At 37.3% G+C, this 72,089-nt stretch overlaps 1 protein-coding gene and 1 pseudogene across 1 annotated transcript; both read left to right on the top strand.

Moving 5' to 3' along the window:
* Nucleotides 1-41,656: 41,656 nt before the first annotated feature.
* On the top strand, nucleotides 41,657-42,481 carry LOC149187293 (dirigent protein 23-like). Its single transcript, XM_089412779.1, has one exon. It carries the CDS (start codon nucleotides 41,724-41,726, stop codon nucleotides 42,279-42,281), a length of 558 nt encoding a protein of 185 aa, XP_089268905.1. The 5' UTR covers nucleotides 41,657-41,723; the 3' UTR covers nucleotides 42,282-42,481.
* Nucleotides 42,482-56,354: 13,873 nt separating this feature from the next.
* On the top strand, nucleotides 56,355-56,893 carry LOC149187292 (dirigent protein 21 pseudogene; annotated as a pseudogene).
* The last annotated feature ends 15,196 nt before the right edge of the window (nucleotides 56,894-72,089 follow it).

Here is a 72,089-nt window from a genome sequence, read left to right as displayed (position 1 = left end):
CATAGGATTGATGTGTTCATAGGGACTTTAAAGGATAATATCCAACATGATGTTCGCCTTTGGGAACCTGATTCATTAGAGAAGGCATTCAGGTTAGCAAGGAAAATGGAAAGCAAAATTATGGCAACCAGGAAGCATACCACTCACAACTATAAAGATGGAAGTGTTGTTGCCCCTAGTATTCCACAACCTATAAGGTTGACACCGCAAAAATTGGAAGAAAAAAGAGCAAAAGGGCTTTGTGACAGTTGTGATAGAAAATACACTAAAGGTCATAAGTGTGCTGAGAAGAAATTATTCTACATAGATTGTGAAGAGGAAGAAGAAAAGGAGCAAGAAAGGTCAAAAGAAGAGGATATACTCCAGGAAAAAAGCCTAGATAAAGAAGAAATGAATCTGACCATATCTTGTAATGCATTGGCGGAATTACCACTCCTCAAACCATCAAGATAGAAGGACAAGTCAAGAAGAAAAAGGTAACAGTGTTGATTGATTCAGGAAGTACCCACAATTTTATTCATTGTAAGGTAACAAAAGAATTGAATTGCTTCTTATATCCAGCACCAGAGTGTCAAGTGATGGTTGCAAATGGAGGAACAATAAATTACTCTGGAAAGTGCCATAATATCAAGCTATCCATGGGAGAATATGTATTGACTAGCCCAATGCTTTCCATTCCAATGGGAGGTGCTGATGTTGTACTAGGAGTCCAATGGCTACAATCCTTGGGTACAATAGCTTTTAATTTTCATGAACTTTTCTATGGAAGGAAACAAATTTGAATTAAGGGGTATTGTAGGGAAACCGGGAAAGATAATCAGCTCTAACGGTATGACAAAGCTTCTAAAAAAGGAACAAAGAGGTGTAATTGCACAATTATGTTTGCTATATGTTTCCACGTTGGAATCATCTATTTCTCTAGATCTCCAAAACGTCTTGGACAATCATTCCAAGGTATTTGAGACTCCTAAAGGTCTCCCACCTATTCGTGATCATGATCATGCTATTCATCTGATTCCAAGAAGTGTTCCTCCAAACATCAGGCCATACAGATATCCCTATGCCCAAAAGAGTGAAATTGAATGTATGGTTGCAGAAATGCTAGAGGCTGGTATAATTCAACCGAGTCAAAGTTCTTTCTCTGCTCCAGTAGTATTGGTGCACAAGAAGGATGGATCATGGTGAATGTGTCTGGATTATAGGGAGCTCAACAAGCTCACTATTAATCCTCATGGAGATCATATTCAAAGAGCTTAAAGACAATTTTATCATATTCAAAGAGCTTAAAGACTATTCTTGTTGAGCTGAGCAAACAAGAATATTAATCCTCATGGAGATCATATTCAAAGAGATTTGATCATTGTTCAATACACTGAATATGCTTCTCTATATAACTCTCAAACTTAGGAATAATTTCACTGTTAGTTGACATTTCCACATAAAGATATATATAAAATGATAGGTATTCACAATGAAATTATTCTTCACATAAGCCGACATTTCCATACTCATCCATACAACACTAATCATCCAAGAAATATAAATGAAATATACATCAACAGATACATATCTACACATCAATATGACCGCCTAGATTCATTCACCCATTACATAAGGATTTAATGTGGAAACACAAAGGTAAGACCCATCTCTCTCTCTCTCTCTCTCTCTCTCATTTCCATAGAAAATAATTACAATGGATTGATAGACACATATTAGTGTACAAATATCATTGGGTTCCTAGGCTACCTCAACCATTACCTTTGTCACCTTCCCCTCGAAATCTATTCCTCCTCTTTTTGGAGCCTCTTCTATTCTCTCTATAATCTACTCTTCTTGCCTCCTTGATGCTACATTTATTTATCTCAAAACAAACTGTTCATATTTATATTGCAATTGGTGATCCGAATTTAAATAGGAATGCAACAAATTATATAAATAACCGTGAAAACAGAGATGTAGCAGAAATAATACTTCATTTCATTAATGTAAAATACTGACATATGCTTACAAACATGAATGGAAATAAACCAGCGAGGGTGATGGTAGCTTATCTCTGAGAAGAGATGTGGTGGCTACATGCCTCTGAACTATCTTACAATGAGGCTCACGGGCCTTTTTATTATTGAACAATAAGAGCAAACCCTAAACAACCAAAACCATAACTTGAGGAGATGTAACACCAAGAGTTTATGGGCCCCGTTGGGGTGAGTTGGACAACCAACTTCTTGGGGTCACGACTTGGTCATATTATCTCCGTTTGATGCGCATGATAGCTCGTTGGAAAGATCTCTTCGAGGACTACGAAGGAAAAACAATTATAGACAAAAAATTGCTCACAGTAGATTTCCCAAAAAATGTCGTTTAGGGCCTCAAAACGACTCCAGAAGTTTAGGACCTGAAAAACTGCTAAAAATAGTAAATTGTGCTATAGTTAAGGAAACTGAAAAACTGAAAGAAGCAATGGTCCCCATTGTGTTGAGTTCCTCCATGAGATGAAGGAACTTCTATTGAACTTGGTACCTGGTGAGCCACTTGCCCTGGTGAAGGAGTTGGCCTGCTTTGACAACTCGATACAGTTGGATATTTTGCTGGCGAGTGTGTTTGATCTGTGTGTCCATGATCCGATTAGTTGTAGCTTGTTCCATGCAATATGGATTTAACTCTGTGGCTGTGAATTGTTTTGCAATGTTGGATGTGTCTAGTAATGGTGGAAAGTATGGCCGAAGGCGGTCCACATTGAACACTGGGTGCAGGCCAAGTAATGGGGGAATGCTGAGCTCACATGCATTGTCTCCCATGGCCTTGGTAATGGTGTAAGGACCATATCAGAGTGGTCTGAGTTTTTGATAGGCTCCGGTAAGGCGTTCCTTTTGCAAATGCAACTAGACTTTGTCGCCCACCTGAAACTTGTGTGGCACCCGATGTTGATCATGTCATTGCTTGTACTTGGCATTTGATTTCTCCAGAATGTCATGGACCTGCTGGCGAATATGTTGGATGTGCTCAATGAAGAAATTTGCCTTATCTGTTTCGGACTGGACATGAGCCGCATCTGCATGAATAGCTACAAATGGCATGGACACATCAATGGGACATAGTGGCTGGAATCCCAAGCCCACCTGAAAAGGGTTGTGGCTAGTCGAGCTATGGAGAGCCCAGTTGTAGCTGTGTTGAACATAGGGGAGGCTCTCATCCCATGTGCGTGGATGCTTTGAGTTGTACATGCACAAAATGTGTACGATCATCCTGTTGACAACCTCTGTCTGACCATCAGTTTGAGGATGGAAGGCTGTGGACTTAGTGAGTTTGGTGTCCAGCATCGACCAGAGACTGGAGCAAAATGTACTGAGGAACCTGCTATCCCGATTTGAGATGATAGATTGTGGGATCCCAAAGTGTACCCACACTCATTCAAAGAAGAGTTTAGCAGTGGCTTCTGCTATGATATTCTTCTTGTATGCCACCATAATGGCCATTTTTGAGAACCTGTCGACGACCACAAAAACACAGTCATTTCCATGCTTAGTGGAAGGAAGGCCTGACATGTAATCCATGGAGATGGATTCCCAAGGTCGACTAGGGGTAGGCAATGGGGTATAGAGGCCTTGCTTCTTGATGGTCGGTTTGGCAATGGCATAAGCAGTGCATGATCAGATGTACTTCCTGACATCCTATTGAAGATTCATCCAATAGAAATACTTCTACAGCACTGCCACCATTTTTTTGACCCCGAAATGCCCAGCAACCTAACTATAGTGTGCTTCCCAAATTATCTTTGCACGCTCACTTGAAGGAACACAAAGGTGACCTAGGTGGCATAACAGGGCATCCTGGAGGTGAAAATCTAGAACATGCTGACCCTCCAAGAGTGTCTGGTATGTGTGGCTGAATTCCGGGTCGCTTTTGTAGAGAAGTGGCCAATAAGAAGTCTCATGCCCACAAGAGTTGAGCATGGTGGTTAAGGCCATGATCGGTGGTTGACTGAGGCAATCTACAAAATTATTGGTGTTTCCCTTCTTATACTTGATATTCAAATGGAACTGTTGCAGGTATGTGGACCACTTCTGATGGTGATCATTCTGCAATTTCCCTTGGGTTTGTATGAACTGGAGTGGTTGGTGGTCTATGTAGATGACCGTTTCCTTCCCCAAAATGTAATGCTTCCATTGTCAATAAGCCTGCACAATGGAATACTTCTGTTTGTCAAAAGTGGGATACTTCCAGATTGTATCTGAAAGCGTCTCACTGTGATATGCCACTGGATGCCCGTGTTGAGTAAGGACTGCCCTAATAGCATAGTCAGAGGCATCTGTCTTGACCTCAAATGGTTATTGCAAGTTTGGTAATGAAAGAACTGGTGTCGAGCAGAGGTGATATTTTAAATCTGTGAATGTCTTCTGTTGAGATTCAGACCAAAAGAATTTTTCTTTCGCTCCTCCCTTGGTGACTTGACTCAAGGGCAAAGTGATATGAGAAAATCCCAACACGAACCTGTGGTAGAAGTTGGAAAGGCCTAGAAAGCTGTGAAGCTCTGACAGAGTGGTTGGGGATGGCCAATCCCAAATGAATTGGATCTTGGCTAGATCCACATGCACTCCCTGTTCATCAATAATGTATCCCATATACTGAACCTGGGTCATGTCGAAAGTGCATTTCTCCAAATTGGCACATAACTTGTGTTGCCGCAATGTTTGGAGAACCTATCGAATGTGGTGGAGGTGCTCTTCCCAACTCTCGCTGAAGATTAGGATGTCATCCAAGTATACCACTACAAATGAATTGTTGAATGGCCGCAAGATGTCATCCATTAGCCTCATGAAGGTTGTCGGATCATTCGTCAATCTGAAAGGAATAACCAACCATTCGAAAAGGCCCTCCTTGGCTTTGAAGGCAGTCTTCCACACGTCGGAGGGTTCAATTGGTACCTGGTGATATCCTGACTTCAAATCGATCTCGCTGCAATATTCCCCCTTTAGTTGGTCCAGGAGGTCATCGATTCGTGGGATTGGGTACCTGTTACGAACAATGATCTCGTTCAGTGCCCGATAGTCAATACAGAGTCTCCAAGTCCCATCCTTCTTCTGTACAAACACGAACGAGCTCCCACAGGGTGATGATCTCAGACGAATGTGACCTTTCTGCAGTAGCTCATGAATCTGCCTCTTGATTTCATTGTTCTCCAGAACAGAGCACCGATATATTGGTCCATTGGGCAGCGGCACACCTGGGGTTAAATCAATGGAGTGCTTGACCTGACAGTGCAGAGGAACCCTTGTGGGGGAGGTGAAGATGTCCTCGTACTCCTCCATGACCTTGTCCATTTATAGTTGTCGTGCGAAGGGGCCCTGTCTGGAGGTCGTGGCCACCATATTTTTCTTTCCTTGAGGGCGTATCTTCAGGAAAACAAATTTCCTGGTTTTGGAAATGAGCTTACTGCATTGTTTTGCAGTAACCAAAGAGATGGCGGTAGGCGTTACTACCTCTGGTATCCTGTACAACTTATTTCCAAAAGTAACAATACAACACAGGGCCTTGATTCATACACAACATGTCACTTCCACAATTATGGTTGTCCTAATAATACATCACAAACTTCAAGGGGAGCAATGTCACACAATACCTCATCCGTGAAGGGCTTGATGTTGTATGGAAGGTGACACTGTTGGCTCACGCGGAGATCTCGTCCTTGGTGAAGCCACCCGATGGTGTACGGTTGTGGATGTGCTGTGGTCGATAAGCCCAGCCGCTTCACGACCTTTGTCAAAATGAGGTTCTTTTGGCTCCCGCTGTCGACAATGAACTGTAGCAGGGAGCCCTTTACCCAAATTTGGGAGTGGAAGAGATGCTCCTCCTCCTTTGGATCTTTGGGTTCCTCCTTCTGGATCTTCGTGGTGGCAACGGTGGCATTGGGCTCCGCATCGATAATCTACTTCCCTTTGTCATTCCCCTTATTGGGTTCCGACTCAGAGTCGAAACATACATCTGATTATGAAACCTTTAGCTCGGCCACCAGTGACTGCTTGGCCTAACACTCACTTGTGTTGTGAGTGGAGCTCTTATGTAATTCACACCACTTTCCCATGTCCTTTTTTGGCTTCACAGCACTGTTCCTTGCTTGCAGATTTGGTGGGTTGTCTTGGGTCGCCCTGCCTTGGATTTGTCCTTTGTTTTGTGGTTTGGGGGCACCTTTCCTTTGTTTTGGATTCGCAGATCCAAAGTCTCGCTTCTTTTGTTTAAACTTTTTCTCGAACTTGATGGCATACTGGTATGCCGTGCCGAGCGAGGAGATGTTCAGGAATTCTATTTCTTCCTGGATGTACTTGTGTAGGCAGCCACGGTATTTGAGTATCAAATGTTGCTTTGTATCCTTGATACCCAACTTTTTGTGAAGGGTATGGAAAATATTGGTAAACTTCGACACGTCTTGGTCCCTTCCCTGCCGCAGCGTGGTCCACTTTATGTATTGATCCTCATAGCTTTCGACAGGGTAGTACTACTCTTTGATGGCATCGTGGAATGAATTCCAAGTAGGTGTGGCTAAAAATAATGAGCCTGTACTTTCATCCTTCTACTCACAGTAGGTTTCCCACCAATCCTTGACATGGGGGGTTGCTTTGAGAAGAGCGAAAATAATCTTTTCCCGACTGGAAAAATCATGAACCGAAAATTAACCCTCTAGCACATTTAACCATTTATCGACAGCATCTGCGTCTATCGGACCCTCGAATATGGGGATTTCAAAATTAACTTGTCGCTTAAACGGTGTGGCATTTCCAGAGTTGCTGTTGGAAGCCGATGCATCACCCCTGGGTAGCCGTTGAAGGATTTGGGCAAAGTTGTCCATCATCGCATTCCTTTGTCGCATGAGGGCTTCTTTGAGAAAGATTTTGATATGATCTCTTGCCCCCTCGTCTTTCTTTCCATCTGCCATGGGAGGCTGTCAGGATTTGCGAGGCTGGTTTTGCAAAGGTTCTACCAGTTCAAGCCCTAACTCCTTATATCCTGACCTCGTTGGGGACATGCAAAGAAAAATAGAGAAGAAAAGTAGATCGCTCTGATACCACTGATCCAGATTAAATAGGAATGCAACAAATTATAGAGATAACTGTAAACACAAAGATGCAGCGGAAATAATACTTCATTTCATTAATGTAAAATATTGAAATATGCTTACAAACAGGAATGGAAATAGACCAGCTAGGGCGATGGTATCTTATCTCTGAGAAGAGATGTGGCGGCTACATGCCTCTGAACTGTCTTACAATGAGGCTCAAGGGCCTTTTTATTATTGAACAATAAGAGCAAACCCTAAACAACCAAAACCCTGACTCGAGGAGATGTAACACCAAGATTTTATGGGCCCCGTTGGGGTGAGTTGGAAAACCAACTTCCTAGGGTTGCGACTTGGTCATCTTATCTCCATTTGATGTGCATGATAGCCCGTTGGAAAGATCTCTTTGAGGACTACGACAGAAAAGACGATTTTAGATAGAAAATCGCTGGAGGTAGATAGGTAGATTTCCCAAAAAACATCATTTAGGGCCTCAAAATGGCTCCGGAAGTTTAGGACTCGAAAAACTGCTAAAAATAGTAAACTGTGCTATAATTAAGGAAATTGAAAAACTGAGCCACCAATATCCACCTAGATCAATTGGTCTTCTCATGCCCTTTCATTTTGATTTCTAGGTTGAACCACAATCATGAATTTTCAATTCAAGATCCACATCAAAAGGGCTTTAAGTCAACATCAATGACCTACTATATTTCAAAAATAAATATGTGGAAGTTTGATGGTAATGATCTTATAACATGGAAATTTTAGATGGAGCAATACTTTGATCTACACCAAGTGACATCCTTACAAAAGGTAAATATTGCATCCCTATTTTTAAAACAAGAACAACATGTATGATAACAATGGCTTTGTGAAAGGAAAAAATATTTTGTTATATCTTGGTCCATTTTTGCAAAGCAATTGACAACACATTATGGGGATATTAAGAGAAATACATTTTATATTCAATTGGTAAATTTTAAACAAAAAGTTGTAATTATAGAGCACATTCAACAATTCCAAAAGTTTAGTAGAAAAGTAAATAATATTTCAAGGGATAATTTGTTAGACCTATTTATGGGAACTTTAAAGGAAAGCATCCAACATCAGGTGTGTCCCTTTAAACCTAAATCTCTAGAGCATGTTTTCAGTCTAGCAAGGAAATTTTAAAGTAAAAATATTGCCACTAATAACTATAGCGAAGATCATGCAGGCATCTCCTAAACGGACAAGATTGAATCCTTGACAAATGGATGAAAGAAGAGAAAAGGGACTATGTTTCAACTGTGAAAACAAGTACAGTAAGGTGCATAAATGCAGTGAGAAAAAATATTCTACATAGACTCTGAAGAGTAAGAAGATTAATAATTAGAACAATCATAAGTTCTAGAGCTAAAAGAGACGACTCCAAGAATATTCTGTCATGCATTGGATGGAATCAATACTCCAAAAATCCTCAAGATAGAAGCATATATCAAAGAGAAAAAGGTAACAATGTTGATTGATTTGGGAAGTATCCATAACTTCATCTAGTACAAATTAGAAAACCTATTGTTTCATATACCTAAAACCAAAGTTTCAAGTAATGATTGTAGATGGAGGTACCATAAATTGTTCAGGGAAGTGCCATAGTATTAAGTTTAATATGGGGGAGTATTTGTCAGATATTTTTATGATTGAAATACAAATGGGTGGTGATAATGTTGTATTAGGGGTATATTGGTTACAATAATTAGGAATAGTGACCTTTAATTTTCAAGCTCTATTCATAAGATTTACCTCAGGAGGAAAGGAAATTGAGATTAGATGTATCCAAGGGAAATCCTCTAAAGTGATAATCTTCAATGGAATTAAAAAAATACTCAAAAAGGGACATCATCATGTAGTGGCACAATTATGTTCACTGCATGTTCAAATGTGAATATCATCTATGTCAGGGGACCTTTGTAAAGCTGTCAACAATCATTACAAGGTATTTGGATTAGTGCCCAAGGGTATTCCACCTAATCAATATCATGACCATCCTATTCATTTGTAGCTAGGAAGTGTACTCGAGATAAATGAAGAAGGGAAAATCATACTAGAAGTAGAAAGAATCCTTGAAGGAAGGATTACGCAACTGAGTAACCCTACAATTTTGGAGTACATGGTTAAACAAAAGAACCTACCAATGGAAGAGATGACATATAAAGATGATTCATTCTTGCTAAATCACTAGTAGTTAGTCAAGTGTTTAGGACAACACTTATTTGAAGCGAAGGGGCATGTTAATCCCTACATAAGCCCCGTATTAACACCAAAACCCTTAGAACCCCTTATTAAGCGTTAGATATTGAGTTACATTTCTATTGTTATATTTTTATGTAGGCTAGAACCTCACAAGGTCTCATTTTATTATAATTGTACTTGTCTTACACACACACACACACACACATACACACACACTAAGGAGACCTAATCTTAGAATCATCCAATATTGTCTTGTACATTCTAGTCATTTTAAACTGAGGTTCCCTCCTTGAAGAGGATTGTAATTATTGGTTTATTATCATTTTTAGAGTGCAAGGTTCATAACATATAAACATTTGGGTGCTCTATAAATGAATAATCATTTGATTTTCACACAAACGAGTTAAGTAATAATGGAGATTGGGTTAAGTAAATGAATAAATTGCTAAACTTTAATGCTCAAAATTAGAGGAAATGGCAAAAGGGAAAAATCATCAACGCTTTAAAGAACACCTTCTTCAATTATTTATATGTATATATAACAAATTTTTGAGGAAATACCTTGTTACTTCTCTGCATGTATAAAGTTTTGGGTAAGGAATTCATCTTTTTTAAATTTTGGGGCAAAAACACCAATGACTTCTGGAGAAAGGTTTCTAAGGGTTATAAGGCTCTACAAAGAAGTTAATAACTTCTTCAATGTTCACGCAAAGGAGCATAGTCACATGTTAAATGATCCATACAATATTTCTAACAAGTTTACATGGCAGATGGAATACATGCTCGATATGATGGATTGGTTGGCCCCTTCACAACTTTCTTGCATCTGCATCACTTCTTCCAAAATTATTTTTAATTTTTTAAAACTTAGATATGTGAAAACAAATATTCTTATCGTACTTCCTCCAAAATTATTTTTACTATTTCTAAACTTGAATATATGAACACAAATATTCTTCTCATACAAAACTTGATCTTGACAAAGAAAATATTCCTTTGGCACCTCTTCTAAATTGAGGAAAACAAAGCTTGTATCTGGAAAATATCTTGTCTCTTTTATTTTCCTAGTCAATTCCTCTAGTTTTGAGTAGATCTCCTCTATTTGTGGGGGTGCTATGTCTCAAAAAAATGGTATGGACAATGTTCTTAACCTCAATCAAGCTTAGTCCTTGTTCGTTGTGGGTGTGTTCTGTCTCTCACAACAAATGTATCGACCCTATTATTAACCTCAATCCAACTTAGTCCTCGTTCTTTTTTCAATTTTCGATCCTTCATCATTTTTCTCACCATTGCAACATCTTCCCACTGTTATAGCACCATTTACCACCCTTGGTAGATTTGATGCTTTGCGTCATGGCCTAGGGAAACCCTTCCCTTCTAAACTTGGTCCAAATTCTAAAAAACAATGTTTTAAATCCCATACGTTGTTTTTCCCTATATAAAAAGTGTGTACACGCGGGTCAGTCTATACCCAACCCGTGTATATGTGTTAAAACATTAAAAAATATATAATCTCCTTAAATTCAGGCAGAGTTTATGGGTTTTACCTGTTACTCACCTACTGTATCTCGTGGCCCAACTGTTTCCCAACTGAAAAACTAATTTGGAGAAGTATAAATAGACCTCCATGGGAAGGCCTAAAGGAGGAGAAAAGATTAGATATTGATATTATAGTTGATTACATCCCTGATCAAGTCTGAAGAAATCCATGTGCCTTCTGCACTCCCAAGTCATAGGAAACCTATGTTTCCTTCTTGAGATGTCCTTCATCCATTTATGACATCCTTTTGTATACCTTTGGAGGAGGATTTCTTAGGCCTGGGCAGGACGGATCCGGAAGACAGTTTCTCTTGGAGCCAGCAGACGACTCAGGTTGTAGTTCTTTCGTACTTTCTTTAGTTTATATCAATAAAGAGGTGTTGTCTTGTTCCTGATATTTATGGTATTAATGCATTAATCTATGTTATGATTTGCTTATGAAATCTTATGCTACTGCTTATTTTCTTACATGCTTATATGACCTAACACTTATATCATGAACATGATTTCTATTACTATTGTTGTATATGATTTTCTTGAATGATTTGCAGGTTCTAAAGCATTGGAAGAAGCAGAGGCTTTAGACCCTACGGGAACAACCTCAAACGTAGGAGGTCTGGGTAATGCCTCTTTGCTATGAAACCAGCTCAAGAAAAATATAGAAAAGATAGATCAACGCCTTAGAATTTAGCCTCTTCGAGGGGGCAACCTCCTTTACATTACATAAATGAACAATTCTTGGATGCTACAAATGACAAGACCTCCTTTCTATATATACGAGTCATAATATAATAAGAGCCGACATAACAATAATAATGTAAGGGCACAATAATAACAATAGTGGGCTACTATGGGGCACAATAGTAACAATATGGGAACTACATGGGTACAACAATATAATAAGGGGGCTGTACTAATAACAATAAGGGGTTACACTAGTAGTATAGGGGCCTAACATGCCCCTCTCCTTCAAAAAATGTTGTCCTCAACGCTTGAGTAGTTCTTGATGCTTCTGTAAAATATTCTTGTCCTCCCATGTGGAATATTCAGCAGGTAAGTTCTTCCACTTGATGAGATACTCTGAAATTGATCGATTTCGTAGCTGTCGGGTTCTTGTTTCTGTGATTGCTCCAGGTTCCAATATGATTTTTCCTTCCTCTTCAAGTTTTCACAATATTGTTTGAATTGGGATCTTCTGTAACTTTTGAATGAGTGGCCACACTTCTTCATCCTTCTTCCATTCATCCCTTGCTTTGTTTATCCAATCTGGTTGGATAATAGAAATAGCACAAAACAATGGTTCCACATCCTCATCCTTTCTTAAGAGTGCATCTGCAACAAAATTTTGCTTCCCTTTTCTATATATGATGTCAAACTCATAACCCAATATATTTGTGACCCATTTTTTTTGTTCTTCTATAGATAATATTTGTTCTAAAAAGTATTTAAGACTATCATGATCCATTTTTACCTTGAAGTGTCTTCCCATTTGATAAGATCGCCATTTCTTAAGTGCATGTAGTATTTCCAACATTTCCTTCTCATAAATAGCTTGCTTGAGATGTAGTAGTAAAAATACCCAATCACCTACATCAAAACATTTTTCACTACAATGTTGATCTACCTGTTGTTTCATTCGATTTTGCACCAAAGTGGCGTTATCCTTTAAAAGTTGGAGAACTTGTTGTTGATGCTCGATGTGATATTTCACTGCTTGAACCTTTTTCTTCTTGATATTTCCTTCTATCTTGAGAGTTTGAGGAGTGGTAATTTCTTCCAATGCTTTACAAGATGTTGTCAGATTCATTTCTTGATGCTCAATGTGATCTTTCACTTCTTGAACAGTTTTCTTCTTGATATGTCCTTCTATCTTGATAGTTTGAGGAGTAGTAATTTCGGCCAATGCATTACAAGATATGGTTGGATTCATTTCTTATTTCTCGATGTGATCTTTCACTTCTTGAACCTTTTTCTTCTTGATATGTCCTTCTATCTTGAGAGTTTGAGGAGTGGTAATTCTTGCCAATGCTTTACAAGATATGGTCGGATTCATTTCTTCTTTCTATGGGGTTGGTTCCTGGTGTATATACTCTTCTTTTGATGTTTCTTGATCCTTTTCTTCCTCCTCTTCATAATCTATGTAAAATAATTTCTTCTCAGCACACTTATGACCTTTAGTGCATTTTCTATCACAATTGTAACAAAGCCTTTTTTCTCTTTTCGCTTCCAATTGTTGTGGTGTAACCCTTGTAGGTTGTGGAAGGCTAGGAGAAACAACACTTCCATTATTATAGTTGTGAGGGGTAGACTTCCTTGTTGTCATAATTTTACTTTCCACTATGTAACAAATCTCTTTTACTCTTTCCAATTGTTGTGGTGTTGCTCAAAAGAAGGTATTGCTCTTTGTATCCTCATAATGTGCCATCATTTCCTCCGTGAAAATTGACCATGTAACAAGTTGTTTACGAGAACAAAGTCCTTTATACCATAAAAAATGATTTGGTTCTAAATATGAAGATGCAATACATACCTTTTGTAACAGTGGTACACCATGTAGATCAAAATATTGCTCCATCTGAAGTATCCAATTTACCGGATACTTGCCATCAAACTTCCTCATCTCACTTTTTCTTGATTTTAGGAGCTCGATCTTGAAACGACTATAACTCTGTAATTACGGTACTTCCAGTTCTAAAATTACGACCTACAATATCCCTCTATGTCCTCTTTCCAATGCCACCAGTCCGATCCAAATTGGATTCTCCAAGGAAGAGTTATGCCAAATCTCCCAAGATGACCTGATTATATACCTTATCAAAAGGGCGAACTTGTATGAGGTGCCACGTGTCAATTTTTTGACCTTAGGATTTGAAAAATATACACAAGAAACTACAATCCATCGTCTTTATGTAACTTCTTACAGAATTTCAATCTGATGCTCAAAACAAAAGTTATTACGATTTTCCCAAGGTCACCTGTTTGGAATGTAATTCAGGAGTCTGCAAAAAGACCAACTTCCTCAGATCATATCTCCACAAATATAACGCGAAAAGATCTTAAATTCGGACCCGAGGTTCAGCACGATTTTGTCTCAAATGGTTTTTTTTTTCACTTCTGAAATGTCGCATAAAAAAGTTATAGCGAAAATGCCACGATGACCTATTTGGAGCAATGAAACCCTAGAATCCAAAGCTGTGATACCAAATGTTATGAAACCAGCTCAAGAAAAAGATAGAAAAGATAGATCAACGCCTTAGAATTCAGCTTCTTCGAGGGGGCAACCTCCTTTACATTACATAAATGAACAATTCTTGGATGATACAAATGACAAGAATTCCTTTCTATCTATAGGAGTCTAAGGAGTCATAATATAATCAGAGCCGACATAACAATAATAATGTAAGGGCACAATAATAACAATAGTGGGCTTCTATGGGGCACAATAGTAACAATATGGGAACTACATGGGTACAACAATATAATAAGGGGGTTGTACTAATAACAATAAGGGGTTACACTAGTAGTATAGGAGCCTAACCCTCTTCTTCCTACTTCAGTGGTTTAAGTATTAGGACTGCCTGTTTGCATGTCTCTTTATGTTGTAAGCCCTTCACTTTGTTGGGGTTCTCAACCCAAGACCCTAGGGTGACTTTACCCATAACAGAATTGGTGACTCCGCTGGGGAAACCATTCTTATTTTTCCTAGATTGGGTTGTTTCTTCTTAATCAAGGTCTGTTTGATTGGTTTCTTGCTTTTATAGTGTCTGTGACCTTTTTTGCTTCTTGGGCATCAAGTCTGATCTTTTGGATCAGGCCTGGATTTTTGTTTTTCTTGATTTAGCTTTATATACACTTTTATCAGAGGACACAATAGCGTATACATGCTAGTTTAAGCAAATAGACTTGCGTATAAGCGATTTTCCTCTGTTTTAGTCGCGTATACAATATTTTGAATTAATTTTTCAAAATATTTGTCCTAGTTAAGTTTGTTGCCTTGTGGTTTTTGCTATTTTCTGGTCATTCACTATCTGTAAAGCTCTGCTTTCTTGCAAGTTTTCAATCTCTAATATTCCTCTTGTTGAAAAACCTAGTTAACCTAGGGTTTTCTTTTTGAGTAAGGTTTTAGTTTGGGCTTTGGGTTCAAGGCTTCTTGTGGAAGTTCTTGGTTGTTCTGACTTGGTGGAACAAGAAACTGATTGCATTTTTGTTTATAACCCAATTTTCAGATTGCTTTACTTTTCTTTCCCTTTTTGGTTGACCTATTTTGTTTTTCATGGTTTTTAAGGGCCTCTTTAGCAATCTTGAAAGTATTTCTTGATGTTATTTTGGTTTGTTGAAGTTCTTTGTATTGTTGTTTAGATCAATCTATGCAAGTCTATGATCCTTTATCGTTTCAAGTATCATTACATTGGTGATGTGCATAACTTGTGAATTTTGGGACTCTTTATGCTTGTTTTTGGTATTTGAAGTTTAGTAGTCGTTTGAGGTCTCAAAAATTTCTTTGGGTTCTTTAAAAAAAAAAATACAAAAACATAATTATTGCTTTTCTTTTTCTTTCAGTTCTATTTTTGGTTTCTTCGTTGTTTTTTAGCAATTGTGAACTTTTTTCGGTTGGTTTTGCTTGGTTTCAAGGAAAGCTTTTCATTGGATGTATTCCCTCTTTGTAGTCAAGTTGGCCTATTGATATTATAAAGAAACACATTTTCTTATTATATGATCATCCATAGGATCTTGCAACATCATTAGAGTTTGCATTAGGTTAGTTTGCACTATAAGCATTTTTAGTCTTTTTGTTAGATTTTGAGTGTGTGGAGTGTATTTCTGAAAAACAAAAATAAATATTTTTCTTATATAAGTTTTTCGTAGAACCAAGTAGAAATCTCTTTTCATTGAAGAAAATAGTTGCATTTTCATATAGCTAATTTTCTATTGATTTCTTTTGTGTCAAAACACCATAAGTTTCACTCTCATTGTACCCATGACCTAAAGAACAACCCTTTAAAATCAAGTGCTTAAATAAAAAGAACTAGAACTTTTTTTAATTTGTCATTAATTACACCAACAAGTCTAGCTCTTTAGGGCCTTGGAATAGGTGAGTGGAGAGTTAACTCTCCAAGGCCACTCAAACTATTAAACATAGATGTTGAATAATGAGTGAAATCCAATGTCGTTAGAAAGACTAGGAAAGCTTCGTGACTGGGACTCAAGCACGAGGGAGAGTGAAGGCAAGGAAGAGAGATACCCCCTCTCCTACTTGTTGGATCCTGCCCCGAGATTATTCTGCCCGACTTTTGATACGAACTAGTGCCCATAGTTGCTATTCCTAGGGATCACATAGGTGGCTGCAGAGGGAAATCCTGCGGCACCTGAGGCAGACGTTGCATCACATTCATTAGTACTTCTGGAGGGCACCCTTCGGAAACTTGGGAGCGCATCGAAAAAGGATTTTGTATGGAGGTCAGCATAACTATTTCTGTTACCTTCGTTGGTAGGCATGGGCTGTCATTATCCCAGACTATTTTCGGAAGGTCCTTGATTTCACTTTCTTGTATTTTGGTATTCGAACCTCATTACCCAGAGTGGAAATACTTGGAAGTTTCTTGATTGATTGTATCTTTTAGGGACTTTGTTATAGAGTTCTCTTTGCTCCTAGTTTTCCTAGCTTTATAAATTTTTGAGTCTTTAATTAGTTCTCTTAAAATAATTAAAAGTGGTTGATCAACCAGTTTGTCGATTTAGGAGGCTTCGTGGGCTTTCACCTATGAGTGTTGAGCCTTCTTCTAGAAATTGTAGGAGAAATTCTACTAGTGATTTCCAATCAGTGGCAACAGACACAATGGATATTGATCCTCCGGTTCAAGCTATTGATTCATAGAATAGACCTAGTGTAGTTCGAGATTTGGAGAGGAACAATCCAGTTCTTTCTAGAGTCCTATTCAAATCGGAAGATGTTATAGAGGTTAAAGAACTCCCTGAGTCTTCTTTGAATCGTTCTCCTCTTCCTCCTGATTATCTGGACATTTTATTATATGTTGGGACTCCAACCCATAGGCCTTTGAGCCCTGGTCTATTTCGATCTTTTCCTTTGATGGCCATTGTTAGGAGCATGGTTTCAACTATGAGTGCTACTAGTGTACAAACTCCTTTATCAGTACAAGGGCGAGGTCCAATTTATATACCTTCAATGACTCCTAGTACTACAATTTTTTGTTGTACCTCCATTCCATCTTTGAGTGGGGGCACCCAAGCTTTTTCCTCCGGCACTTGTTCTTTCCCCTTTGGAATGTCTACCAGTGCAATTCCTTCAGTTTCGTTAAGTTTTCCATCAGTTTCTTCCACGTCTATGACTTCCATGGCAAGTGGGTTAGCTTCTTTTCAGGGTTTCCCTTTTGGGAGTGTTCATATACCACATTCTAACCCATCTTTAGGATCAATACCATTTCCCTCTACGGGTCAAATTTATAATAATTTCCAAGGATGGACTAACCCAGCTGTTAGCGGACTTGGCACCGAGAATCAGTTCTCTTTCGGCCAACAGGGGAATATGTTGTATTCCTCCGTGAGTTTATTCCAGAGTTTTCCTCCCTATGCTAATGCATGGAAACCTTACCAAGGGCTCTCTGTTCCATTCAACACCTCTCTAGGGGGCAATTTCACTAGATATGGCAATTTCACAGCAGGAGTTGGACAAACTCTGATTTTTTCTGGGCCATAAGGTTTTCCTTATGGTTCAGGTTTTTCTACAAATTACTTCAGGCAACCTAGTGGCTTCACAAATCCAAGGTATGCTTTTCAGAACATTGGAAATTCTGCCCAGGTTGGGTGGAATCCTCAAGGTCATCCACGCTTACCTTTCCTAGCAACTTTAAACTTGCGAGATCTACCAAAATTGACTAATGATCTCATCTGATACAAACTAGCCTGACCTCCAATTCGAACCAAACTTCCATTGGACAAACCCAAATTCGAAGGGAAGACTGGTGAATATCGGAGAGACCATATAACCACTTTCCACTTATGGTGTTCATCGAACTCCCTGATAGATGATTCAATCAGGTTGAGATTATTTCAATGCACCCTAATTGGGAATGTGGCTAAATGGTACATTGAAATCCCAGCGGGCACCTTCGCTTCGTTTGGTGACTTGGATACCATACATTTAAACGATTTTCAGTTTCCCATTTTTTATGATGCTGGAACTAAGATCTTAGCTAATTTCCAACAAGACTAGGCAACCCACATTTCTGATCATATCTAGGAATGCAGGAGAAGGAAGAGGCTCATTAAAGCCGATATTTCGCAAGAATTCCTTCTTGAATGGTTTCTCAACTATTTGCAGCCTAAAATTTCTAAGGATGTACCGCTCTCAGATGTATTCACTGAGGAATAGGATATTTTTAGATCCTAGCAGCGAGAACTCATATATTCTCAATCTGGGGTTCTTCAGAAAATTTTGCCTGATGCTCCTAGATCTAAGGTTGATCTAGCCAATTTAAAGCCCGGTCCCCATGCCAACGAGCTAGTCAAATAGATTGATCATAGCACAACTAACCTGCTAAATCAATTGCAACAGTTGTCTTTACAAACTGCTTCTTCTATGCTGGCATCGCCATTAGTGCCCATGCCTTCTCATCCTTCATCTATAAATGTCGTTCAAACTTCTAACCCAAAAGGAAACCAACAATCCAATGGGAATAAGAAAGGACATGGTAGGAAAAAGAATCAGGATGCGAAAGGTAATGTGAATAAGCCCGACAATGATGCTAGGGGTTAAAAAAGAGTCTAAGAAGAAAGTAAAGTTTCCATGCAAGTTATGCAATGGTGACCATTTGATTCATATTTTCCCAAAGATTCAAGATACTCAACGCTTGTTGGTTCAGCAAGGGTCTTCTAGCTCCTAGACTGTGCTAAATAGCCCTTTTCCCCAAGGGCAACAGTTGTTTGCTGGCACAAATTCTAGTATCGGTACTCCCGCTGGGGGCAACTTGGAAGGGGAAAATACATCAAATGTTTATATGATGAGTTCACATATTGAAATTGTTAGATGGTCACGTGATTATGGTGAATCAGAATCATCTAAGGCTAAGATTACTCCTGATGTTTCAAAGCCACTCCATATCGAGAGGCTCGTAGTTGAGTCTATACCTCAGATTCTAAAGGGCTCCGCAAAACATTCGACAATTAAATCCAATGCTAACACAACTCAGAACTACTCTATTGTAGAAGATCTGGCTCAAAGTCCTTGTGTGATGTCGGCGTTAGAGGTACTCCAGTCATGCCCAGCACAAAGGAGTGCATTAATCACTGCGATCAGAGCAGTTGATCCAAAAAACTATCTTGTTCTTACATTCGACATGTCGAACATCAAGAAGAGACTCCCACATCATATGGATTTTCAAATTAAGTCTACATATTGAAATATCAATATCTTTCGAATTTTAGTAGATGAGGGAGATTCCACATGTGTAATGTTTATATCATGTTGGAAGTCTATTGGATCACCTCAGGTTGTTCCTTCACCTACTCTATTAACAACATTTGATGGTCATTCTCATAGACCGCATGGGATTATTCTAACATTTCCCGTCTATGTTGGGGGTAAGGTTGTAAATATTGAAGTAGAAATAGTTGATGCAAATTACAATCTCCTTTGGGTAGAAATTGGATTTACGAGATGGATGCTATTGTATCATCATTATTCTACATCCTCTGTTTTCCTCATGAAGGGAGAATTATAATAGTTGATCAGATGGATTATTCTCTGGGTGAGTCCAGTGCATCTTCTGAATCTACTATTCTGTTAGTGAACAATCCAAAGGATCTTATAGAGAATCTAGGAGTTGGAATGTACTCTTCCTTAATGGGTACCTTTGATTTTCCTACTCCTATCACTAGAACTAATGCTATCTCATCTTCCAAGGCACCTTCTCGAAGAGATTTCTTTAGAACTCATTATTTTTCGGATCCTTGGCCCTTACCCTCTTCTACCACCACATTAGATGAGGGGCAGGTGGGTGGAATGGAATTTCCTATGTCTGCAGCTGAAATTGCTTATCAGTCTATTGTTAACACTGCAAACTCCGATCCTACTCCTTTTTCACCAAAGGAGATGGATGGGGATGTGGCTCTGGCCTGGACTCTAGATTCAAATTCTGATTTGGATTGCTTAGATACTATTTTTCGATCTGAAGAATCAATTCTAGAAGCAATGACGGGTATTGAGAGACCGTGGGATGATTTGCATCATTGGTCATTTTTCCTCCTTGATTTGCAAGAGGTAGAATCAAGCTTTTCCAGTGCTTCATCTACTAGTGATGTTCACGCAATTTTAAATCCTTTGGCTTCAACACAATTTCAGCCAAGGGTAACATGTCTATCATTTCACAAATGATTCCAGTGAACATCTCTAGGAATCCCAACGTTATCAAAAATGTCTTCATTGGAGTTGATTGTTCCTTTGAAGAAATTAAAACTCATACCGATCTATTTAAATAGTTTAGAGACGTGTTTGCTTGGTCTTATGAGGAAATTCCTGGGATAGATCCATTTATATTCCATCATGAGATCAAGACATATGAAAATGCAAAACCTATTCACTAGAAGCTTCGATTGGTAAACCTAGAAAAGCAGCAGCTATGAAAGCTAATGTTGAAAAGTTGCTTAAGGCGGGTTTCATATACCCCATTCCTTTAACTGAGTGGGTCTCAAATCCAGTCCCAATAGAAAAGAAGCAAGGAACAATCCATGTATGCATTGACTTTAGGGACTTAAATAAGGCTTGTCCTAAGGATAATTACCCCACGCCCTTTATTGATCAGATTATCGATGAATGTGCGGGTAATGAAATTTTCTCATTTATGGACGGATTTTCTGGTTATAATCAAATCACTATTCATCCAGAAGATCAACATAAGACAACTTTTATTTGCCCCTGGGGTACATTTGCATATAAAAAGATGCCTTTTGGCCTTAAAAATGCTGGAGCTACCTTTCAGCGGGCCATGTCATATGCTTTTCACGATATCAAACATGTTATCGAAGCTTACTTGGATGATGTAACTACTCACTCTCGAAAGAGAATAGATCATCCTGAAACAATTCGATTGATTTTTGAACGATATTATTGTTATAAAATCCGGTTGAATCCAAATAAGTGTGTTTTTGTCGTCACATCTGGTCAGTTGTTGGGATTCATCATGTCTATTGAAGGGATTCGTGTAGATCCCTTCAAGGTTGAGGCAATACTTCAGTTGCCTCCCCCGTCCTCTATTCATCAACTTCAGAGTCTTCAAGGAAAAGCCAATTTCTTAAGGAGATTTATAGCTAATTACGCCGAGATTACTAAAGGATTTATGATATTGCTTAAGAAAGGGGTCCCATTTCTATGGGATGATTTCGCGCAACACTCATTTGATGCTTTGAAAAAAGAATTAACCTTTGCTCCTTTGTTGAGTCCACCTGATTATAGCAGAGACTTCCTTTTATATCTCACTACAGTAGAATCAACTATTGGTATGGTTCTGGTTTAGGAGGATGATGCTTTCTATGAGCACGTAATCTATTATCTGAGCTGAGGCTTAGTGGGCCCTGAACTGCACTATTCTCCCATTGAGAAATTAGCTTTGGCAGCTGTCCATGCTGTCCAACGACTTAGACATTATATTATGCTTTGAAAAACTTTCGTCTTAGCAGCCGTCAATCCATTTCAATTTGTTCTCAGCAGGTGAGTGATTGGGGGAAAATACAATAGATGGATTGTCATTTTACAAGAATTTGATCTTGAATTCATGTCGACTAAGTCTAATAAATCCTTAGTATTTGTAGAATTGATCTCAGAGTTGTTGTACGAGGAAGAAATAGTTTATGAGGAATCTTTTCCTGATGAACATCTTTTTATTATTTCTTCGCAAAATCCTTGGTATGGAGATATTATTATATATCTCCAAACTTCGAAGTTTCCGCTCACTTTTTTGAAGGATGAACGTAGAAAATTATGTCACCTGGCTAAAAGCTATATTATTATAGGTGACACTTTATATCATCACGGGGTTGATTCAATCCTTAGATGTTGTTTAACCTTAGAAGAAGCTGAGTCTGTGCTTAATGATTGCCATAGTGGAGCTTGTGGTGGTCATCTATCTGGGCTTGCAACAACCCAAAAAATTTGCATTCAACTACTTTTGGCCTTCGATCTTCAAGGATTGTATTGTAGTGGTCAAGATATGCCACCCTTATCAATTTTATACTCGGAAGATGCGCGCGCATCCAGCTCCGCTTTTCCCTATGATCACCGTTGGTCTTTTCACGAAGTGGGGTATTGATTTTACTACTTTCAATCCGCCTTTGAAAGGAAATCACAAGTATATCATCATAGTTGTAGATTACTTTACCAAGTGGGATGAGGTTATGCCTACTTTCAAGAATGATGGTGAAACAACATCCATGTTTCTCTTTAATCAATTCATCTCCCGATTTGGTATTCCTAAAGAGATTGTTACTGACCATGGCAGTCATTTCCAAAATTAGATGATGTTTGAATTGGCTCTTAAGTTGGGTTTCCAGCAGGAGCATTCATATTTGTATTATCCTCAGGCCAATGGGTAGGTTGAAGTCGTGAATAAATACCTAAAAATCCTCCTGCAAAGGATGATTAACAAAGATTGATCCAATTGGCACATTATGTTATATCCGACACTTTGGGCATACCGAATGTTAGTGAAGACTGCCATTGGATTTACTCCTTTTCAACTAGTTTATGGGTTGGAATCAATTTTTTATGTAGAAAGTGAAATTCCTTCCCTTAAATTACCTATTGAACTTCTTCCAGATACTTCTAGTATCGAAGAACGCCTCGTTCATTTGGAACATCTCGATGAGAAGCGTCGAGATGCAGCCATAATCAACGAAGCTCATAAAAAGAGAGTAAAAACTCAATATGATAAGGTTGTTCATCCCAAAGTTTTCTTTGAAGGTGATCTTGTCCTGGTCTATAACCAAGAAAAAGATTCCTTGGGGGCACGCAAGTTTAAACTTGTGGTACGGTCCATTCATTGTCAAAAAGGTTTTGAAAAAGGGAGCTTATGAGTTGATTGATTTTGAGGGAAATGAGTTGGTGGAGCCTAGAAATGGGCTCTATCTTAAAAAGTATTTTGATTAGGCTTCAGCCTAGCATTTGCTTGGTTGTAAATATTTCATATTTGTGCATATCTATCTATCAGTTTCATAGCGATGTCGATATTTTTGATCTGCTTTCGCAGGTATTGATGGAGGATTTGATATATATAGGGTTCGATGATGGTGCTAGTAGACAAACTTGGAACCTTGCTTTCATGGCTTGGGTGATTTATTATCCATCTAGTCGGTTGTTGGTTTCAAGAGGCGTATGTATCAGTCCCGCTTCAAATAATTTCGCCAAATATACTGTTGTCATTAATTTACTATCTGAGGCAATATCTCTTGGTATTGATTCATTAGTAGTTTACTTGGATTCACAACTGGTGGTATCTCAATTAAATAACATCTATCGTGTGAGAGATCCTTATTTATATCGCCAATTTCTGAGAGTGTGTTTATTACAGAGATCATTTGTTTATATCACATTTATTCATATTCCACAATCATAAAATTCATTTGCAGATTCTATCGCTAATCAAGCATTAGATTGGCACATAAATCATTCATCACATTAAAAAATAAAAAATAATCGAAGTATCATCTGTATATATATGATCATCATGATAAACCGTCTGTACATAGATAGAGTTTTATGTTCAAAATAATATACAAAATTGGGACAAAAATGTCCTACAAAATTAGGGCTCATGCCCATAATCATGTCTAATAAAAAAAGCTCTGGTCATCCATCTAGGGGTCATACTCAGGGTGAGAAGCACAGAAGAAAATGATGGCATCTTCCACCCGTCGGAATAACCTCACCTAGTCACGTGGCACTGCTACCACGCGTCTTTGCATCTCCTTTGGAAGGTATTATATAGCCACCATAGGTACCTGGTGAGACAACCTCACCAAGTTTCTCTGGACAGGATGGAGGGTCCTCTCAGTCTCTGTTGCAGCTCCTTCTGTGTCTCTTCCGTGATGCCTGTGTCGAGGTAGACCCTCAGGTCTTACTGGTCCAACATCTATGTCATGACACATAATTTTGTAAGTATTTGTGTCATCAAAAATATTTTCAATTCATTTATATTTAAAATCCAAAAAATATTAAAATCCAAAAGATTTAAAGCATTTGTACCTATGGCTCCTCACGTTGCATCCAGTGGCAACACCAGATCTGGATCTCCTCTGAAGTCCATGCCAGCATAGGGGTAGTCCTCGACCAGTATGATTTGTTGTTCCCACCAGAGGAAGAACTCGTCATAAAAAGTGTTTCTAGGGACCTCACTGCCCCCTAGTCTCTTCATTAGATCAACCCATCTGCCAATTCGTGGATCCCTTGGGCTACTAATGGTGGATAATACCTTGCGTCGAAGCCCTGGTACTCTCTCAACTAAGAAGGAACACAAGATGGTTCCATATCCAAATCTCTTTGTCTGACCTTTTTGGATGGAGGTAATTTGTTTTTTCATATTCACTAAGAGGGGTGTGCACCAATCAAAAACTGTTGTGAGACACTCCACTACAAGACTCATTGAAACACGAGAGGCCTGATGTAGAGAAGTTGAACCATTTACTCTGGAAATGGTAAAAAGAAGGATTCTCAGGGCTAGACTCTCTACATGTTTGATTGGAATCTGGGTTCCAATCTTACCGGTGTTGAGTTGACCCTCTCTCCTCTCTAGGAAAGACCTGTGATGAGATAGATATCCCCTATTTCGATCCTCAGAGGCATATGGTCAATAACAAAATCATCTTCTTCTGATCCCAATAGTGGATTAACATCTCAAGCAACCTGGTATTTGCCTTCATATTCGACATTTTGAAAAATTTCAATAATATGCATCCTCGTAAGGCATCTAATGCATTTGGATATTCCATTACTTCGTTATCAATCAAATTATGCTCTATTTCACGGCAAGTAATCATTATCCTGCAAAAAAAAAGTGTTTTGAATCATTAAAACCATGTTCCAAATTTTGAATTCGTGCACATGTGGGTTCGGTATTCACACAATCGCGTATAGGGATTTTCTATATGTTGTTCAGATGTGTCCAACCCACGTGTACGTAGAGCGCAATTTTTAAACTAAATTTCGACGGTAAAATTTTCGACAAAAACATTTAAAAAGCAATAAAACTTATCAAAAAAATCAGTTAGAAGGTTACCTGGAGGATTGGAGGTTGAATAAACAGAGGAATTTGATGGATTAAGCTTGCTTGGTTTTTTCTCCACAACTCCTTCACTCAATTTCTCAGAACAAAAATGAATAATTGTGATTCAAAAAGTCCTTATATAAGTTGACATATGAAAATTACTTTTTCTAAAGTTTATTTTTCTTTTTTATGGGCTTTATGATCTTTTTGGCTTGGAGTGTTGGGATGGGTCATTTTTTCAGGATACTTTGAAGATTTTTTGAGAGATTGCTTCGATTCCATGACTGCAGACCCGTCATGGCAGGTATCATTTTTTCACTGGCATATAGGTTAGGGGATATCATTTTCCGCTACATTTTGCATACTAGCCTCCATACTGCGATATTTTTTCCATAGGGTCGACCCCATCATGTCTTGGTTCTAAAACCATTTTCACTTGCCAACTTATAAAATCATGATATGATGGTAGAGCCAACCTTTACATGGGAATCTTAGTTAGATCCTCACTAGCATATGTTTCCCATGTTGCTATATTGCGTAGGCTCAGGAGTCCTCTTTAGTCCCGCCATGACTTGTGTGTTGAAGACTCATTCTCTTACTTCTTCGCTATTTTTCTAGCTTTATACCCTAGAGGCTCCTTTGTGTTGATTTGTACTGCTGCATTGCATGTTGACCATTTGTACCTTTTGGCCTTAAGCCAGCTTCACTTAGACTCGTGTTTAAGCCACCTTTTGACCATGTCTTTTGTGAAATCAACCTTGCAATCACATAGCCTCTGCAACTTGACACCCTCTTACCCGTGGAAAGAACATTCCTTTGAGTGTCACTAACCAGCTTCGTTACGTTGCATTGAGCGTAGGAATGCTCCCCTCCTAGGAACTACTGCATCTACATTTGGACACTCATTCTTTCCATTGTACCATAGGCATTCTTTTAGTCCTTTTCAGGCTTTCTAAATATGAATAAAGACAAAAAAATTAAATATTCCAAAAAGAGCGGGAACGAGACATTACTTCCATGATTGATGTAGCTAGATTCAGTTGTGTTTCCCTTGAACAAAGAACTCAAAATTAAGGCTTTCTTCCATTGGGATGGGCTTTCGTTTGACCTAGGAGAGCCTTAACCTTTTTATTGAGTCATTACCCCTCTGGTTGGTTATCTCTTCCAATCATATGGAGAGTTTTTTTGTGCCTCTTGCATGACAAACTTATACAAAGTTATCATATGCTGCCATATTGTCACGTTTGAGTCATGCTTTTGTTCAAGAGAAGTAAACCTGAGTCAGCCTTTCTGCGGTGTCTCTTGACTCATTTTCAGTTGGCCATCCTTGGTTGTGAGAGTCATGTGATAAAAATGCAATTAACTCAGAAAAATATATAAATCACATATAAAAATCAGACACAAAATATGGGCGGAAAAACGCTGAAGCCTCATGCTTCTCTCACACTCTCATTTTTCATACATAAAATAATTGAATATAGTGTTACAAATAAATAGATGAGAGACAATGTTCTCAAGATAGTGCGTGCTATCTTAGACACCTTTGGTTGAGATAATTTCTCCTTTGGTTGAGATAATTTCTCACCAGACACACACCAATATAGGAGTTACCTAAACTAACTCCTATCTTAGAGGAACAACCCAAGAGTTAGGCACAAATTCCTAACTTGGAATATTTAATTAATTAATTTATTTTTGGATTTATTATTGTTTTATGAGAGAGTCTAACATTCCCCCCCTCAATGATAAATCCAAAAATAAGAACGAGAACCATCTTCCAAGTTCTCATGTTGATCCTCAAAAACATTGCCTGAAAAAACCGCCAAATCTGGATGTTGAAGAAACTGCAATATGAAGAGAGTGAGTCAGCTACATGACTGATTCATCTCAAAAGGACGCTTGACAACTCCATCATGTGCCAAGCCGCAAAAGGATCCAACTGTCCTTTGCTTGAAAACAGCATCCGGTGTCCACTGACACAATTTGATGAATGCCCACTGGCGTGTTTGCTGATGATGATTGCCCACTGGCTGAAGATGTCGAAAAACAACTCAATGTTGTTTTTGCTATGATGAAAGCTGCTCACTGCTGCTTTGGCTGTCGATCGCCCACTGGCGAATTTGCTAATGCTCACTGCTGATGACAAATGCCCACTGGCTGATGAAGATGCCCACTGGCTGATGAAGATGCCCACTGGCTGCTTCGCTAATGTTGTCGAGACTTTCAGTCTGACAACCACTTGTCAATTTCATTGACATTTTCCCCCCTTTGTCAGCTGAAAGGAGAGACAATATTCTCCAAAGTATAGTTGAACTCCCCCCCTCAGGTGTAGGAGAGTTTCACTGTTGTACTCCCTCATTCAACTGCATGAGAGTACCGTCATCTGTTCAGCTCCGATACCACATGATAAACATGCAATTAACTCAGAAAAATATATAAATCACATATAAAAATCAGACACAAAATATGGGCGGAAAAACGTTGAAGCCTCATGCTTCTCTCACACTCTCATTTTTCATACATAAAATAATTGAATATAGTGTTACAAATAAATAGATGAGAGACAGTGTTCTCAAGATAGTGCGTGCTATCTTAGACACCTTTGGTTGAGATAATTTCTCCTTTGGTTGAGATAATTTCTCACCAGACACACACCAATATAGGAGTTACCTAAACTAACTCCTATCTTAGAGGAACAACCCAAGAGTTAGGCACAAATTCCTAACTTGGAATATTTAATTTATTTATTTATTTTTGGATTTATTATTGTTTTATGAGAGAGTCTAACATTATGTTCACTATCACATCAGTTATTTGGTACTTCGCTTGTGCTGGTTTGAGAAGGTCTCCATTGACTTCTTGCTGGCGGGTATTTCTCTTATTAATTACAACAAATTTCTCTAAGAGTAGACCTAGATATGCACCCTGTCCCTATTTTCATTATTGATGGGTCACCTTGTGCTCAGCATCGATCAGTATCATGGGTCTTTGATTGGGTAGTTTCCCTTGTGTTCAACGCTAGCTTTCATTATCACACATTGGGATTCGTTCAGTACCTTGGTTTCCATTTGACCCTATTGGTAGATTCCTCACCTCTGTGTCAGCTTTCATTATTGGTCGGTTCAGAGGGTTTCTATTATGCGCTAGCTACATCTTGTGTACACAGGAAACGTGCTTTGGTTGGGTTACTACATATTTTTTCATCTGATTCCTTCCACATTATTGGCCTACGGGTCACACTCGTGCTGGATTGATGAAGGATGCCTTAATGCCTTCCTTCCAACAAATTGTTTCCCATCGACTTCAACTCATTGATCTGGGAACAAGGTCTAGAGTCCATTTGGAAGTACCTTAGGGTTTGCAGTCATTAGTGGCAGACTCCTTCGCTATCGACAGTGGGAAAACATCATTGTCTCCTGATTGATAGATTCTTGCAAGTTTTTGACTTTAGCTCATTTATTCACACTTGTTAGATTGTACTAGGCACCTTGGCTCTCATCATAATTATCAGTGAGTAGTCTCGTGTTTGTTAATGGTATACAACAATGACTGGTAATCAAACGATTTCTCACAAGATCGACTTCAGATCATTTATTCCCATTGTGTAGAAATGTACCATAGCGGTCAGTGAAGACCTCGAGTTTTCATCAACATTTGTTGGCTCAATTTCTAGTCCCTCCTGTTTTTGCCAGTGACACCATCTACCTTATATGCTGCAGTTCGTTACAGCGATATCCTATATGTTGGCACCCGAGTTGCGTGTAGTTCCATTTGTTCCACTATTTGACTTGGTACTTTTTGGATCAACTTTATGACTTCAGTGATCATGTTTTTACTTCAGCATTAATGATCAGTTTCTTATATGTGATATTGAGACATGTACTTCTGTGGATATGATCAAATGATCCACTATGTATTTTCTGTTGAGACTGCAACAAGATGATGGAGCTTAGTGAAAAGAGTCGCCTTCACTAAGTGGGCCCGCAGGCAAATTATGGCGCAAGTTCTATTTTTGATCACAGTGTGGATGATCACAGTGTGGGTGATCACAGTGTGAGTGATCACAGTGTGGGTGACCACAGTGTGGGTGACCACAGTGTGAGTGATCACAGTGTGGGTGATCAAAGTCTATTTTTAGACTGGCTATCAAAAATAGAAAAGTCAAATATTATTGTCTCATAATAATATTTGGACTATAAACTTGATCTTATTCTCTTGGAGCACTTCAGTTTGAGCTACAGATGTGGCCCATGCAGCTGTCAGAAGGAAGTACGCTTTTCTTATGAGTTAGTTGAGTTGTTGCATGCATGACTTCAGTTAGAACTCAATCAGTTGAGTTTGGTGGAGTTGATGGAGTTGTGTTCAGTTTGACTTGGTTAAACTAGTTGTAGTTAGTCTAACTGCAAATAGACTAATGATGAGTTGTTAAACTAATTATTAACTCATAATACAACTATAGAATACATCAGTTAACTCAGTTGCATGTCAGTGCATGTTCAGTTCAGCAGGGACAGGTGTTAGAGAATCAGATTGCTATCAGTTGTGACTATAGTTGTGCATCAGATCTTGCACAATCAAGGGATTGAGTATGCCAATGAGTTTGCTCATGTATTTTCCCAGCTTGTAGCTTCTGCTCACGTCTTACACATTGTGAGTGATTCTTTGGAGGTGAAATATGAGTTTGGTAGACCATTCTCATTCATTCTTGAGCAGGTATTGAGCAGTGGAGGCAGGCAAGCAGTGGAATAGATTTGGAGATCAGATCTTAGCTGTATTGTGTGTAACAGGTGGAGCTGGTACTGGATTGCTTGTGATAAGCATTGTACTTTGTAATGTTACATGGTCTCAATCATTAATATACAGATAGTGTGGGGTTTTTAGCGAGATGCTTTCCCCGGGTTACATACTGTGTTAATATGTGAATGCTCTTGATGTTTTATTGTTATTGATGCTGCTATATTGATGATCAACGTAGAGGAGCTTATGTATTGTGTATGTATTCCGCAATAGTACATGATCAGGATAATCTTTGTTGAATATGTGTTAAATTATTCAAAATTTCTACATTTTCAATCCTTTTATACTTGTATACATATTGGATCCACTTTGTATTTGATATGCGGACATGCTTTATTATCTTTGAGCATGGGTATGCCTACCTCAGACAACAACTTTCTTTCTAATCTCTTCCACTGGCTTGGCAAGCTGAAATCTGGTGAACTCCTCTCAGGTCTTGGCAGGCTGAAATATGGTGAGCTCCTCTCAGGTCTTGGCATGATTCCTTTTATACACTTAATACATTTCATTCATCATGTACCCCTTTTGACCTCATATATTATGGGGCATCTGTTATAGAACCATTTACCACCATTGGTAGATTTGATGCTCTGTGTCACGGCCTAGGGAAACCCTTCACTTCCAAACTTGGTCCAAATTCTAAAAAAAATGTTTTAAATCCCATACATTGTTTTTCCCTGTATAAAAAGCATGTACATGTGGGTCAGTCTATACCCAAATCACGTATATGTGTTAAAACATTAAAAAATATATAATCTCCTTAAATTTGGCGGAGTTTATGGGTTTTACCTGTTACTCACCTACTGTATCCCGTGGCCCAACTATTTCCCAATTGAAAAACTAATTTGGAGAAGTATAAATAGACCTCCATGGGAAGGCCTAAAAGAGGAGAAAATATTAGATATTGATATTATAGTTGATTACGTCCCTGATCAAGTCGGAAGAAATACCTGTGCCTTCTACACTCCCAAATCATAGGAAACCTTTATTTCCTTCTTGAGATGTCCTTCATCCCTTTATGACATCCTTGTGTATACCTTTGGAGGAGGATTGCTAAGGCTTGGGCTGGACGGATCCGGAGGATGGTTTCACTTGGATTCGGTGGACGACTTAGGTTGTAGTTCTTCTGTACTTTCTTTAGTTTACATTAATAAAGAGGTGTTGTCTTGCTCCTAATATCTATGGTATTAATTCATTAATCTATGTTATGATTTTCTTATGAAATCTTATGTTAATGCTTATTTTCTTACATGCTTATATAACCTAACACATATATCATTAACATGCTTTCTATTATTGCTGTTGTATATGTTTTTCTTGAATAGTTGCAGGTTCTAAAGCATTGGAAGAAGTAGAGGGTTTGGACCCTATGAGAACGACCTCAAACGTAGGACCTACGGGTAATACCTCTTCTTCCTAATTCAATAATTTAAGTATTAGGACTACCTATTTGCATGTTTCTTTATGCGGTAAGCCCTCCGCTCTGTTGGGGTTGTCAACCCAAGACCCTGGGGTGACTTTACCCGTAACACCCATGTTACACAGTAATTTGTCACTGTCCTTGTTACCCCTTCTCCCGCACCTTGGAGGACTTATTCCGGGACCTGTGAGAAGTGACATAACCTGAAAACACTTGCATTGTATCCCCTTGAGTATGTACTTCATATGCCCTGAAGACACCTTCTGCAAAATACCCATAAAAATAGCCCTTTTTCCATTGGCGCGGTTCCACTGTGTATCACTCGCGCCAATGGGGGAAATACTCCAAAGAGGGCGCGCCAGCTGGCGCTCTGTCTCAGAGTTGCACTCGCGCCAGCTAAGTTGGGTAAAGTTTTTAACAAACAAACTTACGAAGGTTCTTCCTAACCCACTCATGAACTGAATCTATATTGAGTTGGGTCAGTTTGGCTTCAAATCTCCATAGAAGGGAAGTAGTTCTCCACCTCTCATGGAAGCTTCTTAGTGATAAAGCCAATCCCATGAATCTTGTGGATGACCCTAACTCCTTCTCCTCTATCTATAAAAGCTTGTCCTTTTGCCTTTGACAAGTTAGAGTCTCCAAGTTCCGAATTCTAAGTCCCAAAGTCTGAGAATTGCCAAGTTCTTGCTACAAGGAGCCTTATTCATTCCCATGAGGCGAAATCTAAAGTGAGGAGATTCTTGTCCAAGTAACCAAGGAGAGAGAGGCTTGTTCCCCATTCCCAACAAGCTTTGCAAGGCATGTGCTGCTGATCACCTAGCCAAAGGAGGATTTGATGTCAGAACTATGGTTGTATTCTTCTTTTTTGTTTATCAATAATAGACGACTATCATTATGGTTCCACTCTTATTGTCTTTGTAATGATGATTGAGTTATATCCTTTCTGACCGATATATAGTTGCATCTATTGGATTTTATGCTTGTGTTTGTGTCATTCTTTGCATGTGCAGGTATCCGTTCACGAGGATCGTGGGGATTGTGACCAGCCGGAGCAAAGGAACGGGAGCGGCAACTCTTCTACAAATATTAGCGTTGGAATCCAGGTAGGCCCTCGTCATCGGTCTTTGATTTGCAATTAGGAACTTGCGTGTTAGCGTTGTTTGATTGTTGCTAGACCCCATTTGGGCTAGTAGGGATCGCCTCTGTCCGCAGAGGGGATTTACCTCCACAACAACCCACTTGCCAAGAAAAACATAAATATTTGATAAAAGCACATAAGTAGAAGTTTCTTCTAGTTCCAATGCTAGTATTCACTATGTTGCACATTTTCCTAGATCCAAAGTATAATGAACTCTACAGGCATCAAGCAAGGTACATCACACAAACACATTAGATTCAAATGGAATTTCTTTGATAAAATCCTCTTCTTCATCTAGATTTCCAACACAGCCAAGAAGGTCAACCATGTAGGCATAATGCTCCAATCTTGACTCAATGCCATGCACTTCACTTATTGAAATAAAGTAGTGGCAACCTTCACACATTAGGCCTACATGACTACAAGCAGAGAGAACACCAACAAAAGTAACATGGTTTGGTTCAATCCCTATTTGTAGCATTTCTTCAAAGAGTTGAATAGCCTCATTTCCACACCCATGTTGTGCATAACATGTAATCATTGCATTCCATAACACAACATTTCATTTAGACATCCTCTAAAATACTTTGTATGAATCCTTTATGCAACCACATTTGGCATACATAGTAAGAATAACATTCTCAATTGCAGTATCTAATTCATATCCTAAGTTAATTACATGGGCATGTACCCTTAGGCCCTGTGCAAGGGATAGTAAGGCAACACATGCAGTAAGGATACTTACAAAACTGAATTGGTCAAGCTTCATGCCCCCTACTTGCATTTGCCAAAATAGTTTGAGAGCATCCTGACAATAGTCATTTCGAGCATATCCTACAAATATCGCATTCCATAAGACAATATTTCATTTAGGCATTTGATTGAACATTTAAAAGCATCGTTTATGCTCCTGCATTTAGGATACATATCAACAAGGGAACTCTCTACAAAGATATCTGACTCTAAACCAATTTTGATAACATAGGCATGTAACCCTTTTCCTTGTTTCAAAGATCCTAAACTAGGATAGGCCTTGAGAATACTTGAAAAGGTGAAATGGATTTCCTCCATGTATGCAATTCTTGATAGGGAAGCTTTAGTGCTTCCTGACTAAGCTCTGGTGGCCCCCAAGTCGTGTTCCTCATCCCTTACATTCCTCAGGAAATCTGAATGAAAGGTGAAAAAGCTTAGGCCATCTTAACAATCTTTATAATCAGGGTTAGTCTTAATAGGTAAGGGGTTAAGTCTCTTATTGTACCCAGGTAGGAGATTAACGAAATATAGAATTTATTATAAGACTTTGTTTTAACTACATGCAAATTCTTTTTGCAGAAACAAATTTCCAATTCCCTACAACAATGTCAACTTGGAAAAATGATAAATTAGTCTAAATGATGACATAAAATGATGAGCTAAAGGTCATCAAATGAGAAATGATTCATTGAGATTGCATTGAGAGTACAAGTGTACTATTTCTAGAGCAATATTGACTAAGGGCACAAGAAAATCAAAAAAGTTGTTGAAGAGAGGAAACAAATGACAACACTAGAATAACGAAAATAGAATTCCTAAATGAGAAGATTAATACATAGTGAGCTTACAAGAATAAAGAAACCAAAGGACCCCAATTCTAAAAAACCAAATATTCTGTATCTTAGTTTCATGTTCATCAACTGAAATATCAACATTAGGGCCACGAAGAGCCTGTAATGAACGATATAATGGAGGAGTAATGGTTTTAGATGCACCATATATATGAGGAGATTAGGGTGCCAGATAAAGATTATATATTTTTAACAATAGATGGTAGTAGAAGGTGGGCATAAAGAACCAAAATTTTCCAAATTGAATCTTGGTCGTGGGGTTAAAAAATTCCTTTATGAGAAAGAGTTGCATTTGATGGTAACCAATTTCTGGCACATAGGTCATATACCTGCCATACCATGTTAAAAAGAGAATGTGAGAGGTTTAGTAACAACTTGATTTACATAATTGTATATGAAATTATCTGTAAATAAAAAATGTGAGAGAAAAATGAACACACCTGTATGGAGGATATGCAATGCCCTGTTGATAGGTATATGGATAAGATGGGGGAAAAGTTGGGCCTCCAACATAGGTTTTTCTAGGTTGAGAAACCTCAGGATAGGGGTTCCCAAGGTGCAACCATTCTACCAGATAATAGGCATCATCTCAATGTTGAAATAGTTCTCTAAGAGGAAGAGAATATTTTAAAAACAAGTTTTAGTTCTCTAAGAGGAAGCTAATATTTTAAAAACAAGTTTTAGTTTTCTAAGAGGAAGATAATATTTTAAAAACAAGTTTTTTTTTTTTTTTTTAGTTGTATTCAAAACCATAAAAATGTAAGCAATCATATGACATCATCTTGAAAACAGAGGAAAAATAAGGATGGGTATGAGAAATGTCTTCTTTGTAAAAGAATGGGTGAAAACTAAAGAATTATCTTCTAGAAGGCTATCTAAATCTCTCAATCAAGACCTCAGTAAACTCGTTACTAAGAATGTATCTAGGGGCACCATTAGAGCTTGGAGGCCCATTACCATCCTCGGTGTCTCATGCAAGATCATGGCTAAAAAAATGGCTCTACAAATACACTCAATTACATAGAAAGTAGTTCTACAAGATCATACAGGTTTTGTACAGGGTCCAATTATTCTAGAAATGTAATCTAGATTTGAGAAGCCTTACAATGGGTGGTTAGCACCCTAGTTTTCTACAGATTGGAGCTTCATCACAGGCATGTTGGTTTTCTTGGCCTTTGGACCAAGCTGTGTGACCATGGTGAACACATTACTCTCTAATGCATCAACATTTCTATTTGATAATAACTTATTATCCCCTCAAATTTTGATGAATCAATCCATTTTTCAAGGGTGCCCCTTTGCCCCATATTTGTAAGTTTGACAATGAATGTCTTGGATCACCTATTGGAAGTTGTTGGCATTTAGGGGAAAGTGAAGGACATCTTACATCTAGATGGGTCGAATATGGTCAACAATCATTTTTATAATGGATCCTTATTTCTATGTGTTAAGAAGAGCTTGGTTAATGATGCTCATGATTTTTTAGACATCTTCAGTTCTACGTTATATGTTGTGGTCAGTGACCACAAGACAATTTCTTGGTTGTTAGAGTTAGAGTCTCATCCTACTAGATTCCCATAGCTCATACTTATGTTTGACCCACGACAATTGTGAGGTATCTAGGCATTGCATTTTGGGTGTACCATGTCTTCAACAATTTCAGAGTAAGCCTTGATTTTGGCATCATAAGTACCTCTCACTAGATGGGAAGTTGACAAGGGATGGAAAGATGTTTTAGGTCTCGCACATTTATTATGTATCTTGCTGGTTTCATCTAGAGCAGATCATGCAATCATACCTGTGGTTAAATTATGGTAGGAAGAGAAATCTTGCACAAGGATGGGGGGCTCATCCCTTGCCCAACATGTTGAAAAAGAACATGGTGATATTGAGGCTATTTTGTAAGGACACAGGGTGGAGCGTTGGCCAATACTTATAGTAGTATCAATCACAAAGGCTTTAATCTTTGTTGATTAGAAGAATCTATTAGCTCCAACTCTCACTGCAAGATGGGGTGTCGATTGATTTAGAAGGGAGGTGATAACAAAAATTACATAGTTTGTAATATGTTTGGAAGCATATTTAGAACCAATATTTAGTTATCCTACCAAGAAATGCTCACTAGCATGCTACCTCGTTTGGTAATTGTAGTTATCTGGTCCACTATTCCTTCATTGGGGTTTGGAAGTGCTTGAGAGTCTCTGCTCTATTTCCCTTGGAAGATTAAGTGTAAGCTTGTTGTTTTGCAAGAAGCATGTTCTGATAAATATTTAGACATTGACAATATTGTTAGATACCCTAACAGTTAAACTGAGACATCAATAAGGTAGAGAGGCGAGATTTTAAAAAAATTGGATAGTATGGTTAATTTGCAAATTCTGATGATCCCTTGCTGATTATTTATTAAAATGGCCAAATGGGAACTTGGGGAGGGTGGGGGGTAAACTAAGGAAAATTTTTACACGACAACTATTTAACCAAAAGAATAAATTAAATACATTGCACAAACCAACAACGACATTGGCGAGGGGTGAGAGCTTTGCAATCCACTTCTTATGCCTAGAAGAGGACCCCTCTAGCCCCTGAAATTCTTCACCATCATCATCTTGCAATTTCTTGTTGCTGATGAATAGGGGGAAGGAATGCCAATGCACCTTTACATTCAATGACCATTTCTAGAACCTATCCCAGATAATTAACAATATCTCTGTACATATTTTGGGCTGAATTTAATAGAAGACTTCATAAATTTTCATATGTGGCCTTGGCCTTATTGTATCCATATATATAGCAGGTGAATTGGAAAGAAAATTGGATTAAGATATTAACATATTTTAACAGTGCCGATTAAGCTAATTAATTTTAAGAAACCCCTTTTTTTGAGCAGCTTTGTCTTTAGCTTGGTCTTTGCTTGTGATAAATTTTAAATTTTATATTATAGGCTCAAAAAATTGGTTTATGCCTAGATGTTTGCCATTTATTTAAAAAAAATAATATAGTCTCAATAGAATGAGATATGTTTAATTATTGTAGGTAGTAAAGAGATAAAACCCTAGCAGAGTAACCTCGCTAATCTCCACCCTCCTCAAGCATGCAATAAAGAGAGAAAACTCAAGTCGGACTATTGAATTTTAGAAGCCCTAAACGTATACATTTCTTATTTGGATTATACTTACTAGAGAGGAGCCAATTTCCTTGGATGAGTGATCATATTTTAAAATAGAGGAATCCAGAGGACTACAATATGTCCACCTGAAAGTGAAATGAAATGTTTGAAGACCACCTGGAATTGAAATGAAATGTTTTAAGAAAAAATATTTTTCTTTATTTTGCACCTAAGCCATCTTGAAGCAGCTCTTATGAGCTAGTAGCAGTATTGAACCATGAAAAGGTTAAGATGATAGGTGAATTGACATGGATTTACTCAAACTAAAGGAGCATCAATAGAAAAACGCCCCACAACAATATAAATGACAAGCATAGATTCTATCATCAATTTAAAGAAGGGGACTTGGTATGGATTTATTTGAGAAAAATAAGGGTAAAAAATGAAGGAAGAAAACTAAACCCAATACAATATGAGCACTTTAAATTTTTTAAGAGAATCATTGTACTCTGTAATGAACATGAAATCTATAGTTTTTGAAACCTTCATTGTTAGATGAAGAGGAACTGTCGTACTAATGCAAGTTTCATTCAATGTGCCTTCCGTGGAAAATTGTAGGTTATTGAGCAAACAGAGATGGAATAATACTCTATTGTGTAGATAAAAACGAGGGAAACCCATCAAATAGTAAAGAGTATACACAAATGCATCAATCCAAGAGAAAACACCGAGGTTTTTCAGATTTAGCGAAAAGGAAAAATACTCAACAATGTGAGGTGGGTAGATGAATTTCCTCACCAGTTAAAAAATAAAATCTATTTTGGGGGACAAAAAGCCCCTCATTGGAGAGGGTCGTACCCATAAGAATATTTGCAAATTTTTTTTTGATGTTTCACTTAGCATAAAATGTTAATTTACAAATGGGAAAAAAATATTCATAGAAATGATTCAAGATTATAGTTAAGAAAAAAAATGCAAAACTTAGGAATTTTCTTTCGTTAGGCCAAAGGAAACTAGATTGAGGGAGAAGCAAAATTTGTAATAGCAAGAAGAGACAAAAACCTATAATAGAGGAAAAGGATGCAAAATATTTAATGGTTGAACATATTAACCACTGTGGTTTCTTAACGACAGGGAATGTTCTCTAAAATCTCTTGGGGAGGATTCAACCCATATGTAGACAGATAAGTACTCGATTATATCGATTGTGATTCATCATTCTACCAATGTCTCAATCATTATAATTAGATGTTGAATGATCATACCTTACATACAAATTGAAGTCTAAAAGTTGACTTGATAACAAATTCTGAGATACATTGATGATGTTGAAAGCAGGACAATTTCATATATCTCCAGGGAAATTGTCTAGATACTGATTATGGGCAGCAGAAAGGCTGTGTAAATGGAAAAGTTATTCCAAATCCCTTGGGAATGCGCCATTCTATTGTTCTTAATCTGTATCTGTGCCAACTATGACACCCTTAGAATTTGCAGTTAAATGGTGCTTGATATACCATTGTTCTCGATTTTGATCAGAGATTTGTAGCAGCCCATGAACCAACTTGAAAATCCCACTCAGTTCATTGTTTTGTAGGTTAAACCTGACTTCTGCAAAGACTCTAAATAACATAAACAAGAGCCGAGGAAATCGCTGAAGATGGTATTAGAGAGGGTCGTAGACATGCACCATTCGTGAAGAAATGGACAAGTATCACGTTTTTTTATTTTATATTTTTGTATATTTCAATGTTGAACGTGGCTGCACGATGTGTGCAGAGCCCTCATAATTTAGAAAGATATTCCACAACAAATCCTAAATAAGATGAAAACTACCCACTAATAAGACGAAAATCACCCACTCAAAGACCTTGATCCCCAATTCCATAAAGTACACATTTCAATACAAAAAGGTGGTGTTTGTCTTTACTACATTTTTTTTGCAAAGATAAATTTAACCACCAAAAGCATATCAAGTCATCCCTTGTCTCTTTAGGGAAGAGGCAACGTCCATAGTTGTAACAACGTATTCCCATTTTCTAAGATCTTCAGGACACCCCTGGTGTCTTCATAGATTAGCTTGATGATTCGCTTCACACCACCACATCTTGCGAGATAGTTAACTACTATGTGAATCCTAGTACATGCTCTATGAATCCTGGTACATGATTGAAAGGCGAAGGCCACTCAACCAAATGAGCATTTAGCTTCCCGCTTTCAGCTTTCATAATCTATTTGGCTTCCAACTTGTAGAATGCATCCCCAACTCAACTAGCACGAGGTATTTTTGATCCATCACGTTTTTTAATCCATCACATTCAACCTAGCAATGATGCTAGCATCCTTGGTAGTTTGACTTTAGCAGCCAATGAAATATGCAAGAACAATAACCAGAGCATTCTTTATTGTGACACCAAGGTAAGCCTTTGCAATCTCCCTAATCTTCATCAACACTGGATAAGATCTCTTTTATCCTCGCCTTTGTAATTACAATAATCATGTCGAAAAACAACCACATGTTGATAATCACTGAGGGTAAATGGCAGCAAAATGCCACATAATGTAAGAGAAATGACAACAATATGTCATTATATTGCAAAGCATAACAACAATATGCTCTAATTATTTCACATTTCACATAAAATGTTAAGAATTAATGCTAACCTTAAAACGAGCATTAATCAACCTCACATGTCCTCGAGTTTTGATCTATTTCCTAACTTTATATTAAAAAACGATGTTTGCCTTGGTATTACTTGCAATAAAAACCCAAAATATACAAGTGGCCACTTAAAATAGTTATTAATATTTGATAAGCATAGAAAATATTTAATATGAAATGAATACAAAAAAGTTTATATTAAGCTCACTGTTTTAATTGAAAGTAATGCTAGTGTGAGCGATATCGATATACCTTGCCGTGGGGAGGTATAATAGGTGCACCTCTTCTCTAAGATTCAAAGAAAAGAACAATGTTCACATTTTAAATATTGAGTGGGATTTTTCGTAATGCTACTAAGTTGTTTGTCACATTTTTTAAAATATTCTAAGATCATATAATGCTAGTAAGTTGTATGTTGGGTTCGGATTTTAATATTTAGGTCATTATTATAAAATAAAATTTAAATATTGTTGTATTTAATGTTAGTGGTGAAAGATATATAATATATTAGGAGTAGTTATTAAGTGAGAGTTTTTAGATTTTTTGAAAGGGTAAAATTTACATGTTAAATTTGTAATTTAAATGATTTTTTATTGGATTTTAGACAAATTAGATTCGAAAATGAACTTATTTCTTTTTCAAAAAATCACACTTAAAAACTTAAATATAATTTGAATCTCATATAATTTTTGAATAAGAATATAATTTATTTTTTAAAATATTGCTTTGAATATATTGTAATTTTTTGTTCTTATTTTTTAATATATAAATATATTTAATTGGATGAATTTTTTTTAAATATTGTTTTGAATATATTGTATTTTTCGTTCTTAGTTTTTTTGCCATATATAAATATATATAAATATATTTAATGGGATGAAATTTTTTTAAATATTTAATTTATATATTTATAACTTACATATTTAATGAGAATTTTTTTTAAAAATATTTAATTCATATAAATTTTATAATTTATTTTTAGTGTTGGAGTAAATATTTTTACTTTTAATCGAAAATCTAACAATAATATTTTTGTACATGTATTTTTAAACGCTTCATGCCCCAGAAACCGCACTCAATGATTTAGAATAAAATGGACCCTTACCAGACTACGCGCCTCCAAAATAACAAAAACGTGTATTAGTTAAACCCTACATAGCACTTAAAGCTTGTCTTACTATTATTTTACGTAATTCTGTCTTTTTGACGTGGATTGATTGGAACTTCCATTCTCGATACAGTTGTATGGCTTTATTTGAAAATGCCCGAAGCAACGCGTTATGTGAACTGAACCAACCTCCGCCAAAATATGGGGAAGATTCACTTCAGAAAAGACAGAACAACCATCTCTGATTGTCGACATTAACATCGGAAAAAATTCAGTCAAATGATGTGGAAAGGTTCATCTAGGGAAAATAAAATAGCTCTGAGATGACCCGTTACATTTAGTTCTGATTTGGGCACAGTGCATAGCATCTTTGTCAACAAGAAATTTCCAGTTGTAGGACTGGTCATGAATGGCCGTGCCTGCAACGCTTTTTGGGAACAGGAAACACGGACTAAAAAACGCGGTCTATCTGTCATGTGATTGTACGTTTGGCACTGAGGCCCGAAAAAATCCCATTGGTGGAATTTAGAAGAGGGAGCTTTCACTTGAAAATTCTGTACCACAAGCGGCGGCCTGACAATAACAAATTATTATACCCACATGGAAAATGTTAAATCGGACGGTCCGACGGTCGACCAGGACAAAATTGATAAGAAAGTTTTGAGGGTGGGTGATAAAGTAAGCGCGTCTTTTCACAGGCATCTGCATTATAAACCTGCAACTCCAACTTCAATCACAACAAATTTCATTTTCCCCTTCTCTGAGGCGCGCCATTCCATTAGTTGTTTTTGAGATGGCAAATAAGGGTTATTCGGTAGCAACTATTACAATGGTCGCTGTGCTGCTGTTGTCGTTGTTTTACCTGGAGGTGGAGGCGGAGGCGAAGGCGAAATTAGGGCGGGAGAAGATAAGCCACCTGCACTTCTATTTTCACGATTTAGTGGCCGGGAAAAATGTGACCGCCGTGAAGGTGGCCTCGGCTCCCACCACAAACTCTTCGGCTACTCTGTTCGGCGCGGTGATGGTGATGGATGACTGGCTTACCGAAGGGCCGGAGGCGACCTCCAAAATGGTGGGCAGAGCGCAGGGTATCTACGTTTCATCGAGCCAAGAGGATTTTCATTTGCTGATGGCCACCACCTTTGTTTTTGAGAGCGGCAAGTACAACGGCAGCACCCTCGCCATGATCGGGAAGAATGCGGCTCTGGAACAGGTCAGAGAAATGCCGATCGTGGGAGGCAGCGGATTATTTCGATTTGCTCGAGGCTACGCACTCGCTCGCACTCATACCTTCGAGTTAAATACCGGCAATGCAGTCGTTGAATACAACGTCACTGTCCTCCATTACTAGCCCGGTCTCTCTGTGTATGTGAAGATATTTCCTTGTATACTTCAAAATTTGTGGCGTTCTGCTTTTTTTCGCTATACCTATGTAGTACGAAACCTTTAATTTCGTTCAGTGTATAGGTGTTATGATCACTGACAGTGTTCTCTACCACTGTTTGTATGTTTATATTAATAATTATGGCGAGTGAGGTCAATTTCAAGGTCTCTGTAGTCGTTTGATATGTGTGATTTTTGTCGTGGATTGATTTGAAATTTTATAATTGTATAAGTATTTAAAAGAGGTAGAATATTATATATTTTATTACAATTTATTTGTCTAAATTTAAGGTTCTATAATATTTGATTTGGATTTGTAATCTCTCTAAGTGAAGATGAGGACAAAATTCTCTTTAAAAAGATGATGACAAAATATTAAAAGATGGTGTGATCAGTTTTTATATTTCTCATCATAAATCAGACAAAATGTAAAAACTGAAGTTAAATGTGCAACAAGCTCGTGCCAACCAACCATTCTTTATGCATTATAATTTTGGATTTTTCTTTTAATCCTAAAATTTAATTTTTGTTGTGAATATGGCAAAATAGTATTTTATTGATTAATTAGTTCGCTTTCATTGTTATTGCTCAAGAATTTGTATTTATCATTTCCACTTAATATATTTAGAGTAAGAATTTCAAATATAAAACACCCGAAATTTAGTTGTTTTTGCAACTAACCCACAAAAAAATCACAAGTAAGAAATTTGTTAGCTATATTTAAAGAGCAAATCAACAATGTCCGGCTATTTGTTTGTCATTCATCTTCGAGTGTATTACTCTGCTTCTAAATTTTGCACCAAATATATCTGTGTTTGACTACATTATTGAAACATTGATTAAGGAAGTTTATTTATCATTTGACTACATTATGAAAGAAGTTTATGTCTCATGATAATTCTGTTCTTTTTAGTTTGAGTTTTCTAAATTGCAGTGAGTCATTAAGGCTATTTTTTATATTTTTTTTACATGGGATTTAGTTATTATTAGTTATTAGTTTATAAGTTACATATTGTTATTATTGTAAAGGGCAAAACTTTGCGTTAAGTTATTAAATTTAATGTTTAAGTTTTCTAAATTGCAGTGAGTCATTAAGGTTATTTTTTTTTTTTTTACATGGGATTTAGTTATTATTAGTTATTAGTTTATAAGTTACATATTGTTATTATTGTAAAGGGCAAAACTTTGCTTTAAGTTATTAAATTTAATGTTTAAAATTTAAAGATGATATTTTAGAGGATTATAATGTAAAAGATGAGATGTCGTGATTTATTCGAAAAGATGATATATAAATATTAAGAGAGTGATTATTTTTTAGAAGAAAATGGTGGGAGAATGATTTTTTTGAGAAAGAAAAACTAAATTATGTAAATATATTGGTTGAAAGAGAAATATTGATTAACAATGATTTTTTTTAAAGGTTTAGAATGTGATTTTTATTTAAAGAGAAGCTACATAAATATGGTTGAGGAAGGATTTTAGAAAATTATGAATTATATTAAAATTTAGATGTTTGTGTTTTTTTATTTTTATTTTAATTTTAATTAAAATTATAATTGTTATCGATATTGTTATAGGATATAGAACTTTCTATGATAGAGTATATTGTTAAAATATTATATGTTGGAAAAGTCATTATTTCAAAATTTTGTGGGCACAAATCCAACGAGAAGTATGAGATTTGAAGGACTTTTATTTTCCTAATATATATCACAAAATTATAAAAAACAATCAAATTTTTTATGCTTTTGTTCTTTGAATAATTGTATATCATTTTTTAAAACAAACTAATTTATCGGGGCAATAATGATGTTTCAAACAAATATATTTATTTAATAATAGTTTATCGAAATGATTAATTGGTTTTATCGGGGCAATAATGATATTTCAAACAAATATATTTATTTAATAATATTTTAACTAAATGATTAATTGGTCTTTTTTTTAAGTAAAACAAATATATGAAGAATTAACTAGTAAAATGTTAAAGATATTTTAAATTATAAATATTAAGATATTTTTTGAATAATAATATAAATAATGATTACTAAGATTATAAATTTGTAATGGTTTCTTTTATAATTATGGTAAAAATTGAGGAAATTATTTAATACAAAGTTGATGGAGTAAATATTATTTTTTAAATTTATGGTAAAATTAATGAATACTATTAATATTTTCAATTTAGATTTCAAATTTTATAGAGATGTTAATACAAAGTTGATAGAGTAAATATTATTTTTTAAATTTATGGTAAAATTAATGAATACTATTAATATTTTCAATTTAGATTTCAAATTTTATATAGATGTTATAAGTGAAAGATTAAGTTATTTCTAATAAGTATCTCTCAATCTAAATTAAAATAATTAAAATTCACATAAAAAAAAATATTCTCAACGAAATAATGAACATATATATATATATATATAATTTTTTTTTCATTTTCTTTTTAATCTTATCATTAATAACCATTCATATATACTTAATTATTAATACAAGTCTCTAAAATATTTATTTCAGAAGTGAGAAACTATAAATGAATTGAGCTATAACCAGGCTCAACAATGATGAATGAGCAGCGTGCAACACATTTTTGAAACTTGCACATAAATGCAGCGAGAGTAGCAACTATATGTAATGCAAAAGCTGTTTAAATAAAGCTAGGGTTACAACTATCTTTAAGGCAAGAAGTGTTTATCTTTGTGTCATATTGTTATATAATACTTGGCACTATGTTAACTTTCACTCTATCTTTATAAATAGGCAATGTGTGTAAATCATGGTCTTATATCTTCTCTCGTTCTAGGGGAGGGTCGCCATTACATGTGCGCCCTCCCCGCCACGTCACATTACCACGCGTTAAACCACATGGAGCCGGTACGACACCTGTCCACCGTGGAGCTCCATGTGTTGGCTATCATATCACTGCATAAAATTTCGGGTTCGCGCCATTTCACCGGTTTGTTTGGGGTCATTGCTGCGATGTTCCATTTTCCCTGTGTCTTTCTGCTCGGGGCCGGTTGTTGGGCGAAGCCCCCCGCCGAAGATGGCGCGGGACGGCCCCAGAACCTGCGCGCAGAGTCGTTTATTCGTGTGCTGTTCGAATTGTTTGTTCGGTTGACAGGGTTTGTGTACCTGCGCGCTTCGCCTGGTATGCAGGTGCTGGTGCGAATGTTTGCTGGAGTTTCAGGGTTTGTGGTTGGGACAGCGGTTCTGCTTTTCTTGTGCTTTTCCACCTGGATTTCTTGGTCGTTCTGGAATGCTGGTTGTTTAGCATTTCTCTAGTGGTGGTCTTATTCGGCGATTTTGTTGTTTGGGGAGGAGTCGGTCGCAGTTTTACTGAGCTCGAGGTAAAATAAGAATTTGCTGTTTTGTGCTGGTGTTTTTGGTGGTTTTCTGTTCCCTAATGGCTTTTTCTTCTCGTTGCAGGGGTGGAAAAGGTCTGGCGAGCTCCGGGGAAGGTGGGGGAGGTCGGCGACCATCCATGGTCTGTATCCGGTAGGATTTTAATCCTACCAGCAATTTCTCTGTGTTTTTCAACACAAGCAACTCTATTTGGATATTTTGTAAACTTTCTATGGCATTTTATGGCATTTTTTTGAGGATTTTTTTTGAGGGTTTAGGGTTTTTGGATATTTTGATGTTGTTTGTTGTTGAAGGTTTAGGGTTTTTGTGGAAATTTCGTTGTTTTCTATGTTATTTTTGCTGTTTTCGCTGTTATTTTTGCCGTCATGTGCCATCCTCGGCGGTGTGACCTATTCGTGCACTCTGTGTGCGCTCTGCCTGCTACATATGTGCTGTGTGAGTTATGAGCGCGCTCTTAGAAGGACAAAAGCACCAATACCAGTTAGAACCCACTTAAGCGGTTATTTTTGCCGTCTCGTGCCATCCTCGGCGGAGGGCTTCGCCCCACAGCCGGCCCCGAGCAGAAAGACAAAGGGAAAATGGAACATCGCAGCAATGACCCCAAACAAACCCTCGAAACTCTCTGTCGCTGCTCTCAATTGACTTGCATAACTTGTAAATTCATGTAAATTTCGAGTGGACTTGGCTTGGCACTTTGACATGCCTGTCAGAGTAGCCCCTTGTTACTGTGTTTGCTTTATAGATAAAAACGCTGCATTTTTATTGTCCCTGCTATAGTATTTTTTTCATTGAATTCGGGATTTCATTCCATGTAGATATGACTACTTTTGTTCATTTTAGCAAGTTTAGTTTTTGAACTGTTTCTCTGGTTTGGTTGGCTCTAGCATCATAACCTGACCAAGAAACTTTTTCTAACATAAACAGAGTCAAGACAGAACTGCAAGATAATCTACGCATTTGAACAATAGCTATTGCAACTTTAATATTGTCAACTCCTTAACTGCCTTCTTGTCGCAACATGCTGAGTTATTCTTGCATGTTAAGTTTGTGTTTTTATGGTTTGTACATTTGAAGCGAGCAGGAGGTGTTTCTAATTGCGAGTGTAGACTTTTATTCAGTGTTAAGTGATTGTGGACTTGCCCAGCACTGTCATCACATGATAACTATTTTTGTTTCTAATAAAATTTATATGGTAAATATGTTCGATCTAAATTAGGACAGTATAGTGGTGTGGTGAATGCAGACCCATTAGAAGAGATTTACAATGGCACTTATTTTTTATAAGTTGAATGGTGTTCCTTTAGATAACAGTCCACTTATTGGAGCCATAAGTGAGTTTAGAGCTTTGTACAGTGCTGCAAATTTGATGCCTTCAATGTTGAGATTGAAGGCATCCTTTGGAAAAATCTCACCGTCATCTTTTTCTGTAGAATTCATGTAAATTTCGAGTGGACTTGGCTTGGCACTTTGACATGCCTGTTAGAGTAGCCCCTTGTTACTGTGTTTGCTTTATAGATAAAAACGCTGCATTTTTATTGTCCCTGCTATAGTATTTTTTTCATTGAATTTGGGATTTCATTCCATGTAGATATGACTACTTTTGTACATTTTAGCAAGTTTAGTTTTTGAACTGTTTCTCTGGTTTGGTTGGCTCTAGCATCATAACCTGACCAGGAAACTTTTGCTAACATAAACAGAGTCAAGACAGAACTGCAAGATAATCTACGCATTTGAACAATAGCTATTGCAACTTTAATATTGTCAACTCCTTAACTGCCTTCTTGTCGCAACATGCTGAGTTATTCTTGCATGTTAACGTTTGTGTTTTTATGGTTTGTACATTTGAAGCGAGCAGGAGGTGTTTCTAATTGCGAGTGTAGACTTCTATTCAGTGTTAAGTGATTGTGGACTTGCCCAGCACTGTCATCACATGATAACTGTTTTTGTTTCTAATAAAATTTATATGGTAAATATGTTCGATCTAAATCAGGACAGTATAGTGGTGTGGTGAATGCAGACCCATTAGAAGAGATTTACAATGGCACTTATTTTTTATAAGTTGAATGGTGTTCCTTTAGATAACGGTCCACTTATTGGAGCCATAAGTGAGTTTAGAGCTTTGTACAGTGCTGCAAATTTGATGCCTTCAATGTTGAGATCGAAGGCATCCTTTGGAAAAATCTCACCATCATCTTTTTCTGTAGAATTCATGTAAATTTCGAGTGGACTTGGCTTGGCACTTTGACATGCCTGTTAGAGTAGCCCCTTGTTACTGTGTTTGCTTTATAGATAAAAACGCTGCATTTTTATTGTCCCTGCTATAGTATTTTTTTCATTGAATTTGGGATTTCATTCCATGTAGATATGACTACTTTTGTACATTTTAGCAAGTTTAGTTTTTGAACTGTTTCTCTGGTTTGGTTGGCTCTAGCATCATAACCTGACCAGGAAACTTTTGCTAACATAAACAGAGTCAAGACAGAACTGCAAGATAATCTACTACGCATTTGAACAATAGCTATTGCAACTTTAATATTGTCAACTCCTTAACTGCCTTCTTGTGGCAACATGCTGAGTTATTCTTGCATGTTAACGTTTGTGTTTTTATGGTTTGTACATTAGAAGCGAGCAGGAGGTGTTTCTAATTGCAAGTGTAGACTTCTATTCAGTGTTAAGTGATTGTGGACTTGCCCAACACTGTCATCACATTATAACTGCTTTTGTTTCTAATAAAATTTATATGGTCAATATGTTTGATCTAAATCAGGACAATATAGTGGTGTAGTGAATGCAGACCCATTAGAAGAGATTTACAATGGCACTTATTTTTTATAAGTTGAATGGTGTTCCTTTAGATAACGGTCCACTTATTGGAGCCATAAGTGAGTTTAGAGCTTTGTACAATGCACACAGGATAACTTATCGAAATAGTTTTATCATAATTAATATTTTACAGAAAGACATATTCCATTGAAAATTTCTTATCAACACACAGTTAGGTTGCCACAAGAAATCACTACTAGGTTGTAAGCCAAAATGTTTCTGTGCCAAGAAAAAGATACAATCCATCCAAAATCCACATCATAATGTGGTTAGAACCAAAAACATATGACACCCCTATTCTTCATGGCCCTGAGAATCTTGAGTGCCAAAACTCCCCGAGTTACCTTCTTGAGCCAGGTAGGTTGGCCTACCAGTAAAGGGCTGATTAGGAAATGGTTGATTGATGCCATATGATTGATTCCAATTTGTAGCTTCCAACCATGGAGGTACTAAGTACCCATACCTCACATTTGCACTACTGACCCCTGCATTAAGTGGAGGTGTGTAATGAGCATACAGAGAATTGACACCAGCTCTGGTAGGAACAAGGCAAGTGGGTAAACCCTCAGTTTGATAGTGGGGCACTTGAATGTTTATGAGATCTTGGAATAATGGTGTATTATCTGCAATGGAGTCCAATGAGTTTGAAATAATCCTGGTTTCATAAGCTATTCTTGTATCGTTGATCATCCCTTGTTCCTTTTCAAGCATTTGTTATGCCTTTCGTTTTTCCTTTTCCTGTCTTGCCATTTGCTTTTGTTGGTCCTTAACTTGCCTTGCTTTATCTCTTTCAATCCTTTCTTCTGCTCGACGTTGTGCTGCAACAATCCTTGCTGCCTTCTTCTCCTTGACCATATCCTTCTTTTTCTGTTTTAATTCTTGCATTTCAAATTTCTTTTTTTCTGACTCAACTAACAGGTTTATATAGTCCTCTGAGGTGAGTAACTATGAGCTTCGGCCCAGACGAAGACTACCCGGTGCACCTTGCTTTTTTCTCATTGATACTCTCTCTACTGGTAGCTTTAGGAACCGTCCAAGTGTCTTCTCCACCCCTCCCACCTGCATGTCATTTCTTGGTACTTCCCTTTCAGTGTCTGTTGGAACTGATTGAACCATATCATTATCTTCATTTGATGCCTCATTATGTCCTTCATCTTCTTCCATTGATCTATTGTCCACAAAAAAATGAACAATTTCACTGTTCAATTCTGCTGGTTGTGAGGGCATGTTCATGCTTTCTTCATTGGTTGCTGAGACACTATGTGCATTCATATTGATCATTGCTTCTGCTAGCCATGAAGGTGGGGTTACTTGGCTTGGCAATGTCAATTGGTCATTGTCAATTGCATGTTCAACAATATCATTAGCAATATCAGCAACAGGAATTTCATGTTCTTGAGTTGGTGGAACAATCTCCATGTTACTAGGAATTTGTTCATTGTTACATTGTGTTTCACATACAGTTTCATCATCTTCAGCATATAAGTGTCCTTGAGACAGGGAAATCATATTACCAGCTGCAACAACATCATTTTGGTCATCTACTTCTTGCACTTCAACACCTGTTTGGACATTCCCTTCTTCCTGAACATCCACATGAAATGCTTGGCTACAACCAGTATCATGCATAAGAGCATCATAGTTCAGTGGCCAGATTCCTGTCCTCCTAAAGCTAGCCTTGATATTTGATGGTGTCAAAGCCCTTTTAAAAGCTTTACTTGCAAGCTCTGCTAGCTCAAACCTTTTCACCTCAACCCCTGGATTCTTTGCCATCCATGCAGCACGCTCCGACCTGAAATAGTTCTTGAAAGGTCCAAACACACTAACATCAAGGGGTTGCAGCCTATGAGTGGTATGAGCGGGCAATGTCAACAGGTTGATGCCTAAATTGTTTTCTTCCTCAATTGTTTGTATAGCCATGTGGCTCCCATGGCCATCTAATATCAAAAGGTGTCTGTTATTAGGCGAGACGCCACCTGGTACCAATGCAGCAAAGTGAAAAAGCCAACTTAGAAACAATTCTTTAGTCATCCATGCATGGGGATGTGCAACCATGCATACACCTGGTTCACAGTTCTGTATATAGTTTTTCAGTTGATTTTTACCTTTGAATAGATAAAATCCTGGGATTGAAGTACCAATTGCATTAACACAACATAAAATAGTTATCCACTCCCTGCTCTTGGGCAAAATCTTTGGCACATTTCGGCTCCCTCTCTTGGCAATTACCCGCATGCCACAATTCCTCCCTGCCTGTAAACCTGTTTCATCACAGTTCCATATATGGTCTGCTCCATAAGAATGTTTATCATAAGCACTAGAAAGTGTGTCATAGAATTTTTGCACAACTGCAGGGCGCAAATTTAATGCTTTGTCTCTGTCAAGGCCCTCAGCGATACGCAATACAAGTTCTGGATGCCTTTTCTTAAACCCAAACCACCATGATTTACCAGGAAACCCATCTTTGAATGGGTTTGGCCTCCCTTGACAGATTTGAGCAACTGTTGATTTGAGTTGTATCAACTCTAGCCCATGTCCCAGTTGGGCCATCTCTTTACACCACTCAACCACCTCGGCCTCCTCCTCCTCAGTCATAACTGTAAGAGGCCCTCTACGTTTTGTATGAGTCAGTCCATTTATCCAATAATGTATTGATGAGGGAGGAATACCATGTTTTTTTGCAGATGCCCGAACTGAGTATCCATTAAACTCTATGTCGTCAATTGCAACTAACATTTGTTCTTCTGTCCATCCTCTTATAGCACTGATCTTTTTAGTTGAGCTTGCCCCTTGGACTGTTGTTGATGGTGGTTCTGTGGCTGATGGTGTGTTAACATCAGCAACTTTCACATGGTCATCTTCAACAATGTTCCCTGGTGCATTGCCAACATTGACATCAGGTGGCCTGTCATCATCAGACGATGTGCATCGCAGCTGCGCACCCCTTGTCACTCTCCTGCCACTTCTCCTTGTACGAGCAGAGTAACTTCCTTTTGCCATAGATGCAACAACCTGTAAAATTATTGCATTCATTTAGACATTAGAATATATGTCAAATTATGCTTTATTACTTCTGCAAAAATTACTTTTCCTCTATTACAGGAAATTATCGACATGTATGTTGCATTTAGACATTAGAATATATGTCAAATTATGCTTTATTACTTCTGCAAAAATTACTTTTCCTCTATTACAGGAAATTATCAACATGTATGTTGCATTTAGACATTAGAATATATGTCAAATTATGCTTTATTACTTCTGCAAAAATACTTTTCCTCTATTACAGGAAATTATCAACATGTATGTCACTGTTTTCATATATCATTTTCCATTTACTTTCAACAACTTTATACAGCTAAACCAATGAGGTATGTAAGCATGTATGAATTACGTCATTCTCCTTATATCTGTTAAAGATTAGGGAATATAGGTAATAAGTACGTCTATTCAATATGTACTCACCCTATAGAGTAGAGTGTAATCATTACTAATGGTTGAATCAGTGCCATAAGTAGAACCATGGAAATCAAAGTGATGAGGAAACAGAGCTTGTTACATTAGGATATGCTTATACAGTGATTACAGTCTATCCATATGTATTACATTAGGATATGCGTATACAGTGATTACAGTGTATCCATATGTATTGATTATGTATTACATTAGGATATGCGTATACAGTGATTACAGTCTGTCCATATGTATTGATTATGTATTACATTAGGATATGCGTATACAGTGATTACAGTCTATCCATATGTATTGATTAAGTATTGATTATGGAGAGAACGGTACTCTATATACCAATAAGAAAAAAGGTATTTATATAATAGGAATGACTAAGAGTGAGAACCCCGGGATATCATGTTGTATATTGATTAGCTTGTCACCTTTGTACCTTATCTAAGCTTATGACAAGCTATGGAATTAGAACACAGTAGTTACACATGACTCTTTCTAACCATGCTTGTTTACCTAATCACTTGCTTGTCTCGTTCTCATAACACTCGGCATAAGTAATAGCACAGATATTTTATAAGTAACATCATCTAAAGGTTGACCTATCAGTACTAACCTAAGAAATACATGTATAGATATGATAAAGTACCTGTATCACAGGTTGGTTATCTCCCTAATAGACTGGATTCAGCTTTAATATACATATAACATATGTAATTATACAGAGCTTTGTTCTAGCTCACTCATAGATAAGGGTGAACTGAAACCATGCTCAGATACTAATACGAGCTTTTTAGTGTATAGAGCTTAATAGTGATAAGATGAATGAGATGTATTCAATAGGTTCAATTCCTGTAAGCTAAGGTTCAATTCCTGTAAGCCAAACAAGCTGTGACTACAGTACTAACACGACATATGTAACCTCTGTGATATGTAAGCTGTAATCACTATGAAGCTGATGATCGAATAATTCCTGTAAGCTAAGGTTCAATTCTTGTAAGCTAAACAAGCTGTGACGTTGATTAGATGGATACGACTGTATTCAATAGGTTCAATTCCTGTAAGCTAAACAAGCTATGACTACAGTACTAACACGACATATGTAAGCTGTAATCACTATCACATTTGATTCTATGGTCTCCTAGGTGTCATAGACAATTGGTTTTACTTCAGTTTAATCGAGTTTCGTTGCAGTCATTTATTTTTTATATTTTCCATATAATTTATTTAGTTATTTTGAATATTGAGAAGAACAATCTCTGCTCCAAGATTTCTCTCCATTTTCTGTGACTTAATTTACAGTGCTGAATTATGTAAATCCCCATTCCTTTGGTCCAACTTTTACAACTCCGTATGGCTCGGGCTCTCCATACCCTAAGGTCTTGAGCTCAACGAGGTGAAAAGATATGAAGGCCAATAAGACTGTCATCTGCTATGTTACTTTTAATTGTGTTTTCTCATTATCTAAAATCTTACAGTCATCTAATCCAATAAAGAGAAATGGTCATCTGCTCGAGCTTCCATTCTAAGAAACCATTCCTCAGTTCTATGGTCCATTCATCAGTAGTAGAAATTCACTTATTTGCATTCTTTCGACTCAATCTCAAAATTTTTGCTTTCTCAATAGCTTCATGCTCCTGAAAATACATGTCTTTCGATTATGTTTCAATGTGATGTCTCAATGATGATTGTCAAGGTCTGAAAATATGTGAAAAATTACTAAGTTTATCAGAGTCATTAAGTTACAATTCGTTTTTGTTCTATGTTTTAACTCATTCTGCATAGAACCCAAGCCATAATAATCACTCAATTCCTATAAGCTAAGGTTCAATTCCTGTAAGCTAAACAAGCTATGACTACAGTACTAACACGACATACGTAACCTCTATGATATGTAAGTTGTAATCACTATGAAGCTGATGATCGAATAATTCCTGTAAGCTAAGGTTCAATTCCTGTAAGGTAAACAACTTGTGACGTTGATTAGATGGATACCACTGTATTCAATAGGTTCAATTCCTGTAAGCTAAGTTTCAATTCCTGTAAGCTAAACAAGCTGTGACTACAGTACTAACACGACATACGTAACCTCTGTGATATGTAAGCTGTAATCACTATGAAGTTGGTGATATAATAAGCTAGAACACATACATAAACTCTGTATAAAAAAGGTTAACTGTAACTGTATAGGTTAACTGTAACCCTATGGACAGAACTGTAATGTAAGAAATCTGATAAATGAAAACAATGAAAACAGAACTGTAAGAAGAATGAGTTGTAATTCATATAACTAACTTGAATATATTGGCCACTATTTTGTGATGTTGTCTTCAAGTTTGCTGAATAGTTTGAAAGCATAAGATGCAACTTCAACAGTGGGTGGACTTCTTTTATAGTTTTGGGGACTTGATTTTAATTGGTGGACATGGATGCACATGGATTGCAATGGCTTCATTTTGAATGTGTGGTATGGATTTAATTTGATGTGATCTAATGTTTGGGAATTGTTTATTTGTTGATCCATGTGCTTTGATCTGTTTTAATGAGAAATAGAGTGAGTTGGGTGTCATTTATTGCAGTTATTGGATCTGGGTGTCATTTATTGAACAAAGTGGATTTAATTGTTATTGGGTTGGGTGTCATTTATTGAACATAGGGTGTTTAGTTGTTGAACAACACAACAGTTATGGCTGACATACATTCCTTTTGTTATGCGTAGGTAGGCATATTTATTTGGGATGCAAAGTTGCAGTTCTGATGAGTGGGGGTTGAAGTGACTGCTGTTTTGTACTTCTGGAATAGACCAGTTTGGAAGCCTTTATGGCTCTAGCTGTTTTCTACTTGGGTCAATATGTTTTGCAGTATTAAGTAGTAAAATACTATTTATGGACAGTTGTGGGCCCAGTCAATGTATGGGTGATTTTTGGACATAATTTAATACTTATTTATACATAATGTTATTTATTTTTGTTTAAATTTTGGTTTCAAAAGTCTCAATCACTGGTGGTTTGGTGGGACCAGTACTATATCAATTACTGGTCCCTGCACAACATTAGGAATCTCTCCCCTAAAAACAAACTCCCAGCCTCCATTAACGATGCAATTCATCTCGGAGAAATGGAATGTCTCTTCAACTCATTAAGAGTGATTTATATTAATTTATGTTATATTATATTTATATGATAAATGATTTATATTTATATCATATTTGCATATATGTTATGAATTATTTTAGTTAATTAAGTCCCTTTCCAAATATGTATACAACTAACTAAATATAGATGAATGCATTAAATTATACAACTATTCAAAAATTATATAACTACTCAAAATATTTCTAAAAAACAAGCATAAGCAACTTTGAACTGATTTCATTTGTTATCGTCTGATGGTGGATTGATTGGGACTTAATTCTCGATAGAGTCGTAAGGCTTTATTTGAAAATGCCCGGAGCAACACGTTTTGTGAATTGAACCTCACCTCAGCGAAAAAATGGGGACGATTAGCTTCAACAAGAAATTTCTAGTTGTAGGACTGGTCATCAATGGCCATGCCTGCTACGCTTTTTCAGAAAGGGAAACATGCACTAAAAAACGCGGTCTATCTGTCATGTGATTGTACGTTTGGCACCGACGACAGCGAAAATCCCATTGGCGTAATCTAGAAGACATAAGAAATTTTGTACTAGAAGCGTTGGCCTTACAATAAGAAATGACATTATCTGCAAAATTTCTGGCCAGGCTAAGAAATCTAATTTTGGAAGTATTTGAATTGATTTTTGGACGGTGGAAATGGATTGAGCACCATTAAAGACCCAAAACTTAAAGTGTGACAGCTGTGACTTAATTTACAAAAAAATTGTAGGAATTTCCATTATTTTCAGGGCAAAATTGAGGGCCTTGTTAGACTATGACAGAAGAAATTATTATATCCACATGGAAAAGCACTCTCTAGTGAGACCACAATTTTGTCCATTTTCCGCCAATATATATATATATATATATATATCCAAAAAATTGTGTGTGCAAGTGTTTGAATTGTGGTTTTGATGGTGGAAATAGGATTTGCCATCATCAAAAGCTTCTTGAGCACCCAAAAACCTGAAGTTTAACAACTGTAACTAAAAATTTCCAAAATTTCCAGCTTGATTTTATTAAAATCATGCCCAAAGTTCCATTGTTTTCTAAGCAAAATGTGGCCTAATGTTAAATCTTTGGACACTGGACGGTCCGACCAAAACAAAATGGAGAAGAAAGCTTGGGTGGGTGATAAAGCAAGTGCACCCTTCACAAGCCTCTGCATTATAAACCCGCAACTCGAACTTTCATCACCACACATTTCATTTTTCCCATCTTTGGGTCGAGGCATTTCATTTCTTATTTTTGTGATGGCGAATAGCGGTTATTGGACAACAACTATTACAGTTGCCACTATGCTTCTATTGTTATTTTTCCCTACAAATAGCGGAGGCGGAGGCAAAGGTTAAATTAGGGTTGGAGAAGATAAGCCACTTACACTTCTATTTCCACAATTTAATGGTCGAGAAAAATGTGACACTGTGAACGTGGCCTCGGCTTCCACCACAAACTCTTTGGCTATGCTCTGTTCGGTACTGTAATGGTGATGGATGATTGGCTTATCAAAGGGCCAAAGGTGACCTCCAAAATGGTGTGCAGAGTGCAGGATATCTATGTTTCCTCTGCTCATGGCCTCCACCTTTGTTTTTGAGAGCGGAAAGTACAATGGCAACACCCTCAACATGATTAGGAAGAATGCGGCTCTCGAACAGGTTAGAGAAATGGCTATCATCAAGGGAGAAAATTATTTCATTTTTCTCTAGGCTACACACTGGCTCACACCCATTCCTTCGAGGTAAACACCGACAATGCAGTCGTTGAATACAATGTCAATGTCCTGCATTACTAGCCCTATGTCTTTGTGTATGTGTCAAAATTTATTTATATTTCAAATAAGAGTGGGCTAACGGGTCGATGAAACACCCTTCGGGTTTTGCACCCTCCTATCATTGGTGAGGCCATTCCGGCGACCGGGTCCCATCCCTCCCCAACGTTAACGAAATGAAGCTCCAGAATATTAATGTCCGTTTTTTCGCTCAGCGTCCAGCTCTTATTTGTAGTGAACGTCTGTTTCCTCGCTCGTTGTCCAGCTCTCATTTGAAACGACAACTCACCTAACTCATGCAGCCACATGCTCGCCAAAGTGACAAGTCACCCTCCTTCACCAATGGCCACCCGCAAGCTGTATACAGAGTAAGGGCTCCAATTTCAAATTTGAATTAGCATATCCATTAGAAAATTAACTAGAGGGTTGGGAGTAAATGTTCTCTGTAAATGTTGCGTACAGTCAATAGGGGAGAGTTACTTTAATTCAGAAAATAGGGGAGACTTTATTTCATTCCGTCAAGGGAGGAAATAAGGGAGTGCATTTCTCTTCTGCCAAGTGAGGTAGGGTTACCATTTGCAAAGGTAAATTTACTATTTTTTTACAAATTATATGCAATTTCTACAAATTATCTACAATATTTTTTCTCTAGGATGTTGTTTCCAGGAGTTGCCGCAACAGTGACTAGTGAGTGGTCGCTATGACACTTATCTAGGTCACCATTGCGGCAAATCATTGGTCACCGTTGTGGCAACTCATTTGTCATCGTTGTTTGTAATTTGTTGGTTGGCTTCATGATTCTTTGGTTTTGCTTTCAAGTTTGTTTCATCTAGTTTACTTCAACTTTTTTGTTGGTTTATTCCTCTTGTCATCTAGTTTGGCTCAACATCAAACTTGGGTATTCTTTGAACCAATATACATGAAAGAATATAAAAAATTAAAAATGAGCCAATTGAACCAATTGAACTAACCCTCATAACTTTTATATATAACATTAGTTTTAAAATTATGTATGTATATTTATATATAATAATGTGAATTCAAAGCAAAATAAAAGGATCTTACTAAGAAAATTGTTTTTAATATAAAATCATCGATAGGCTAATTATCTTGATACCTACTCTAATATAAATGATTTTATTATTCCTCTTTTACATGTGTTTTTATCCTCCATTCAAGTGTAGGTACTTTCATAGGAGTCTTCCTTTGCCATAAATACATTGCTTTATTTTCATAATGTTTTTATCCTCCATTCAGGTATAGGTATTTCAGGTGTAGGTACTTCCATAGGAGTCTTCCTTTGCCATAAGGACATTGTTTCATTTCCATATTGAATGTTGTATTATTGAAGGAACTTCACAATGGTTTGAAGCTTCTAAAAAGGAAATATAGAGAAGACTAATAAAATTGTGTAAATGGGCATGAAATTAGTGTGCCATAGAAACAAATGAGAAAATTCTTAGCTTTTTATAATTTCTAATTTCTAATTGATGAGACATTTCCATCATCCAACAATTCTCATATTTCTTATAGCTAAGATCACGAAGACTTTTATTGTTTCATATTTACATTATACATCCATTGGAAAATTCATCACATTTACAGAATTAAAGAGGAAACAAGAGCTGCAGAGATGAGATATCATGTTAACCTGGTGCAGGAGGACTTATCATGTTAAGATGAGGTATCATTTTAACCTGGTTTATTAGTAAAGTGATAATGGTGTTGTTCTATTACTCACTATTACAGTGGCTATTATCCTATTAGCGGAAACTCATTGTTACAGTGGTGACAACTCACTGTTACAGTGAGTTGTCGCCACTATAACAGTGAGTTTAATAGTGATTTGTCGCCACTATCATAGTGATTTGCAACCACTGTAACAGTGATTTGCAACCACTGTAACAATGAGTTGTCACCACTATAATAGTGAGTTGTCGCCACTGCAACAATGAGTTGTTGCAACCTTGTTTTAACAATCTAATAGTGAGTTGTTGCCACTATAACAGTGAGTTGCCGCTACTGTAACTGTGAGTTGTCGCCACTGTAACAATGAGTTGCAACAAATGTGATAGTGAGTTGTCACCACTATAATAGTGAGTTGCCGCCACTGCAACAATGAGTTGCTGCAACCTTGTTTTAACAATCTAACAATATTTCATTAAAATAATTTTTTCCTTTAATTGTTTTCTTCTTTTACAGATGGTGAAAAAATGGAAACTAATCATCTAGGTTTGGTGCCATCCAAACCCAGGCCAAGCACAAACTAGATTTGTGCTTCATAATGAAGCACTAAACCAAGTCTATCACAAACAATGAAGCCTATTATCTTTCCCTGGTTGATGGGCTAAGAGTAGCAAGGAATTATGGTGCAAGTGACATTGTCACTTACACCAATTCAGAGTTGATAACCAATCAAATGATTGGAATTTACCAAGTCAAAAAACAAAATTTGAAACCCCTCCACAAACAAGCCAAAAACATTGCTGCACAATTTCAAAGTTTTAACATAACTTACCGATCAGATGTCCAAAGGGTTGCTGATGATATACTCAGTGAAGCAACATCCAATGGACGTAGATGTGCAAGATATGTGGAGGAGCCAACATGTGCTCCACCAATTGTCATTGATAGGCATCGATATATGTGGCCTATTAATGAATGGATTGTTCTTGTGATTGCTATTGGGGTTATTATGGTGGGAGTCCTATTATGGTGTTTTTATTTCTTGGGATATATTGTAGCAGCATAAACAACCATTATGTCCATCATTTTTTATGTATTTATATGAGCTCTGTTTTTTATAGATGAGTTTACTTTATTTTTTAGTACTTCTTTTATATCTCAACGCGCATATGTAAAAAATGTATTTTTCAGTGAATGCTATCAATGGAACTACATTGTGATTATAATTCAAATGTCTCATTTTGATTATAGTTCAGTGTCTAACAGTGCATTTAAGTTTAGTTGTATCATTTTCATTACAGTTCAATTTTGTCTATTTGTTGGAAACACTGAGAAGGGTGGGGGGAGAATCACTATTTCCTTTTACAAATGTTATTTTATCAGTTAAGATCACTTTAAACAGAACCCAAAAATGAACAACAAAATAAATATTTTTATTATCAAATAGAGGACTCCAAAAGATGTTACAAAATGAGACCTTAGAATGCCTTCAATACCTCTTCACATTTCCAACTTCTAGTAACATTCATTCATTCATTATCCATGAGTAGCACATGAAAAATTTATACAAGTCTCTAATAAAAGTCTAATGAGGTCGAATTCTTAAAGAAGCCCCTTCAATAAAAAATTATGTGAGACACCCTTGGTTACAAGCCAACCAAGATAGCTTATAGATCGATAATGATTTTCTCTTTATACATGGTTAAATGAAAAATGCGATTGTGATATCTTTCATTTTTCCAATCCATAGATCCAGCCTCATTTAATGGACAAAATTATATAAATATCCAAACAAACAATTCAATTGTTGTGAATTTCTCCATTATCAACATCTATAGCCACAAGATGAGGTGATTTGAATTGAAGCACGTTCTGACATACACGAAAGCAACAACAACTAACCTTGAAAATAGTGAAAATAATATGAACAACGTGCAAATCAATGAAGTTAACTTAATAATCATGCAAAATTATAATATGCATTCAAGGATAACTAATAAATTGTAACCAATACTTTTTAAGGGAAGTAATTTAAGGAGTGACTGTAATGTTGCATGGGCCCACAAAGTTTCACGTAATCAAAATTCAAATTATTATGATGGAAAATCTCCCCCAACCATGACAACAATGAATGGTTGGTGCCAAATAGCTGGCGAACGTTGTGGCAACACCTGACTGCGTACAATGGAAACAGAGCCCCTGAAAATGACAACAACGAACGATAAGTGGAAAATGGGCGACAACCATTGCGACAACACCTAACTACGCATTGTCACCACAATAGACGACGCCACTTTTTATTATTGGGGTCATTACCTGAACTCTTCCATTGTGTCGCTCTCCCACATTCAAATTGTTTCAAAGAATAAACACAACCATAGCCACTCTGAACTCTGAATAAATATGGGAGGCTCAAGAGTTCGTAGAAAAGGTAGTGAAGAATTACTAGACGAATTTCCATGCATTAAACCATTTTTTGAATAGGCTGAATGGATATAGTATATTCACAGGTTTCATGGGTATGGCGACGACATAGCTCTAGAATTTTCCATGCATTACAGGGAGGGTAGATCTGAGCTAGCAGGCACAATGGTGCATGTGAAAGAAGAAGCAATTGCAGAAGTGGCAGGGTTACTCCAGACGGGAGAATAGTGGTTTGTGTGTAAATTCCTTGATGCAGGTGAACAACTGCAGAATATAAGCACGTGATTTGACTAAAGGGCATTGCCACATCTCTAAAAAGATGTTGTATTCCTTGCCCAAATATTTATCACACGTGAAGGGAGGTATGTCATTATTTAGTCCCAGCACATCCAGGTGTTATACCAATTGCGTCATGGCAAGTTGGTTAACATGCCTTTCTTTCTTGCAAAAACCCTAGAGCATATGGCCTGATTTGTGCAGAAATCAAAGTGGCCATTCGAAATCATGTCCCACCATTGCCTCATTAAACTTTTGGTGGATGTTGCGCTGCAAAGGGAAGGGAGAACTTGGGATGAACTAGTTGGAAGGCCATTGCATGCTGAAGTTGCTACCCTTCCATAGGATTATTTGGCAACTGCAACTCTACCCCATGACCCCCAAGCTGCAAATCCACCCCATGACTCCCCAGCTGTAGAAATTCCCACAGAACCTTTCCATATGGCAACCAAGCTGCCTAGTAGTCAAACTAGGGTTTCTAAGGATTCTGTTGCTAAATCCCCACAGAAAGGAGATGAACAAGATGATGATGATGAAGTAAAAATATTGGGGAGTAAACCTGCCACTAGAAGATTGAGAGGATACAGGAAATTCTCGACAGTAGTGCCAAAATCCAAGCAGAATAGGAGAAAGCGAGGTCATCTTGCTCTAGTTCCTGAAACCCTCCCTGTTGTTACAGAAGAAAAATAAAAGAGAAAGAGCAAGAGCAAGAGCATCCACATGATGTATTGATGGAAGGAGTCATGGAGCAAGGATGCATGCAACAAGGATTCATGGAATAAGGATTAAGCCACCTTTCTTACACAAAAGAACAAGTTGATAAGGTTCCCTCTCTTGATTCTGACTATGAGTACATACGAGAAGTAGCCAAATGGTATGGAATAGAGGGCCTTGCCTCAATTTCAATTTTGTATGGGGATGATGTGGAGAACGAACCAACTGCACCACTAGAATTGTCCTCCAAAAATGAGGAGGACCAACCAACTGCACCACCAAAATTGTATGGGGAAAATGAGGAGGACCAACCAACTACACCACAAGAATTGTATGGGGATCATGAGGAGGACCAACCAACTGCAACACAAGAATTATATGGGGATGATGCAAAGGACCAATCAACTGCGCCACTAGAATTGATAAAGAAGCACGTTGGAAAACAAATCAAAGTTAAAACCCTAACAGTTGAGTTGAGACAAAATGAAACTTTTGATAGATTAAATTGCTTGGCCCAAGTTGCAGAGTCCCTACCCATTGGTGTCATATATATAACTTCTCCAGGGGTCCAAGAAAATATTCCCCTTGGAAGAAAACAAACTGATGACATTATTATGCAAATAGAGGACCATAAGCCAGAGATGAAATTGACCGAAAGCATAGTTGTGCAAACAAGGGAACTAGAATCACAGATGAAACTAACAAAAGAAATGGTCGTACAAATAGAGGAATAGGAACTAGAGATGAAAAGAAAGGTGGGATGTCTGGGGAAAACAAACCCGAAATAAAGATCCATTTAACTACCTAAAACTTAAAGATAGCATTAACAAGGGTTGCTCAGTATATTATTTCCATGGAACAGTGTGGGAATAAATAGATTGGTCTTCGATTTCACTATCCAATGATTTGGTTGCCAACAAGGATAAATAAAACGTCCTATATTCTGGAACATATATATATATATATATATATATATATTGTAAGAACAATATTCATGAAAACTCCCCTTCATTCTCATATTCAGATTGACCCCTGTATTCTTGCTGATATTCACTCCCTCACTGTTGTTGATGTTGTAATATATATAATCTTTGATGTTGTAATATATATTATTCTCCAATAATATATCACCATTAGCATTGAGCAGTTATAAAAAATTGGTAAAATTGTGTTTTACATGTTTAGTTACAATTTGTTGCATTTCCTCTACAAATTTTGTTACATTTCCATTGTTTTTATTCCAATTTATATATCAGATTCATGTTTAGACACCAATGTATGCAAGCATAATGCAAGTATGGAAAACCTTGTGAAATCTATCTTCCATAACATACAAAATAATCGATGTATTGAAAGACTAAGTGTAAATGCATGGAGTTATTTACTGACCTTAAATGACAATTCAAACAAATTAGACAAATCAACAAACATATCCTCACCACCTATCAAACATACATGAACATATTCAACAAAATAATAATACATTAAATACATGTAATACACTAATAAATATTAAAATCAAATTGAAAACAAATGCATCACAACAAACCTGGAAAACCATGCATTGTTGGAGCGAGGGTGACCTCGCTTGTTGAGTTGTTCAAACTCAAATGGTTCATCTTCATCTACAGTGATATTCAAGTCAATTTCCAATCTTGCATTTTGTTTTCTTTTTTTTTCTTCTCTTTTTGGGGCTCAGGAAACTCTTCTTCCTCTTCAAAGATGACTCAAAAGCACCCAACCCACACGTGAATTCATAATCCATAATATGAAGATTGTTGGCATCATCCAACATTTTTTTAACCAAAGCAATCAACTATTCAATCTTGGTCAAAGTAGCAGGATGAATTTTTCAAACTGCGCCTATGTGGCCAAATAACTCCTCTTTGGCCAACTCAAGTCCTTCAACATTTACATGAACATTGTGACTATCCATGGAAAGTGTGTTTGAATCTTCACCAAGATTCGATATTGCCTCTATATTTATCTCAAGAGGGTTATTATATGAATTAGTTATGCTTTGATGATTTAGTAATTGGTTTGAAGCCATTGAATGGGAAGACAACCAACCCACCTTTATGGCATGCTTGCAAATGTTGCCACGAATAGACCATGAGAAATCACAAGTTAAAAAAATTTTGCGATGACAAGTGACAAGATATTTCTTATGGGGTTTAGATTTAATCCTCACCCAAAAAGCATGAGACATTTTCTCATGAGGGTTGCAATCACTATATGGAATTCTTTTTTCTTTTTCCATTGATGATTCAAATTGTTTCTCTTTCCTGTAATTATTCAAAAATCCTTCCTTTTTTAGAATTTCCTTAAACTAATAACAAGGTTCAACATTTTTTAGAAGAACATATATCAACCAATCTATCCTACAAGAACTTTTATTTCTTTTATCAGATAGAAAGTGTGTCTTTAGGTAACAACGATATGACTCAACAACATTGTTTGTCTCCTTATTTGCATGGGGAAAATCTTGACAACCTTTTACACACATCCCTAATTTCATAAAAGTTGGGTTAATGAATATATTTTATCTTTGTGAAAACCAAAAACAGAAATGTAAAAAAGATTTTTTTAACTTACAAATATTGTCACCAACAACCCAATTCTTGTGGAAATAGTCTAGGAAATTCTCCTCATTAGAAAATTTGTTGAAGAAAAAATTAATTGTATTGCTCACTTCAACACTGGAATAGTAATTAATAATTAAACCCAAATCATTAAACATCTCTTTTTCTATTTATGGATGATCTGAAATGGATCCAAGAACTCTCTAAGTCTTCAAAAATCATTCAAAAGATCAAAACAATCGCATGGGAAGAACCCTTAGAAACATCGGAAAACACTATCGGGAGGCGAAAAACACAAGAAAACAGTGAAAACAGAGCTATCGGCGGCTTGAACAGTGAATGCACAGGAGCCGTCGGATCTGGCCAATCAACGGTCCAGATCCGATCGGCAAATCACAAATCGGCGGTGACAGGCGGAGGAAATCGGAGCACACCACATAAAACTTGCGATGGTGATCAGCGGAGTCAACGAGGACCGTCAATCAAGCACACAGATTGATGGCCCACATTGCATCGCAGAATCGCAGTCGGCAAATACGAATAGAGCGCTCACCAAATGACCCAGGGTTATCACAATATGCGATTGCGATCAATCGCATTGCGATATCGTAATCGGCAAACACAATGGAGTGGGGCCACACACACACACACACACACACACACACACACATATGCGATGCGATTAACCAGACCCGATGGGAATATAAACGGTATTTCATAAGATTTGAGATCCGTCAATTGTCATTTTTAATGTATTTTCGCATGTTTCGTTTATTAAACGAAATGCGATGGGAAAGCGTTGATGCGATGAAACCCAGACCTGAAGGGGTTTGGGAATGAAAATGAATAATATTTCAAATTCGCCAAAGCCATTTTTATGGGATTTTTAGTGTTTTTACATATTTTCAAAATGCAAAGGAAATCCACGAAACAAGTGGGATTTCGGGAGGAACAAAGCGGTAAGTGGTTTGGGCTGGGCTCCGCTTGAGCCCATATATTGGATGCCACGTGTCTAGGCTAAGGAGAGAGAAAACCACCCTCATCGAGCGGTTAATCCCCATATGAAAGGGCCACCCGAAATGAACCACAACCGTTGGATCTGGATCTCCCAGATCAACGGTGGAGATGCAAAGTCAACCTAAAGGCGGATTCAAAAGAAGTTATGAGGAATATTCATAATGTTTCAAGTTCGATAAACGGAAATTTGGCAGAGTTTCACAATTTTGACTATATTTCTCTGTGTAAACACAAAATGGCCGTTTCAGGGATTACAAAGGCCCGATGCAGTCATCCGTTGCAGAACAGGTGGCCACCTCCCCAAAAGATGTTATGCCATGATTTCTAATGCTTAGAAGAGGGATTCGAGTGGACAGAGGCCGGGAGACAGAAAGACGAGAAGGTGAAACGAACAGACAACGCTGATTGGCTTTAAATCCACAGATAGAGAACAAATCGAGATAGGGAATGCTGAGACAGAGTAATAGAGACATAGAGTCAGTAAGGAGAGTCTGTGTACACAAAAGAGACTTGGGGGATCCAAGCAAAGCCTTATTGTTTTGTATCTATTGTGTGAGGCTCAATTTGAGCTCACTATTGTAAAACTCTGCATCTGAAGACATAATAGAGAGGTCACCACTTAAGGCTAGACCAAGAGATGTAGCCCAGGAGTTTTGGGTGAACTCCATATTAAGCTTGTTGTGTTTATGTGTGTTGTCTATTATGTTTCTTTTACTACTTCATTTCGTGTGTATTTCACAATCTTGTCGATCCATTGCACAAAATAACATAGGCATATCCATGCACATGAGTCTGTAATACCTTAAACATTGTCTTAGATATCATTATAAGATCAAGTGGTATCAGAGCTTTAGGTTGCTAAGGTTAGACAAGCTTGTGTTGGATTGGTGAATGATAACTAGGTCAAATCTCAAATTAGGAGAGAGAGAACTAGTTGAGACAAACCCAGAAATTGGAAGAGTCTATCATAGGAGGAAAATGGCCAAAGAAATTCCCTAAGAATTAGACTCAGTTCATGGATAGTTTCATGACCATGAGAGCCATGGTAGAAGAGATGTATCGAGAATTTAAGAAAGGTAGAGGTGAAGATTCTTCAACCTCTAAACAAGACAAAGGAACAGAAGAACCTCTTCTAGATGGCCATTCTGAAGGCAAAGGGAAAGAAAAGAGCCTCCTCTATCAACAACTCCTTCTAGCCCTTTGATTAAATTAGATGTAAAATTTGATTTGCCAATATATGATGGAGAATTAAATGCAGAAAAGCTAGATAACTGTATTAGACAGATTGATGTATATTGCAGAGTGCAGAACATCGATTCAGAAAGGAGAAAGATTCAACTGGCCAGCCTACGCCTTGGAGGAACTGCCCTAGTATGGTGGGAAGGCAGGACCCAAGCTGATTTGAAGAAGCATGGTAAAATTATTTCTACCTGGAATGAATTTTTTTTCTGCGATTGAAAAAAAATTCTATCCACTAGCTTATATGTAGCAAGCCATGATGAGTTGGCAAACTCTTCGCCAATTAAAGGGGAAAAGTGTACAAATCTATACCTAGGAATTTAGAAAAAGAGGTTTAATTCTAGGCATTTCTCTAGTCTCACCTGAAACTTTGCTGAAGTATATAGGTGGTCTACACAACTATTTGAGGCACACCATTCTCATGTTTAACCCTACTAGCATAGATGAGGTATCAGTCCAGGCTACACATCTGGAGGCTAGAGGCAAGAATGTAAACCCAGAGATTGGGGGATCATCAAAACCCACTATAAGCAAGAACAAGGAAAAGAGGAAGTAGAAATGGAAAGAGAGGAAGACAAACGCTGTACAAAAAGACAAACCTTCATGCACTCACTGAAAGAAGGATGGACATGATGATGAACATTGCTGATCTTTGCATCCGGAGCTGAAACCCAAGAAGTTCGATGGCAAGAAGAAGAAGACTGTTGCTGCTATACAGAAAGATTTGGGGTCAGACTTAGGTGATGAAACAACAGTCACAACTACAGGTATAAAAGGTAAAAATTCTGAAGCATCTACTAGTAATTCTGCACAATCTAATGATAATGAAGAAAATGAGAGGAAAAGACATGAGCTTTTTCATATTAGAGTTATTTCCAAGCATCAAAATATTGATACTTTATTTGATAGTGGTTCACAAGTAAACTTGATTTCTAAAGCAATTTTAAAGAAGTTGGGACTACTAACCACACCTCATAGGAAGCCATATCCATTAGGTTGGGTATGTGATAAAGCAAAGCTACAAGTGACTAGACAAAGTAAACTTAGGTTTGCTTTTGGGTCAGCATTTGTAGATGAGGTTGAGTTAGACATCGTTCCCTTCGATATATGTGGAATTGTTTTAGGAAGTCCTTACTTGTATGATAGAAAAGCCATTTTCTATAGAGCTGAAAATAAGTATCAACTCACAAAATATGGAATAGAATATATTGTAAGATCTCGTCAACTCAAAAATAATTATACTCTCATAAACTCAGGGCAAATGAAAAGAATTGTAAATTCATGCAAGCAATTTTCACTAATGGTTGTAAAGGAAAAGAAACCTGATAAAACCAATGTATTTGAGGGCTGTGATGCTAAACAGAAAGCTGATTTAGAAAAAGTTGTTTCAGAATATGATATCCTATTTCAAGAACCTAAAGGTCTGCCATCCAAAGGGGAAATTGTACATGATATTCATTTGCAGCAAGATGCTCCATTGGCTAACATCAGAATGTACAGGTTATCCTCTTTAGAGAATGTAGAGATCAAGAAGCAGGTACAAGAGTTGCTTGAGAAAGGGTTCATAAGGCCAAGCACATCACCATGCGGATCTCCAATCGTGTTGGTGAGAAATAAATATGGCTCGTGGAGGATGTGCATTGATTACAGAGCGCTGAATAAAATAACGATCAAGAATCGTTATCCTCTTCCTTGCATAGACGATCTATTAGATCAGTTGAAAGAAGCTGTTTACTTTTCCAGGTTGGAATTCCGTAGTGGCTGCCATCATGTTAGAGTTGCAGAGCAAGATGCATCGAAGATTGCTTTCAAAACGAAGAAAGGGTTGTATGAATGGCTAGTTATGCCTTTTGGCTTAACTAATGCTCCTACCACTTTCATGAGAGTTATGAATGATGTACTCTGAACTTTTACTGATGATTTTGTAATTGTATATTTGGATGACATTCTTGTTTTCAGTAAAACATGGGAAGAAAATTTGAAGCATGTAAAGTAGACTCTAGATGTTTTGAAAAAATAAAATCTCTATGTTAAGTTATCAAAATGTGAATTTGGCAAAACATATTTGAATTACCTGGGTCATATAGTAGGGGGTGGTGAATTGAAGATAGATCCATCTAAGGTCGAAGTCATCATGAACTGTCCTAAACCCAAATTTGCTACAAAAGTTAGGAGCTTCCTAGGGGCAAAACAATATTGGAGAAAGTTTATTGCTAACTTTTCCTTCATTGTAGCTCCCTTACATGCTTTGACAGGATTGAACAAGGTGTTTCAGTGGGGAGGCAAATAGCAGAAAGCCTTCGACACCTTGAAAGAAAATATTGGTACAACACCAGTACTAGCATTGCCAGATCTTCAAAGACCATTTGAGATTGAAACAGATGCCAGTGACTATGCCATGGGAGCAGTGTTGATGCAACATGGTAAACCCATATGTTATTACTGTGAGACATTTAATTCTGCAGTAGTTAATTATCCCACATATGATAAAGAATTGTATGCATTAGTGCAGAGTATGAAAAAGTGGAAACATTACCTATTGGGCAAAGAAACAGTTATAAACACTGATCATCAACCACTTCAATATTTACACTCACAAACTAAGTTGCAGCGATTAAGACATTATAGGAGGATGGGTTTTCTACAACAGCTTCATCTAGTCAACAGATATAAGAAAGGCATACACAATAGAGTTGCAGATATGTTGTCTACACCAATCATAAATGCATCTACTATACTTAAGCATAATTCAGTATTGCATGAAAGCTACATTGAACAATATGCTCAAGATGTAGATTTTAAAGATGTATATGCAACTTTAAGTCATGGAAAACAAGTAGAAGAACTGGATTATCATATTAAGGATCAACTCTTGTATCATTTGGGAAAGCTATGCATTCCACAAACTGAAAGAGTTAATATAATCTGAGAAGCACACACTTCTCTAATATTAGGTCATTTTGGTGTAAGTAAGATAGTTGCACAGTTGCAAAGATTCTCCTATTGGCCAAGAATGCATGAAACCGTTTCTAGATATATAAAAGGGTGTACCATTTGTGCTAAAAGCAAGCCTAGCAATAGAAAACTAGCCTTGTACACACCACTTCCAGTTCTCTCTCATCCTTGGGAAAGTGTTTCCATGGACTTTGTTGGGCGACTGCCAAAATCTAGAAAAGGTCATGACTATTTATATATTATTGTGGACAGGTTTAGAAAAATGTCTATTTTAATACCTTGTAACACGTAGATTACAGCTGAATAAACAACGAAGTTTTTCTTTCAACTTGTTTGGGTGCATTTTGGATTACCCACTTCCATAGTATCTGATCAAGATTCCCGATTTTTTGGGAAGTTTTGGTCAAGTCTGTGGGAATTGATGGACACCAGACTAAAGAAGAGCACAAACTTTCATCCACAAATAGATGGTCAAAGAGAGGTGGTCAATAAGACAGTGATCCAGTTGCTCAGGAGTTATTGCAGCAAACATCCCAAACTTTGGGATGAACATTTATGTTTTGTGCAACATGCTTACAACCGTGTTAAACATTCTTCTACATAAAGATCTCCTTTTGAGACTTGTTTTGGTTTCATACCAAGGTCTCCCTTGGATTTTGTCTTTAGTAAAGACATAACAGTTGATGGACATAGTGATGTGGACAAAGCAACTAAGTTTATTGAACAGATCCAAGAAATTCACCAGGCAATGCAGGAACAGCTGGAAAAGAGCCAAGCCAAGTACAAGGCAAGGCATGATAAGCATCGAATTGAGCATAGCTTCCAAGTTCGTGATCAAGTCTAGTTGTATATCAGCAAGGACAGAATGCAAGGTGAAGGAAAGAAGCTGAAGCCAATAAGGTATGGTCCTTTCAAGATACTTGAGAAAATTGGTGAGAATGCTTTTCGCCTTGATTTGCTAGCTTACATGCACGTCTATTCAATAGTTAATGCAGAGAACTTGAGACTGTTTGAACCTTCATTGATTGAAGATCCCGAAGAGCAAAGTCAGTTGCCTTCTATTGATGATCTGTTGCCTGAATATGTCAATGAGTTGCAAGAAGATACAGTTCTGGACAGGAAGGTGAGAACTACGTGCAGAGGGGATGTTGAGTACCTCAGAATCAAACTCAAAGGTTCAAAACCAAGCAGTGCAAAATGGATAGAGATTGGGCAAGTGAAGAATTTGTATCTTCACTTGATTGATGCTTAAAAACCAAATTTTGGTGGTCCAAAAGCCTTTTTCAGTGGGAAGGTGTGATCCGAAATGGATCCAAGAACTCGCTAAGTCTTCAAAAATCATTCAAAAGATCAAAAAAATCGCATGGGAAGAACCCTTAGAAACATCAGAAAACATTATCGGGAGGCGAAAAACACAAGAAAAGAATGAAAATAGAGCTATCGGTGGCTTGAACAGTGAATGCATAGGAGCCATCGGATCTGGCCGATCAACGGTCCAGATCCGATCAGCGAATCACAAATTGGCGGTGACAGGCGGAGGAAATCGGAGCACACCACATAAAACTTGCGATGGCGATCAGCAGAGTCAATGAGTACCGTCGATCAAGCGTGCAAATCGACGACCCATGTTGCATCGCAGAATCGAAGTCGGCAAATACGAATAGAGTGCTCACCAAACGGCCCAGGGTTATCGCGGTATGCGATTGCGATTAATCACATCGCGTTATCACAATCGAAAAACACAATGGAGTGGGGCTATATGCACACACACACACACACACACACACACACACACATATATATATATATATATATGCGATGCGATTAACCGGACCCGATGGGAATATAAACGGTATTTCATAAGATTTGAGATCCGTCAATTGTCATTTTTAATGTATTTTCACATGTTTCGTTTATTAAATGAAATGTGATGGGAAAGCGTCGATGCGATGAAACTCGGACCCGAAGGGGTTTGGGAATGAAAATGAATAATATTTCAAATCTGCCAAAGCCATTTTTATGGGATTTTTAGTGTTTTTACGTATTTTCAAAATGTAAAGGAAATCCACAAAATATGTGGGATTTCGGGAGGAACAAAGTCGTAAGTGGTTTGGGCCAGGCTCCGCCCGAGCCCATATATTGGATGCCACGTGTCCAGGGTGAGGAGAGAGAAAACAACCCTCATTGGGCGGTTAACCCCTGTATGAAAGGGCCGCCCGAAATGAACCACAACTGTTGGATCTGTATCTCCCAGATCAACGGTGGAGATGCGAAGTCAACCTAAATGCAGATTCGATAGAAGTTATAAGGTGGAATCATAATGTTTC

Source organism: Pinus tabuliformis, chromosome 3_1 (genome assembly GCF_031772625.1).
Source record: "Pinus tabuliformis cultivar Carrire ecotype Pingquan chromosome 3_1, CPIR1, whole genome shotgun sequence".
Classification (NCBI taxonomy): domain Eukaryota; kingdom Viridiplantae; phylum Streptophyta; class Pinopsida; order Pinales; family Pinaceae; genus Pinus; species Pinus tabuliformis.
The sequence above is the reverse complement of the archived record's forward strand: the minus strand, read 5'-3'. Positions and strand labels throughout refer to the sequence as shown.

Excerpts from the sequence above, each read along its gene's own strand:
- LOC149187293 (XM_089412779.1), top strand. The coding sequence starts at position 41,724 with ATGGCAAATAAGGGTTATTCGGTAGCAACTATTACAATGGTCGCTGTG.